General features: G+C 42.0%; 2 protein-coding genes across 3 annotated transcripts; both read left to right on the top strand.

Annotated features, from left to right (window-relative positions):
* Positions 1-26,710: 26,710 nt before the first annotated feature.
* DSE (dermatan sulfate epimerase) lies at positions 26,711-52,285 on the top strand. 2 transcript variants are annotated; one of them, XM_075268087.1, is made up of 6 exons: positions 26,711-27,010; positions 42,180-42,648; positions 45,327-45,580; positions 47,594-47,833; positions 49,873-50,080; positions 50,411-52,285. In XM_075268087.1, exons 2-6 carry the CDS (start codon positions 42,233-42,235, stop codon positions 52,158-52,160), a joined length of 2,868 nt encoding a protein of 955 aa, XP_075124188.1. In that variant the 5' UTR covers positions 26,711-27,010; positions 42,180-42,232; the 3' UTR covers positions 52,161-52,285. The 2 variants fall into 2 exon arrangements, with proteins under 2 accessions (XP_075124188.1, XP_075124189.1); XM_075268088.1 differs by lacking the exon at positions 26,711-27,010 and having other exon boundaries at positions 42,542-42,644.
* Positions 52,286-62,201: 9,916 nt separating this feature from the next.
* Positions 62,202-71,731, top strand: LOC142196892 (calcium homeostasis modulator protein 6-like). The gene is made up of 2 exons (XM_075266876.1): positions 62,202-62,756; positions 71,330-71,731. Exons 1-2 carry the CDS (start codon positions 62,202-62,204, stop codon positions 71,729-71,731), a joined length of 957 nt encoding a protein of 318 aa, XP_075122977.1.
* The last annotated feature ends 358 nt before the right edge of the window (positions 71,732-72,089 follow it).

The following is a 72,089-nucleotide window of genomic DNA, read 5'->3' as shown; positions in this document are numbered from 1 at the left end:
AAAAATTGTGGGTGCACGTAACCCCAATATATTCTTTGAATTCCCAGTCAGACAATGGCACTGTATACCAGTAGTAAAAATTGTGGGTGCACGTAACCCCAATATATTCTTTGAATTACCAGTCAGAAACTGGCACTATATGGCAGTAGCAAGAAATGAGGGTATTTATAACCCCAATATATTCTTTGAATTCCCAGTCAGACAATGGCACTGTATACCAGTAGTAAAAATTGTGGGTGCACGTAACCCCAATATATTCTTTGAATTCCCAGTCAGAAACTGGCACTATATGGCAGTAGCAAGAAATGAGGGTATTTGTATTCCCAATATACTCTTTGAATTCCCAGTCAGACAATGGCACTGTATACCAGTAGTAAAAATTGTGGGTGCACGTAACCCCAATATATTCTTTGAATTACCAGTCAGAAACTGGCACTATATGGCAGTAGCAAGAAATGAGGGTATTTATAACCCCAATATATTCTTTGAATTCCCAGTCAGACAATGGCACTGTATACCAGTAGTAAAAATTGTGGGTGCACGTAACCCCAATATATTCCTTGAATTACCAGTCAGAAACTGGCACTATATGGCAGTAGCAAGAAATGAGGGTATTTGTATTCCCAATATACTCTTTGAATTCCCAGTCAGACAATGGCACTGTATACCAGTAGTAAAAATTGTGGGTGCACGTAACCCCAATATATTCTTTGAATTACCAGTCAGAAACTGGCACTATATGGCAGTAGCAAGAAATGAGGGTATTTATAACCCCAATATATTCTTTGAATTCCCAGTCAGACAATGGCACTGTATACCAGTAGTAAAAATTGTGGGTGCACGTAACCCCAATATATTCTTTGAATTCCCAGTCAGAAACTGGCACTATATGGCAGTAGCAAGAAATGAGGGTATTTGTATTCCCAATATACTCTTTGAATTCCCAGTCAGACAATGGCACTGTATACCAGTAGTAAAAATTGTGGGTGCACGTAACCCCAATATATTCTTTGAATTACCAGTCAGAAACTGGCACTATATGGCAGTAGCAAGAAATGAGGGTATTTATAACCCCAATATATTCTTTGAATTCCCAGTCAGACAATGGCACTGTATACCAGTAGTAAAAATTGTGGGTGCACGTAACCCCAATATATTCTTTGAATTCCCAGTCAGAAACTGGCACTATATGGCAGTAGCAAGAAATGAGGGTATTTGTATTCCCAATATACTCTTTGAATTCCCAGTCAAACAATGGCACTGTATACCAGTAGTAAAAATTGTGGGTGCACGTAACCCCAATATATTCTTTGAATTACCAGTCAGAAACTGGGACTATATGGCAGTAGCAAGAAATGAGGGTATTTATAACCCCAATATATTCTTTGAATTCCCAGTCAGACAATGGCACTGTATACCAGTAGTAAAAATTGTGGGTGCACGTAACCCCAATATATTCTTTGAATTACCAGTCAGAAACTGGCACTATATGGCAGTAGCAAGAAATGAGGGTATTTGTATTCCCAATATACTCTTTGAATTCCCAGTCAGACAATGGCACTGTATACCAGTAGTAAAAATTGTGGGTGCACGTAACCCCAATATATTCTTTGAATTACCAGTCAGAAACTGGCACTATATGGCAGTAGCAAGAAATGAGGGTATTTATAACCCCAATATATTCTTTGAATTCCCAGTCAGACAATGGCACTGTATACCAGTAGTAAAAATTGTGGGTGCACGTAACCCCAATATATTCTTTGAATTACCAGTCAGAAACTGGCACTATATGGCAGTAGCAAGAAATGAGGGTATTTATAACCCCAATATATTCTTTGAATTCCCAGTCAGACAATGGCACTGTATACCAGTAGTAAAAATTGTGGGTGCACGTAACCCCAATATATTCTTTGAATTCCCAGTCAGAAACTGGCACTATATGGCAGTAGCAAGAAATGAGGGTATTTGTATTCCCAATATACTCTTTGAATTCCCAGTCAAACAATGGCACTGTATACCAGTAGTAAAAATTGTGGGTGCACGTAACCCCAATATATTCTTTGAATTACCAGTCAGAAACTGGCACTATATGGCAGTAGCAAGAAATGAGGGTATTTATAACCCCAATATATTCTTTGAATTCCCAGTCAGACAATGGCACTGTATACCAGTAGTAAAAATTGTGGGTGCACGTAACCCCAATATATTCTTTGAATTACCAGTCAGAAACTGGCACTATATGGCAGTAGCAAGAAATGAGGGTATTTGTATTCCCAATATACTCTTTGAATTCCCAGTCAGACAATGGCACTGTATACCAGTAGTAAAAATTGTGGGTGCACGTAACCCCAATATATTCTTTGAATTACCAGTCAGAAACTGGCACTATATGGCAGTAGCAAGAAATGAGGGTATTTATAACCCCAATATATTCTTTGAATTCCCAGTCAGACAATGGCACTGTATACCAGTAGTAAAAATTGTGGGTGCACGTAACCCCAATATATTCTTTGAATTCCCAGTCAGACACTGGCACTATATGGCAGTAGCAAGAAATGAGGGTATTTGTATTCCCAATATATTCTTTGAATTCCCAGTCAGACAATGGCACTGTATACCAGTAGTAAAAATTGTGGGTGCACGTAACCCCAATATATTCTTTGAATTACCAGTCAGACACTGGCACTATATGGCAGTAGCAAGAAATGAGGGTATTTGTATTCCCAATATATTCTTTGAATTCCCAGTCAGACAATGGCACTGTATACCAGTAGTAAAAATTGTGGGTGCACGTAACCCCAATATATTCTTTGAATTCCCAGTCAGACACTGGCACTATATGGCAGTAGCAAGAAATGAGGGTATTTGTATTCCCAATATATTCTTTGAATTCCCAGTCAGACAATGGCACTGTATACCAGTAGTAAAAATTGTGGGTGCACGTAACCCCAATATATTCTTTGAATTCCCAGTCAGACACTGGCACTATATGGCAGTAGCAAGAAATGAGGGTATTTGTATTCCCAATATATTCTTTGAATTCCCAGTCAGACAATGGCACTGTATACCAGTAGTAAAAATTGTGGGTGCACGTAACCCCAATATATTCTTTGAATTACCAGTCAGAAACTGGCACTATATGGCAGTAGCAAGAAATGAGGGTATTTGTATTCCCAATATATTCTTTGAATTCCCAGTCAGACAATGGCACTGTATACCAGTAGTAAAAATTGTGGGTGTATATAGCCCCAATTCTATTGCTAGGGGACTTGCAGGGTATTTCTGGGGTGAAGGTGGGGGGGCACACCGTTGGAACGGGTATCGGGGTATATATCGGGTATACGGGAATACACTGACAGTGTATTCCATTCAGGATCCTGGGAAAGCTGGGTTGCGGCGATTGAGCCCGTCAGTGCCACGTTACACTGACAAGCTTCTCCCTGGAATTTAGCTCTTACAAGAGCTGTTGGTTGTCTTCTCCTTCCTATCCTAGCCTGTCCCTGCCTACCCAGAATCTAAGCCCTAGCTAGCTGGACGGAAACCTCCGTCCTCGGTGAATTGCAAGCTCAGAATGACGCGAACCTGGGCGGCGCTGTTCTTTTAAATTAGAGGTCACATGTTTTCGGCAGCCAATGGGTTTTGCCTACTTTTTTCAACGTCACCGGTGTCGTAGTTCCTGTCCCACCTACCCTGCGCTGTTATTGGAGCAAAAAAGGCGCCAGGGAAGGTGGGAGGGGAATCGAGTAATGGCGCACTTTACCACGCGGTGTTCGATTCGATTCGAACATGCCGAACAGCCTAATATCCGATCGAACATGAGTTCGATAGAACACTGTTCGCTCATCTCTAGTGCTTATGTCTATTTACCTTGCAATTATATACTATTTATCTGAGACTTGTATATTTATATCAGGGTTGTATACTATACTGTACGTTATATCACCTTCACTTCCCTCCTGTTACTGGTAAGTTGCTGCAGTTGGATTCTTAGGCTGGGTTCACCAGACAGTTGTTTTATGTATGAATTTGACACAACTAATAAAACAAAATGTTTTTTCTGTCTGTCTAGGAAGGCATCTGGCATCAAAACTGATGGCACAAATTATCCCATAGAAATCAAAGAGCTCAGTTCTGGTATCCATAGTTTCTGGTTTCCTTCTGGTGTTTCACTACCATTCCATAGGAAACTTGCAGGACATTTTGGTTTACCTTACCCATTCAATTTCTGATTTTAGATCTGAAGTGGGAAAACCCTATCAGTATTTCTGCAATGTCAACTAAATAGCCTAGGGACACTTAACCCATGAAATCACACTTCCGAATGCCCATTTTTGTACCATTTTTTCTACTTAACTTAACATTTTCCTCGGGCCTACTTATTTGTAAGTTAAAGGGGTTTTACATCACTGCAAAAAGTTGAAAAAGAGCAGAAAATGTTTGTTATATGAATAAATGACCATAACTAAGTACCGTATATACTCGAGTATAAGCCGACCCAAATATGCGCTGAGGCCCCTAATTTTACCACTAAAAACTGGGAAAACTTATTGACTCGCGTATAAGCCGAGAGGGAAATAGAGCAGCTACTGGAAAATTTCAAAAATTAAAATGGTCGGAGTTTTTGGGTGCAGTAGATGCTGGGTACCGGGGAAGAGGAGGGGGTGTTTTGGTTGTCTGTCTGCCCCTTCCTGAGCTTGAGGACGGAGTTTTTTTTCCCCCACTTGGAATTCAGCCTGGCTGACTATAGGGTAGCTGCAGTGCTCCTATTAACCCCTTCCCGATTGATTTTTTTTTTTTTTGCTTGACTCGAGTATAAGCCGAGGGGGGCTTTTTCAGCACAAAAACTGTGCTGAAAAATTTGGCTTATACTCGAGTATATACGGTACCTTTATGTATATTTGGGCCATTTTCACCATTTGCCATAATACTATGCTCATGCAATACTTCCTGGTTGTGGGAGTGCAAGTACTTTCCAGGCAGTCATTCTCAGCATCTGCCCTCTACACCTCCTAGCTGTTTTCATCCACATCCAGTACACCCTTCTTGCATCCTCTTCCCCCACCCAGTACACCCTCTGATGATATGTAATAATGTCCCTGTAACTGTCTTGCTATGTAAGCATATATATCTAAATATCTCTACATAAATATGTATACAGAATGATAGAATGATGCCATATATACAAAAATAGATAGATATGAAAGAAAGTCCATAGCAGCACCTGCAAGAGAATATGTACTTAGCCCAGAGCTCCAGGTTCCAACTCCACAACATATGAAAAAGGCAGCACTCCCAAATAAATTCCAAAACAGCAGTGATGTGGTTTATTCCAAGTTGTAACGTTTCAGCTCAAATAAGCCTTTGTCAAAGTGCTAGTGCAGACATCTCCATTATTTAAAGCATGTGCAATATACAATTCAATGTACACAAATCATAAGCATATGATATATAATAAAGTGCAATCATGTGCAATAAATAAATATATCTATCTATAATAATATAGTACAGGACATAAGGTTCATATAAATAGATTGTGCAAAAATCATACATATACAGCAATATTAATTACAATTATCTTAATCGCTATTTATGACAAAACAAGTCCGATTGATAAGACACATATTCAAAGGTACACAATCACCTAATACAGACCTGTGGCTTTGCACTGTCAAACACATGCCATACCCAGCGTATCATTATAGCAACAACCATATCCCGAACAAGCACACATTCGCGCATTCGCAGTGAATACTCTAGGCACAATGTGCCATTAGTATGAATGACAGTGATCAAAGTGCATGGCCAGGCTGTATAAGTTTAACACGCATGCGTAATACTAAGCAGCACTCATGCAGCAGCCATCTTAATTCAGGGAAGGCAGTCATTAAGTTATATAGCACTATTAATCGGTGAACACACCATATCTAAAAGAGTTAATGCCCACAATATACTGATAAGAGGCTAGAAACAGTTAATATATGACTCCACATATAGATGTTTGATAATACAAAGTGGATCTATATGCAAAATTTAGTACAAGATTAACGATAGCATACGACCGAGTATCTGCTATGTACATATAAGGTGATATTCCAAATCACTATAGAAATACAATCCTATTAATCAGTGGCGTAACTAGGAATGGCGGGGCCCCGTGGCGAACTTTTGACATGGGGCCCCCCCGACACCGAAGATCTCGACCGAGTCCCTCCTACGCATTCCTGCGCGCTCTATTATGTTCCATAGTGGCCCCTGCACACAGTATTATACCCAATAGTGGCCCCTGCACACAGTATTATGTCCCATAGTGGCCCCTGCACACAGTATTATACCCAATAGTGGCCCCTGCACACAGTATTATACCCAATAGTGGCCACTGCACACAGTATTATGTCCCTTAGTGGCCCCTACAGGACTAAATACTGTCACGTCACCCGCTGACCGCTATACCAGGACAATTGTGGATAAAAAAATCTGGCCCTGTGCATTACAATTTAGTAACTCCATGTGCCTCATATTAATAGCAGTTAACCCCATCATGTCCCTCACATTAACCCCTGTAAGCCTCACCATAAGAGTTACTGATATGTGAGAGACATGGAGGTAATAATAAAGTATCTTCATTATTATTACCCCCATATGTCTCACATATCAGTAACTCTTATGGTGAGGCAAACAGGGGTTAATGTGAGGGAGATGATGGGGTTAACTGCTATTAATATGAGGCACATGGAGTTACTAAAACACAAGTAATCACCCCATATGCCTGACATTAATAAGTAACCCCAGTATGTACCTGTGTAGCTTTAGTTTCACTTTCCTTCTTCCTTTCTTCCTCCAGTGCAGACGGCAGGAGCTCGGCAGGGATAAGCCCCGCCTCCTCCTCTCATTGGTGGGCAGAGGACAGGCAGAGAAAGGGAGGGGGAGAGAGGGAGCGTCCTGAAGCGCTGACAGGAGTCAGACCTGCAGCTCCTGTGTCTCAGCCGTTGCTGTAGCTTCGGGGCCCCCTGTTGGTGGAAAGTATTCCACCAACAGGGGGCCCCGATCATTATACTCGGGGGTCCGAAAAGACCTCCGAGCATAATGACAGCAGCTGTAGCAGCTGTCACCGGACCCCTAATGTCCCGGGCCCTGTGGCAGCTGCTACCGCTGCTATGGTGGTAGTTACGCCACTGCTATTAATATTATAAATGTGAAATGTTTGTGAGTTTGTGGGTTTGTGACTTTGCATGTTCGGATGTTTGGCGGTCAATCACGCAAAAACCGCTCCACCGATTTGGCTGAAATTTTCCACAAACATAGTCACTACACTCGATTGCGCAATAGGCTACTTTTTGTCACAATAGCGCACATACGTTTTTCCCAGGACCCCCACAAAATCCAAACTCACATCACTATCTCTGCAATCTCACACACTTTGGACCCCGATTTGGCTGAAATTTTCCACAAACATAGTCCCTATACTCAATTGCGCAATAGGCTACTTTTCGTCACAATAGCGCACATACGTTTTTCCCAGGACCCTTTGGATGTTCGGATGTTTGGCGGTCAATCACGCAAAAACCGCTCCACCAATTTGGCTGAAATTTTCCACAAACATAGTCCCTACACTCGATTGCGCAATAGGCTACTTTTCGTCACAATAGCGCACATACGTTTTTCCCAGGACCCTTTGGATGTTCTGATGTTTGGCGGTCAATCACGCAAAAACCGCTCCACCGATTTGGCTGAAATTTTTCACAAACATATTCCCTACACTCGATTGCGCAATAGGCTACTTTTCGTCACAATAGCGCACAGACGTTTTTCCCAGGACCCCCACAAAACCCAAACTCACACCACCATCTCTGCAATCTCACACACTTTGGACCATAGCAAGCCACAAAATTCATATTACCCTCTACAGCAGAGGTCAGCAACCCCTGGCACACATGCCAAGAGTGGCACTCCTGCCATATTTCACTGGCACACCAGCAGCACAGGACCTGCAAGAGTTAAATGAAGTCTCTGCTAGAGCTGAAGCATAAGGACACTCCCCTTTGAGAGGGGTGCAGGAAACCCAGGGGTGGAGCTTAATCGCTCAGGGCTCTGCCTGCTATAGTGATAGCTCCTGCCGAAGCTGCTAGCAAACTGAAAGTAAGAAACACACAGCTCCCTTCCTTTACTTCCTATTCTCATTAATGTCAGGCATGGGGTTATTAGTTTAGTGTTAGTAACTCCATGTGCCTCACATTAATAGGAATAACCCCCATCATGTCCCTCATATTAACCCCTGTGGGCCCCATATAAAGGTTACTAATATGTGAGACATATGGAGGTACTAATAAAAGACCTCAGTAATGAAGATACTTAATTATTACCTCCAAGTCTGTCACATATCAGTAACTAGAGATGAGCGAGTACTGTTGGGATCAGCCGATCCGAACAGCACGCTCCATAGAAATGAATGGATGCACCTGGTACTTCCGCTTGGACGTAGCCAGCACGCTTAACCCCCCGCGTGCCGGCTACGTCCATTCATTTCTATGCGAGCGTGCTGTTCGGATCGGCTGATCCCAACAGTACTCGCTCATCTCTATCAGTAACTCTTACACTGGGGTTAATGTGAAGGACATGATGGGGTTAATTGCTATTAATAAGAGGCGCATGGAGTTACTAAACTGTCATACACAGGGCCAGACTTTATGTTGCTTGCTCAAGAGTATCCTGTGCCCAAAACTTACATGTACTGGCGCAAAATAACAACTCATACAATGTCGTATATCAAAGTATATTAACCTGAAATACTTCTGTCCCAAAGACACTATGTACAGTTTATACCAACACCGTATAGCAGCTGAAATACAAATTACATTCAACACAAAAGTCTCATGTGCTCTCAGAATTACAACAAAAACAAGATACACAGTTACATTTTATATCCCATACCTTATACACAGTACGAAAACCTTACCCGCGCCTGTATATACCCACTTCTACAATCACCGCAGACGAAGTCGCGGGTACCAGCTAGTAGTAATATAAAACATACACTGCTTGTCACATCGTATGCCAGGCTGGCTGGGGACCACTATGCCAATCATAACCATGACAGGCAACCGCAACCCAAGTGAAGAACACAGACTGTGATGCCATATAACAGCACAAGTCCGTAACCCTAACCCAAAGATGCCCATAGCAAATAAATGTGCAGTACTAATGCCAAAAACAGGCCACTAACATACCAAACTGCCCAAAGATATGTCATTGCACCAGGATATGCACCATAGAAAAATAAAATTATTTAATAACAAATATTTTTATTACTATAGCATAAACAAAAAAACATAAGAAAACAAAACAAAGACAAGCGATCCGCAAGTCTTGTTCGGTGTTGAACAACTCTGGCCGTGATCTGTAAATGAACATAGAAAAAATAAGTAATTACACAAGAAATTGTACCCTGATCCAAGAACATATCCCATAGTTATTAATAATATAGTCTAAATTAGTCTAAAAGTCTAAATTGATCTTTTCCAATAATTTTAACTCACCAAATTACACTGAAGCACAAGAGAGGAAACACTAAGGCCAACCAATCTCTAAATCCCTTCCGCCATCTTGAACTCTACATTTAAGCCATGAGGTCTTAAGGTATTTAGTTGGAACTTCATTCTAATTCCCTCTTTTTTAAATTACAGACCCCCTTGTTTTCCCCTCTGGGGGACAGAATGTAGTCAATAATTCTAAATTTAAGATCTGACTCTTAATGTTTCTGCTCAAAATAGTGTCTAGATATCGGTAAATCCAATTTCGCTTTCCGCACTGTATGTTGTACCTGTGCTGATTCAGTCATTGGTCTTCAAATCAAGGCTAGTTTCGCTCACGTGCACAGGTTACGGGGACACTGTATCAAATCAAATATATCATAAAATCACTACTACAGGTCAAGTATTATACATAAGTGTTTTAAGTGATACTGTACCAATGACTTCAGGTATACACATGTGTCACCCTTCAGTAAATGTCAACAGTTTTGACATGTAAGGTAAGGAAAGCAGTTTTGTTTTGTTTTTTTGTTTGTTTTTTTTTAAAAAAAACCTGTAATGGTAAGTTGAATAAATCTTTTTTTTCCGGGATCCAACATAAGAGTGCACCAGATTTTCAGTAGGTTCTCATACACCTATGATATAAATGTAGTTGTTCATGACCTGACCTGGTCTCATTTAGGGATAAGTTGGCTCTGCCACCCTTCATAATGTGGTTCTACTCAAGATCACCCCACTTGCTTACTGCTCCTACAAAATAAATAAAACCTTCTTGTGACCTAATTTGGCCACATGTATATGCCACTCCAGTGCTGCCCTATGTCGATGTATGGTGTATGTAGACACTACTACCCTGTTTCTCCAAAAATAAGTCCTAGTTATAGTCAGCGGCTTCAGCACTAGGTTATGTCACATGACATTACAGAGATGGAGATGGAGAATAGGCATACCGTAGCTTCCAACCGTTCTGGACCATTGCCTCTGTATCTCCCACCACAGCAGGGCAAAATCCGCTCACCCTTTCCAGAGTCCCGCCTTCCATCCGCTACTATGCTGTGGGCTTGGCTACCTACATGACTAGACATCAGGTGCCACCCCTGCTCGCTCCCACAAACGCAGCCACTCCACTACAGCATCACCCTCTTAGTGTAAAGGAGAGGAAATAGGGCATGGTGCCACACAAAGGATAGAGTCAGTGGTGAACCGAGCCTCTCTGACGCCTAAGGTGGATGATCAAAAGACACCCCCCCCCACCTGGACTGAATACCACCAGGGAGGGGAGTGGCAGTTGGTTTGACGTCTTTTGATCGCCCACCTCAGGCAGCGGGGGAGAAGGAGGTGCTAGTGGTAACATTACAGTGAATACAGAGCAGTAATATTTTGTTACTTACAGGAGACATCCCACATTTCCCGTCTCTTCCCTTTGGACCACCATGACTACTTCTTCCAGCTGTGACTTGACTCTGTAAAGTTTGCCTCCTAATGAACGCTTTTATAAATGTCCCTTGCATACAGAATTATGCCCCCCAGTGGCTCCTGCAGCTTCTATTATGCCCCACAGCCATCCAGCCTCTATCATGCCCCACAGCAGCCCTTGCAGCCTCTATTATGCCCCACATGGGCACAATATGGGGCCGCAGCCTTAGGGATCATTTACACATCCATTTTTAGTGGTCATGTGATATCTTTGTTAATTGTCTATAGCACACACTCCTTGTTTGTGTGCTGTTCATGGTTGACACCATGATCTGTGAAAAATTGATCAATTTATTACTTTTTTTTAATGTATTTTACATTGTCTCTGAGTCAGAGAAAATGGTATCTGTGTGTTGTCTCTGACTTCCATAAACCCGCAGACTAGAATGGTGTTCGAAGGTCCATAATATGGACAGACAGAAACGTCAACTTCGGAGAACTCTTCACAAATTGATTTGTAAATTGTGAGTCGCAACATAAGTAGGATTGGCCTTTTCAAGGATTGTTGCCTCTCTAAAAGGGCAACTGTTGCTAGAGAGACAGTAATATTAATTCTCCATGAAATTTTCATTCCATCCAGCCCGATTGAAGCCAGGCCCAAATACTGAAGCCAATCACAGTGCAGATTCTCCCACCCCCAAAACACAACGTTGCTCTGCCTGGCAGGATATCAACTGCCCATGAATGTAAGTAGCAATGAGGTATTCATTGTGGACACAACTAACACGGAAAAAGACATGCTGAATGGATAACACGTGGTCTAGAGTCAATAAAGAAGTATCTTCAACCGATCACTGTTGGCCACCTGAATAAAAAAAAAAAAGTTGGCAGTTTTAATAAGGTGTCAAAGAATAAATTGAATTTCTTGCCATTTTGAGACTTTTAGAATAACGATAGTCTCAGAAAACCCTTTTGTGAACCTATTGAATCAGTGAAACCCCCAAGTTAAAGGGGTTGTCCAGGATAACCACTTTGTGACAGAGTTCCCCGCCACACTGTTACATCCCATGTCCCTTTCCTTAGGCCACTGACTGGGCTCAGGTCAATCAGCAATCACTTATAGCAGGGACTTCTGCTGGAAGAAAACACCGGAGCAGCAGGACCATACTGTGCTGGGAGACACCCTGAGCACTGGGGAAAAGTGAGTATTTTTTATTTAAATTTTTTTACATTTTTTTCTTACTTCCCTGGCCTCATATTAAAAAAGTGGTTATCCAGACAACCATTTTAATGCCAGGTTCACATTAGTGATCAGATTTCCGTCCTTCTGGTCTGCTTGGGGGCCTAAAAATCTGCTTAAAAAGCAGTTACACGTGGAAACCCGAGGACCCCATAGACTATAATGGGGTCTGCACAGTTTCCACCAAAAATGCTGAAGAGAAAAGCTTTTTGTAGGCCTTTTCTCTCCTCTGATTTTAAGTGTAATGAGTGAGAGTTAGAGATGAGCGAACACTGTTCGGATCAGCCGTTCCGAACAGCACACTCCCATAGAAATGAATGGAAGCACCTGGCACGTACACTTTGCCGGTGGCCGGTCACCGTGCCAGGTGTTTCCATTCATTTCTATGGGAGCGTGCTGTTCGGAACGGCTGATCCGAACAGTGTTCGCTCATCTCTAGTGAGAGTCTTAGACTTAGTTCACACATGCACGTAATAGTGTATTTTGGTCCTGATTTTGATGCGGGAAGCCGCGTCAAAATTGGCACCAAAATACGCTTGCCGTGACTGTCAGTCGCGGCCTCCAGCTCCGGAGTAGGTCCAAAATGAATGGACCTAGTACGGAGGGTGCTGCTGCAAGGCGGACACTGCAGCTCAATGAGCCACGGAATCCACCTAAAGAAAGGGCAGCTCGCTTCTTTTTTCTGTGAGCAGCAGCATGTTGCCACTCATGGAAAAAAGATCACGAGCGGTCTCCATAGACCACCATTGTGAGGGGGCGGATTATGACGTGGATTCCATGCCATAATCCGCCCCCTCTGTGCCCGTGTGAACAGGCTTTTACTGAGATGCAACCTCTAGTGTGAACCTAGCGTAAGCAACATGTAGGAGAGAGACCAGGCTCCCCCAACGTCAACTTATTAAATAAGAAACTAGGCTACCCCAATTTTAGCATCATCACAGGAAACTAGGCTATTGCAGAAAGCTAGGATATCGTGTAGGGGACCAGGCTCCCACAACTTTAGCATCATGTATACAGCATATCATATAGGAGACCAGGCTCCCACAACTTTAGCATCATGTATACAGCATATCATATAGGAGACCAGGCTCCCACAACTTTAGCATCATGTATACAGCATATCATATAGGAGACCAGGCTCCCACAACTCCAGTATGATGTATACAGCATGTCATATAGGAGACCAGGCTCCCACAACTCCAGCATGATGTACACAGCATATCATATAGGAGACCAGGCTCCCACAACTCCAGTATGATGTATACAGCATGTCATATAGGAGACCAGGCTCCCACAACTTTAGCATCATGTATACAGCATATCATATAGGAGACCAGGCTCCCACAACTCCAGCATGATGTATACAGCATATCATATAGGAGACCAGGCTCCCACAACTCCAGCATGATGTATACAGCATATCATATAGGAGACCAGGCTCCCGCAACTCCAGTATCATGTATACAGCATATCATATAGGAGACCAGGCTCCCACAACTTTAGCATCATGTATACAGCATATCATATAGGAGACCAGGCTCCCACAACTCCAGTATGATGAATACAGCATATCATATAGGAGACCAGGCTCCCACAACTCCAGCATGATGTATACAGCATATCATATAGGAGACCAGGCTCCCACAACTCCAGTATCATGTATACAGCATATCATATAGGAGACCAGGCTCCCACAACACCAGTATCATGTATACACATATCATATAGGAGACCAGGCTCCCACAACTCCAGTATGATGTATACAGCATATCATATAGGAGACCAGGCTCCCACAACTCCAGCATGATGTATACAGCATATCATATAGGAGACCAGGCACCCATAACTCCAGCATGATGTATACAGCATATCATATAGGAGACCAGGCTCCCCAAACTCCAGCATGATGTATACAGCATATCATAAAGGAGACCACGCTCCCACAACTCCAGTATGATGTATACAGCATATCAAATAGGAGACCAGGCTCCCACAACTCCAGTATCATGTATACAGCATATCATATAGGAGACCAGGCTCCCGCAACTCCAGCATGATGTATACAGCATATCATATAGGAGACCAGGCTCCCCAAACTCCAGCATGATGTATACAGCATATCATATAGGAGACCACGCTCCCACAACTCCAGTATGATGTATACAGCATATCAAATAGGAGACCAGGCTCCCACAACTCCAGTATCATGTATACAGCATATCATATAGGAGACCAGGCTCCCACAACTCCAGCATGATGTATACAGCATATCATATAGGAGACCAGGCTCCCGCAACTCCAGTATCATGTATACAGCATATCATATAGGAGACCAGGCTCCCACAACTTTAGCATCATGTATACAGCATATCATATAGGAGACCAGGCTCCCACAACTCCAGTATGATGAATACAGCATATCATATAGGAGACCAGGCTCCCACAACTCCAGCATGATGTATACAGCATATCATATAGGAGACCAGGCTCCCACAACTCCAGTATCATGTATACAGCATATCATATAGGAGACCAGGCTCCCACAACACCAGTATCATGTATACACATATCATATAGGAGACCAGGCTCCCACAACTCCAGTATAATGTATACAGCATATCATATAGGAGACCAGGCTCCCACAACTCCAGCATGATGTATACAGCATATCATATAGGAGACCAGGCACCCATAACTCCAGCATGATGTATACAGCATATCATATAGGAGACCAGGCTCCCCAAACTCCAGCATGATGTATACAGCATATCATATAGGAGACCACACTCCCACAACTCCAGTATGATGTATACAGCATATCAAATAGGAGACCAGGCTCCCACAACTCCAGTATCATGTATACAGCATATCATATAGGAGACCAGGCTCCCGCAACTCCAGCATGATGTATACAGCATATCATATAGGAGACCAGGCTCCCCAAACTCCAGCATGATGTATACAGCATATCATATAGGAGACCACGCTCCCACAACTCCAGTATGATGTATACAGCATATCAAATAGGAGACCAGGCTCCCACAACTCCAGTATCATGTATACAGCATATCATATAGGAGACCAGGCTCCCACAACTCCAGCATGATGTATACAGCATATCATATAGGAGACCAGGCTCTCGCAACTCCAGTATGATGTATACAGCATATCATATAGGAGACCAGGCTCCCACAACTCCAGTATGATGTATACAGCATATCATATAAGAGACCAGGCTCCCACAACTCCAGCATGATGTATACAGCATATCATATAGGAGACCAGGCTCCCACAACTCCAGCATGATGTATACAGCATATCATATAGGCGACCAGGCTCCCACAACTCCAGTATCATGTATACAGCATATCATATAGGAGACCAGGCTCCCACAACTCCAGTATCATGTATACAGCATATCATATAGGAGACCAGGCTCCCACAACTCCAGTATGATGTATACAGCATATCATATAGGGGACCAGGCTCCCACAACTCCAGTATTATGTATACAGCATATCATATAGGAGACCAGGCTCCCACAACTCCAGTATCATATATACAGCATATCATATAGGAGACCAGGCTCCCACAACTCCAGTATCATGTATACAGCATGTCATATAGGAGACCAGGCTCCCACAACTCCAGTATGATGTATACAGCATGTCATATAGGAGACCAGGCTCCCACAACTCCAGTATGATGTATACAGCATATCATATAGGAGACCAGGCTCCCACAACTCCAGTATCATGTATACAGAATATCATATAGGAGACCAGGCTCCCACAACTCCAGTATCATGTATACAGCATATCGTATAGGAGACCAGGCTCCCACAACTCCAGTATCATGTATACAGCATATCGTATAGGAGACCAGGCTCCCACAACTCCAGTATGATGTATACAGCATATCATATAGGAGACCAGGCTCCCACAACTCCAGTATGATGTATACAGCATATCATATAGGAGACCAGGCTCCCACAATTCCAGTATGATGTATACATCATATCATATAGGAGACCAGGCTCCCGCAACTCCAGCATGATGTATACAACATATCATATAGGAGACCAGGCTCCCGCAACTCCAGCATGGTGTATACAGCATATCATATAGGAGACCAGGCTCTCGCAACTCCAGTATGATGTATACAGCATATCATATAGGAGACCAGGCTCCCACAACTCCAGTATGAAGTATACAGCATATCATATAAGAGACCAGGCTCCCACAACTCCAGCATGATGTATACAGCATATCATATAGGAGACCAGGCTCCCACAACTCCAGCATGATGTATACAGCATATCATATAGGGGACCAGGCTCCCACAACTCCAGTATTATGTATACAGCATATCATATAGGAGACCAGGCTCCCGCAACTCCAGTATCATGTATACAGCATATCATATAGGAGACCAGGCTCCCGCAACTCCAGTATCATGTATATAGCATATCATATAGGAGACCAGGCTCCCACAACTCCAGCATGATGTATACAGCATATCATATAGGAGACCAGGCTCCCGCAACTCCAGTATCATGTATACAGCATATCATATAGGAGACCAGGCTCCCGCAACTCCAGTATCATGTATATAGCATATCATATAGGAGACCAGGCTCCCACAACTCCAGCATGATGTATACAGCATATCATATAGGAGACCAGGCTCCCACAACTCCAGTATGATGTATACAGCATATCATATAGGAGACCAGGCTCCCACAACTCCAGTATGATGTATACAGCATATCATATAGGAGACCAGGCTCCCACAACTCCAGTATGATGTATACAGTATATCATATAGGAGACCAGGCTCCCACAACTCCAGTATGATGTATACAGCATATCATATAGGAGACCAGGCTCCCACAACTCCAGTATGATGTATACAGTATATCATATAGGAGACCAGGCTCCCACAACTCCAGTATGATGTATACAACATATCATATAGGAGACCAGGCTCCCGCAACTCCAGCATGATGTATACAGCATATCATATAGGAGACCAGGCTCCCACAACTCCAGTATGATGTATACAGCATATCATATAGGAGACCAGGCTCCCACAACTCCAGCATGATGTATACAGCATATCATATAGGAGACCAGGCTCCCACAACTCCAGTATGATGTATACAGCATATCATATAGGAGACCACGCTCCCACAACTCCAGTATGATGTATACAGCATATCAAATAGGAGACCAGGCTCCCACAACTCCAGTATCATGTATACAGCATATCATATAGGAGACCAGGCTCCCACAACTCCAGCATGATGTATACAGCATATCATATAGGAGACCAGGCTCTCGCAACTCCAGTATGATGTATACAGCATATCATATAGGAGACCAGGCTCCCACAACTCCAGTATGATGTATACAGCATATCATATAAGAGACCAGGCTCCCACAACTCCAGCATGATGTATACAGCATATCATATAGGAGACCAGGCTCCCACAACTCCAGCATGATGTATACAGCATATCATATAGGCGACCAGGCTCCCACAACTCCAGTATCATGTATACAGCATATCATATAGGAGACCAGGCTCCCACAACTCCAGTATCATGTATACAGCATATCATATAGGAGACCAGGCTCCCACAACTCCAGTATCATGTATACAGAATATCATATAGGAGACCAGGCTCCCACAACTCCAGTATCATGTATACAGCATATCGTATAGGAGACCAGGCTCCCACAACTCCAGTATCATGTATACAGCATATCGTATAGGAGACCAGGCTCCCACAACTCCAGTATGATGTATACAGCATATCATATAGGAGACCAGGCTCCCACAACTCCAGTATGATGTATACAGCATATCATATAGGAGACCAGGCTCCCACAATTCCAGTATGATGTATACATCATATCATATAGGAGACCAGGCTCCCACAACTCCAGCATGATGTATACAACATATCATATAGGAGACCAGGCTCCCGCAACTCCAGCATGGTGTATACAGCATATCATATAGGAGACCAGGCTCTCGCAACTCCAGTATGATGTATACAGCATATCATATAGGAGACCAGGCTCCCACAACTCCAGTATGATGTATACAGCATATCATATAAGAGACCAGGCTCCCACAACTCCAGCATGATGTATACAGCATATCATATAGGAGACCAGGCTCCCACAACTCCAGCATGATGTATACAGCATATCATATAGGGGACCAGGCTCCCACAACTCCAGTATTATGTATACAGCATATCATATAGGAGACCAGGCTCCCACAACTCCAGTATCATGTATACAGCATATCATATAGGAGACCAGGCTCCCGCAACTCCAGTATCATGTATATAGCATATCATATAGGAGACCAGGCTTCCACAACTCCAGCATGATGTATACAGCATATCATATAGGAGACCAGGCTCCCGCAACTCCAGTATCATGTATACAGCATATCATATAGGAGACCAGGCTCCCGCAACTCCAGTATCATGTATATAGCATATCATATAGGAGACCAGGCTCCCACAACTCCAGCATGATGTATACAGCATATCATATAGGAGACCAGGCTCCCACAACTCCAGTATGATGTATACAGCATATCATATAGGAGACCAGGCTCCCACAACTCCAGTATCATGTATACAGCATATCATATAGGAGACCAGGCTCCCACAACTCCAGTATGATGTATACAGTATATCATATAGGAGACCAGGCTCCCACAACTCCAGTATGATGTATACAGCATATCATATAGGAGACCAGGCTCCCACAACTCCAGTATGATGTATACAGTATATCATATAGGAGACCAGGCTCCCACAACTCCAGTATGATGTATACAACATATCATATAGGAGACCAGGCTCCCGCAACTCCAGCATGATGTATACAGCATATCATATAGGAGACCAGGCTCCCACAACTCCAGTATGATGTATACAGCATATCATATAGGAGACCAGGCTCCCACAACTCCAGCATGATGTATACAGCATATCATATAGGAGACCAGGCTCCCACAACTCCAGTATGATGTATACAGCATATCATATAGGAGACCACGCTCCCACAACTCCAGTATGATGTATACAGCATATCAAATAGGAGACCAGGCTCCCACAACTCCAGTATCATGTATACAGCATATCATATAGGAGACCAGGCTCCCACAACTCCAGCATGATGTATACAGCATATCATATAGGAGACCAGGCTCTCGCAACTCCAGTATGATGTATACAGCATATCATATAGGAGACCAGGCTCCCACAACTCCAGTATGATGTATACAGCATATCATATAGGAGACCAGGCTCCCACAACTCCAGTATGATGTATACAACATATCATATAGGAGACCAGGCTCCCGCAACTCCAGCATGATGTATACAGCATATCATATAGGAGACCAGGCTCCCACAACTCCAGTATGATGTATACAGCATATCATATAGGAGACCAGGCTCCCACAACTCCAGCATGATGTATACAGCATATCATATAGGAGACCAGGCTCTCACAACTCCAGTATGATGTATACAGCATATCATATAGGAGACCACGCTCCCACAACTCCAGTATGATGTATACAGCATATCAAATAGGAGACCAGGCTCCCACAACTCCAGTATCATGTATACAGCATATCATATAGGAGACCAGGCTCCCACAACTCCAGCATGATGTATACAGCATATCATATAGGAGACCAGGCTCTCGCAACTCCAGTATGATGTATACAGCATATCATATAGGAGACCAGGCTCCCACAACTCCAGTATGATGTATACAGCATATCATATAAGAGACCAGGCTCCCACAACTCCAGCATGATGTATACAGCATATCATATAGGAGACCAGGCTCCCACAACTCCAGCATGATGTATACAGCATATCATATAGGCGACCAGGCTCCCACAACTCCAGTATCATGTATACAGCATATCATATAGGAGACCAGGCTCCCACAACTCCAGTATCATGTATACAGCATATCATATAGGAGACCAGGCTCCCACAACTCCAGTATGATGTATACAGCATATCATATAGGGGACCAGGCTCCCACAACTCCAGTATTATGTATACAGCATATCATATAGGAGACCAGGCTCCCACAACTCCAGTATCATATATACAGCATATCATATAGGAGACCAGGCTCCCACAACTCCAGTATCATGTATACAGCATGTCATATAGGAGACCAGGCTCCCACAACTCCAGTATGATGTATACAGCATGTCATATAGGAGACCAGGCTCCCACAACTCCAGTATGATGTATACAGCATATCATATAGGAGACCAGGCTCCCACAACTCCAGTATCATGTATACAGAATATCATATAGGAGACCAGGCTCCCACAACTCCAGTATCATGTATACAGCATATCGTATAGGAGACCAGGCTCCCACAACTCCAGTATCATGTATACAGCATATCATATAGGAGACCAGGCTCCCACAACTCCAGTATCATGTATACAGCATATCGTATAGGAGACCAGGCTCCCACAACTCCAGTATGATGTATACAGCATATCATATAGGAGACCAGGCTCCCACAACTCCAGTATGATGTATACAGCATATCATATAGGAGACCAGGCTCCCACAATTCCAGTATGATGTATACATCATATCATATAGGAGACCAGGCTCCCACAACTCCAGCATGATGTATACAACATATCATATAGGAGACCAGGCTCCCGCAACTCCAGCATGATGTATACAGCATATCATATAGGAGACCAGGCTCTCGCAACTCCAGTATGATGTATACAGCATATCATATAGGAGACCAGGCTCCCACAACTCCAGTATGATGTATACAGCATATCATATAAGAGACCAGGCTCCCACAACTCCAGCATGATGTATACAGCATATCATATAGGAGACCAGGCTCCCACAACTCCAGCATGATGTATACAGCATATCATATAGGGGACCAGGCTCCCACAACTCCAGTATTATGTATACAGCATATCATATAGGAGACCAGGCTCCCACAACTCCAGTATCATGTATACAGCATATCATATAGGAGACCAGGCTCCCGCAACTCCAGTATCATGTATATAGCATATCATATAGGAGACCAGGCTCCCACAACTCCAGCATGATGTATACAGCATATCATATAGGAGACCAGGCTCCCGCAACTCCAGTATCATGTATACAGCATATCATATAGGAGACCAGGCTCCCGCAACTCCAGTATCATGTATATAGCATATCATATAGGAGACCAGGCTCCCACAACTCCAGCATGATGTATACAGCATATCATATAGGAGACCAGGCTCCCACAACTCCAGTATGATTTATACAGCATATCATATAGGAGACCAGGCTCCCACAACTCCAGTATCATGTATACAGCATATCATATAGGAGACCAGGCTCCCACAACTCCAGTATGATGTATACAGTATATCATATAGGAGACCAGGCTCCCACAACTCCAGTATGATGTATACAGCATATCATATAGGAGACCAGGCTCCCACAACTCCAGTATGATGTATACAACATATCATATAGGAGACCAGGCTCCCGCAACTCCAGCATGATGTATACAGCATATCATATAGGAGACCAGGCTCCCACAACTTCAGTATGATGTATACAGCATATCATATAGGAGACCAGGCTCCCACAACTCCAGCATGATGTATACAGCATATCATATAGGAGACCAGGCTCCCACAACTCCAGTATGATGTATACAGCATATCATATAGGAGACCAGGCTCCCACAACTCCAGTATGATGTATACAGCATATCATATAGGAGACCAGGCTCCCACAACTCCAGTATGATGTATACAGTATATCATATAGGAGACCAGGCTCCCACAACTCCAGTATGATGTATACAGCATATCATATAGGAGACCAGGCTCCCACAACTCCAGTATGATGTATACAGTATATCATATAGGAGACCAGGCTCCCACAACTCCAGTATGATGTATACAACATATCATATAGGAGACCAGGCTCCTGCAACTCCAGCATGATGTATACAGCATATCATATAGGAGACCAGGCTCCCACAACTCCAGTATGATGTATACAGCATATCATATAGGGGACCAGGCTCCCACAACTCCAGTATTATGTATACAGTATATCATATAGGAGACCAGGCTCCCACAACTCCAGTATGATGTATACAGCATATCATATAGGAGACCAGGCTCCCACAACTCCAGCATGATGTATACAGCATATCATATAGGAGACCAGGCTCCCACAACTCCAGTATCATGTATACAGCATATCATATAGGAGACCAGACTCCCACAACTCCAGTATGATGTATACAGTATATCATATAGGAGACCAGGCTCCCACAACTCCAGTATGATGTATACAGCATATCATATAGGAGACCAGGCTCCCACAACTCCAGTATGATGTATACAGTATGCCTTGTGCCTTGTTTTAATGATGTACCCCTTTATGGTTACTTGGTAACCTTTTTAAGATGAAGACAAAATAAAAGTTATATTTTATTACTATTGTGGAATTTTTTGGATTACCTCTCGGATGTAGCTGGCAAATTTTACATATTGGATACATATCATATAGGAGACCAGGCTCTCGCAACTCCAGTATCATGTATACAGCATATCATATAGGAGACCAGGCTCCCACAACTCCAGTATGATGTATACAGTATATCATATAGGAGACCAGGCTCCCACAACTCCAGTATGATGTATACAGCATATCATATAGGATACCAGGCTCCCACAACTCCAGTATGATGTATACATCATATCATATAGGTGACCAGGCTCCCACAACTCCAGCATGATGTATACAGCATATCATATAGGAGACCAGGCTCCCACAACTCCAGCATGATGTATACAGCATATCATATAGGAGACCAGGCTCCCCAAACTCCAGTATGATGCATACAGCATATCATATAGGAGACCAGACTCCCACAACTCCAGCATGATGTATACAGCATATCATATAGGAGACCAGGCTCCCACAACTCCAGCATGATGTATACAGCATATCATATAGGAGACCAGACTCCCACAACTCCAGTATCATGTATACAGCATATCGTATAGGAGACCAGGCTCCCACAACTCCAGTATCATGTATACAGCATATCATATAGGAGACCAGGCACCCGCAACTCCAGTATGATGTATACAGTATATCATATAGGAGACCAGGCTCCCACAACTCCAGTATGATGTATACAGCATATCATATAGGATACCAGGCTCCCACAACTCCAGTATGATGTATACATCATATCATATAGGTGACCAGGCTCCCACAACTCCAGCATGATGTATACAGCATATCATATAGGAGACCAGGCTCCCACAACTTTAGCATCATGTATACAGCATATCATATAGGAGACCAGACTCCCACAACTCCAGCATGATGTATACAGCATATCATATAGGAGACCAGGCTCCCCAAACTCCAGTATGATGCATACAGCATATCATATAGGAGACCAGACTCCCACAACTCCAGCATGATGTATACAACATATCATATAGGAGACCAGGCTCCCACAACTCCAGCATGATGTATACAGCATATCATATAGGAGACCAGACTCCCACAACTCCAGTATCATGTATACAGCATATCATATAGGAGACCAGGCTCCCACAACTCCAGTATGATGTATACAGCATATCATATAGGAGACCAGGCTCCCACAACTCCAGTATCATGTATACAGCATATCGTATAGGAGACCAGGCTCCCACAACTCCAGTATGATGTATACAGCATATCATATAGGAGACCAGGCTCCCCAAACTCCAGTATGATGCATACAGCATATCATATAGGAGACCAGACTCCCACAACTCCAGCATGATGTATACAGCATATCATATAGGAGACCAGGCTCCCACAACTCCAGCATGATGTATACAGCATATCATATAGGAGACCAGACTCCCACAACTCCAGTATCATGTATACAGCATATCGTATAGGAGACCAGGCTCCCACAACTCCAGTATCATGTATACAGCATATCATATAGGAGACCAGGCACCCGCAACTCCAGTATGATGTATACAGTATATCATATAGGAGACCAGGCTCCCACAACTCCAGTATGATGTATACAGCATATCATATAGGAGACCAGACTCCCACAACTCCAGCATGATGTATACAGCATATCATATAGGAGACCAGGCTCCCACAACTCCAGTATGATGTATACAGCATATCATATAGGAGACCAGGCTCCCACAACTCCAGTATGATGTATACAGTATATCATATAGGAGACCAGGCTCCCACAACTCCAGTATGATGTATACATCATATCATATAGGTGACCAGGCTCCCACAACTCCAGCATGATGTATACAGCATATCATATAGGAGACCAGGCTCCCACAACTTTAGCATCATGTATACAGCATATCATATAGGAGACCAGACTCCCACAACTCCAGCATGATGTATACAGCATATCATATAGGAGACCAGGCTCCCCAAACTCCAGTATGATGCATACAGCATATCATATAGGAGACCAGACTCCCACAACTCCAGCATGATGTATACAACATATCATATAGGAGACCAGGCTCCCACAACTCCAGCATGATGTATACAGCATATCATATAGGAGACCAGACTCCCACAACTCCAGTATCATGTATACAGCATATCGTATAGGAGACCAGGCTCCCACAACTCCAGTATGATGCATACAGCATATCATATAGGAGACCAGACTCCCACAACTCCAGCATGATGTATACAACATATCATATAGGAGACCAGGCTCCCACAACTCCAGCATGATGTATACAGCATATCATATAGGAGACCAGACTCCCACAACTCCAGTATCAAGTATACAGCATATCATATAGGAGACCAGGCTCCCACAACTCCAGTATGATGTATACAGCATATCATATAGGAGACCAGGCTCCCACAACTCCAGTATCATGTATACAGCATATCGTATAGGAGACCAGGCTCCCACAACTCCAGTATGATGCATACAGCATATCATATAGGAGACCAGGCTCCCCAAACTCCAGTATGATGCATACAGCATATCATATAGGAGACCAGACTCCCACAACTCCAGCATAATGTATACAGCATATCATATAGGAGACCAGGCTCCCACAACTCCAGCATGATGTATACAGCATATCATATAGGAGACCAGACTCCCACAACTCCAGTATCATGTGTACAGCATATCGTATAGGAGACCAGGCTCCCACAACTCCAGTATCATGTATACAGCATATCATATAGGAGACCAGGCACCCGCAACTCCAGTATGATGTATACAGTATATCATATAGGAGACCAGGCTCCCACAACTCCAGTATGATGTATACAGCATATCATATAGGATACCAGGCTCCCACAACTCCAGTATGATGTATACATCATATCATATAGGTGACCAGGCTCCCACAACTCCAGCATGATGTATACAGCATATCATATAGGAGACCAGGCTCCCACAACTTTAGCATCATGTATACAGCATATCATATAGGAGACCAGACTCCCACAACTCCAGCATGATGTATACAGCATATCATATAGGAGACCAGGCTCCCCAAACTCCAGTATGATGCATACAGCATATCATATAGGAGACCAGACTCCCACAACTCCAGCATGATGTATACAACATATCATATAGGAGACCAGGCTCCCACAACTCCAGCATGATGTATACAGCATATCATATAGGAGACCAGACTCCCACAACTCCAGTATCATGTATACAGCATATCGTATAGGAGACCAGGCTCCCACAACTCCAGTATGATGTATACAGCATATCATATAGGAGACCAGGCTCCCACAACTCCAGTATCATGTATACAGAATATCATATAGGAGACCAGGCTCCCACAACTCCAGTATGATGTATACAGCATATCATATAGGAGACCAGACTCCCACAACTCCAGCATGATGTATACAGCATATCATATAGGAGACCAGGCTCCCACAACTCCAGTATGATGTATACAGCATATCATATAGGAGACCAGACTCCCACAACTCCAGCATGATGTATACAGCATATCATATAGGAGACCAGACTCCCACAACTCCAGCATGATGTATACAGCATATCATATAGGAGACCAGACTCCCACAACTCCAGCATGATGTATACAGAATATCATATAGGAGACCAGGCTCCCACAACTCCAGTATCATGTATACAGAATATCATATAGGAGACCAGGCTCCCACAACTCCAGCATGATGTATACAGCATATCATATAGGAGACCAGGCTCCCACAACTCCAGTATGATGTATACAGCATATCAAATAGGAGACCATGGTGCTTCCTACACTAGTGCTGACGTTGCAGAGCACATAACAGAACATAGAGACTCCTTTTCTTCCTTCCTAGACCCCCACCCTCTCATATTAGGGTTAAATTCTTGCAAGGGGAGGGGCTTCGTTGCCAACACGACTCAAGGCAGACAGCTGAAACATGCCTTATTGTCTGCACAATCCTCCATAGGGACGCCGGGAGTTGTAGTTTTGCACTCTCTTCATCGCCACTATAACTTGTTGACTCCTCCTGTTGGCACGTTGGGACCTTACGGAGTATCTTCATCCTCTTCTTTCTGCGCTGGCTCAGGCATGACCCTCAGCCTCTGGAGGCGCAGGCGAACTGCTTGAGGATGCTGCTGAGAGAGCGGCTCTCACTATCAGGTCATAGGGCATAACTGACGGACGAGCGGGCTCCTTTGTGACCTGGGTCAGGACCTGGGTAAGTGCGGCCACACATTGTTTTATTGCATTGGATGTACAGTTTGTGCTGAGCAGTGAGGTGGGGGGAGCCGGAGCCCTGCACTGCCCACCAGGCGTCAAACTTTTCCTTCTTTCTTGTATAATGGTGGAGTATCAGAGCTGAGTTACCATTTAACTGTTTCATTGTTGTATTGACCACTGACACTTCGGGAGGTTTTACCTGCAATATTGTGAGACCCCATTCAATACAGTGCAGTATAGGGGTCTGGTTTGTGGCTAAACCAACTCCACTACATCTGAGTATATGACCAGAACCGACTCTGCTACATCTGAGTGTATGACCAGAACCAACTCCACTACATCTGAGTATATGACCAGAACCGACTCTGCTACATCTGAGTGTATGACCAGAACCAACTCCAGTACATCTGAGTCTATAAGCAAAACTACATCTGAGTGTGTAAACTCTTGTGAGACACAAATCACAGCAGCCCTGTAATCTGTGGAGATCTCTGCTGAGGAAGCTGTGCAGGCGGTGATAGTGGAGACTGACAGCTCCTCCAGCCCTCACAGGAAGCTCAGGGCTCTGACATTTACTATCTGATACTAAGCTTAGCTTTTGGAGAACTTACTATCTGATACCAGCTATAGATTTATGATGGCATTTACATTATACTGTGTAGGGGACCAGGAAATGGGGATTTTACCCTGTGACCTTAAGAAAGGCTGTTCTTCTTCTACCTTTCGATGTCTTCTCCGCGCCGCCGTTTGCTTGAAATCCCGTTTTTGTCGGTATGCAAATGAGTTCTCTCGCAGCAATGGGGACGGGCAGTACTCTTTTACTGCCGCTTGCGGGGCCTTAGCCTTAGGGTCCATTCACATGAAGGAAAATGGTGAGGAATTTTCCACGCAAAAAAAAAAAAAATAGCCTCCCATTGATTTCAATTTTGCTAGTGGAAAAAAAAAGTAGCAGAACCCATTGAAATCAATGGGAGGCTTTTTTTTTCAGCATGGAAAATTCCATACCAAATTACTCACCATTTTTCTCCATGTGAATGGACCCTAAGAGGACCTTTCATCAGATTGGGCACAGGGATTCCATATACTGCTGAAAAGCCGACAGTGCGCTGAATTCAGCGCACTGTCAGCTTTCCCGATCTGTGCCCCGGGTAAAGCGCTATCGGTCCTGGTACCGTTGCGCTTTACAATCAGAAGGGCGTTTCTGACAGTCAGTCAGGTACGTCCTTCTCCACAGCAGCGCCTATGGCTGTACTGTGTGAGTGGGGAGGAACGGGGAGTTCTTCCTCGCTCACACTGTACAGTGCGATAGGCGCTGCTGTGGAGAAGGACGTACCTGACTGACTGTCAGAAACGCCCTTCTGACTGTAAAGCGCAACGGTACCGGGACCGATAGCGCTTTACCCGAGGCACAGATCGGGAAAGCCGATAGCGCACTGACGGCTTTCCAGCAGAATATAGAACTGCCTGTGCCCAATCTGATGAAAGGTCCTCTTTGAGTGGCTTTTCCTCAAGGTGCTTGGTTTACTGGCTAGAAGTGACTGCATGACTAGATGAAGCTTCTCCCTACTCTTGTGTGACTAGTTAAGATAAATTTATATATGCTGGTCTAAGGTTTTAATCATTTATAACTCTATTTTTCAGCAATACAAAGCTTAGTGAGGGGCTCCATAGGAAAGACCATTACTGAATTACATGGGAAAAGCCACCTTAAAGGTCCCCTTTACTGCTCGTAGGCACACATGTGAAAAACCTGGTAACATGTGCTACTCTTTACTCTGACTAATCCCTACAAGCACCAAGACGTACACCGGTGCACATGACTAACTATGGTGTTCACTCTGAACTAGCATGGACACACTAACTGCTGGGTCCAGTGGCGTAACTAAAGTCTTGTGGGCCCCAGTGCAAACTTTTGACTGTAGCCTCCTACCCCCTCCCTAGAGTGAATTTTTGATAGTGGCAGCTACAGTTGCTGCAGCAATCTCAGGTACTTGAAAGGGATACAGCTATAGTACCCACAACTGCCGTTATCAAGAACACAGTGAGTGAGCAGCGCCCAGCATGTAAGCAACGCTAGGATAGTGTTACGTGCTCCACAGTGGACTGCACACAATATATGTTCACATGATGCTCAGCCCAGAACAGGTTAACATACGGTTTGTTTGTTTGTTTTTATTCATCTCCCTTGGGCTGGCAGCTCTTGGATAGGGGGCTGAGCCCCTTTCCAATAACAATATGTATAGCAGTCGGGGAACAAGGCTTTCACCAACCACTTTTAGGGGGCATTCACACAATGTAACACGGCGTTGATTCTGATACGTAAACTCATGTCAGAATCGGCACTGCAAAATAGAATCCCATTGACTTCAATGGGTTCCGTTTAGCGTGCGTAAGGGAGCCTTCACACGGAGTAAACGCGTGTATTTTTGCAAAATACACGTGTAAAAATAAGACTCCCATTGACTTCAATTATATTTTTTACACGTGTAGAAATATGCCTGTAAAATGTCATTGAAATCAAGGGGAAGTCTTATTTTTACACGTGTATTTTGCAAAAATACACACGCGTTTACTCCGTATGAAGGCTCCCTAACACATTGACATTAACTTGAGGCTTTTTAACCCATTGATTCCAATATGTTACGCGCACTAAACGGAACCCATTGAAGTCAATGGGATTCTATTTTGCAGCGCTGATTCTGACATGAGTTTACGTGTCTGAATCTACGCCGCGTTCCATCGTGTGAATGCCCCCTTATGGTGGTCCAGGGCCTTGGCCATTTCCAGCTGGTCGATGACCCTGTACCCCTCCAATTCCGTTCGCACCCTTTACGACCGCAATCGTGATGCCACTAGCTGAATCTGTGCTGTTTCACACATCAGGGATCCAGCAGAGTTAAGTAAAATGACTCTGATCATGGGCATTTAACCACTAAGCTGTTGTTTAAAACTGCAACTACGGCATCTGAGTTATTTCACCTTTCATCCCAACACGTCCCCTGGATGCGATTGTAAGGGGTGTTCTACGTTTTTTGTTTTGTTTTTTTAAAAGCGCTCCTCTTTCCCTAGATCCCTATGCTTTAAAAGTGAACATAAACATGTTTATTGCTTCTCTAAGTCCAAAAATGCCCAAACTATTAAAATATAAAAACATTTGTCCCATACAGTAAACCCCAAATCAGAATAATTTAAAAATGGCTGAATTGATAGCTAGGGAAAGGGGGAGGTAGTGTGAGTCAGCTCATTCAATAAATCATGGTAGTTGTAGGATAAAATCACAGGAAGCTATAGCCTATAAACAAATGCAGAGGATGCCTGGAGCTCCCAGAAGACACTCAAAACACTGAGGTATTTGAGTGAACTTAGTAACCCATTAATAGCACTAATGAACCTGACTTTTTTTTTTTTTTTTTCCTTTAATGAAACTTTTTATATGTAAAGGTTTTTTTTTTTTGTTTGTTTTTTTTTCCTTCTCTGCTCACATAATACACAGTGTATTAGTCTGAAAAAAAATTATAAACTTTTTAAGCGTTTTTGTTCTTTATATAGAAAGTCTAGTAGTCTGTGATAATATATAAAAAAAAATAATTCTGCTCCTCCATTACGCATTGATAAGTGACAATTCTGAAACAAACAAACAAAAAAAAGTTGTTCTTAGGCTAAGAACCCATGTGGCTGACCACAGCAAAAAAAAGTGCTGCAAGAAAAAAAACTTTAGTGGGTTTTTTTTTTTTTTTTTTTCCTGCAGTGACTTTCTGCTTCCAATATACCTATTGGGAAAGCACTGTTGTTTCCAAGGTATAATTAATGTGCAGCAATTTCCAAAACCACAACGCACAAAATATATTATATATCCCGCCTCAGGTTCTGGACCAAATACCGGGTAGACGTGACTGAAAGCTAGTGCACTGCTCCGGCATCCAGCCGCACACTCCGCTCCGGATTAGACCCAAAGAATGGGCCTAGTCCGGCGGAGGGTGTGTCTTCAGGCTGAATCGCGGGACAAAACGGCCTGAAAAATGAGCATCTCGCTTCTTTGGGTTTGTCCCGGCTCCCGGATAAAAATCACCTGAGCGGCTCCCATTGACTTCAATGGGAGCCGTCTTTTTGGTCAGACCAAAAAATTCTCTGAACTTACCCTTAAAGGGATTTTCTGTGTTTCAGCAGCCTGGCTGCAGTCTTTTCATCTCACTTTCTGTATTTCTCCTCCCTCCCCCTCCCTCTTGCTAAATGGACAGGAGAAGTCTCAACACTTATACAGATCAGATAATATGCAGATGCTTGTACAAAATGGACTCAGTGTGTAGTGTGTTTATATAGAGATAACCGACTGGGCCTTATCAGCAAACTGCAATTAGCTGAACGATTGTCCTGCAGGCAAGAGCAGTGAGTAAGTGATGTTACTTGTCCTATAGGTAAGTGATTATATCAACGTTGTGTAAACAATGGGAAGAATAAAGTCATATAGCAGGCAAACAAAGCAGCATTTCTAAAGCAATAGATTTAGGAAAAGTATTCAATTTACATAAGCTACCAGTATAGACTGGTTTTTGACTTTCTTCAAATGAAGCACACGTGTAAATAAGACTGATGGGACTAATGGCCCCGGCTCAGCATGTCATTGTCATGTTCCCTTTTTGGAAAGTGGCTGGCATAGAAAAATGGCAGTGCTATTGTTAATGGCTCATCAATATTTTTAGCCTGAAAATCCCCTTTAATTTTCATATAGGAATGTGCTGTGTTTTTCCCTATTGACTTTTATGGAATAGGCAAAAAAAGTCCCAAATCATTCTGTAGAAAGGTTTTTCCCGTAGCTGTTTTCACAGAAAGTCTGTAGCGGTTTCCTGTGTGAACCTCCTGCTTCAATTATACCTATAGGGAAACCACCGGCATTTCCATACGTAAATGACATGCTGCAATTTCCAAAACTGCAACGGTTTTAGAAACCAAAGCTTTTCTGCTGCACGTATTTTATTACACTATGTGGATGGAATTTGCTAGAATCCCATTCACGTTATAGTGACTATAAAACACTGCTTTTTTTTTTTTTTTTTTTTTTTTCTGTGGCATTTCCACTGTGGCCAAACAAAGGAGTTTACGCCACGTGGGGCCCTGACCTCAGACAGTTTGTGTGGTTTCTTTGTTTTTGAAATTCAGCATAGGGTCTATGTCTAACAATAAGACCTGCTCAACACATGCACAAAGGTCCAGACCACAGCAGCATACAGGCGGCAGCCCCCCATGGACCGGTCTTCTTTCAGCACACAGGCAGCAGCCCAGAGACTGGAGGCTCTCTTCCACCCCCAAAGTATACCTGGGGCAGCCCTCCTCCTCCTAACCCACAAGTGGCAAGACACCAGTGGCCAGATGCCTCCAATACACTGGCAGCACCCCAGGGACCACCACCATCAACACACACACACCTGAAGGAACCCCCCCCACACACAATTATATGAAGGTACACCATATGGCAGCACCCTTCATACACAGGTAGAAGTACCCAAGGGACTAGCACCTCCTCACACACAGGTGGCAGTACCCTGGTACCACCTCCAGAACTCCTCTTAAACAAGTAATACTCCAGGAACGCCCCACACAAAATCAATACCACGGTGATCCAACACACTCATGCAGGAGCCCCCCAGGGACCTGAACCCCACAAGACCCTGCTCCCCATTACATGCTAGCAGCACTACAATGACTCCTGCAGACCCCCAAATGCCAAACACACATCAAGGAGACATGCCCCCATATTTAGATGCCAATTGCACTCCAGGGACCTGTGTCTCCACCCCCTTTAGTTGCCAGAAGGCACCAGGGACCCCTCCCCCCCCCATCCATGCCAGCAACATCCCCCCCCCCTTAGATGCCAACAGCACCCAGAAGGCCCATGCCCCCTTAAAATGCCATAAGCACCCTTCCCCCACCTGATGCACCTCAAGGACCCCTTTAGATATGAAAGCACCCTCAAATCACAGGCCTCCATATTAAGATGCCAATGGCACCCCTGCCCCCCTGCAGCACATCAAAGTCATCCCCCTCCTCAGAGAGGCCCTGTCCCTTCCTGTGACGAATTACCTACCTGGAACTACTCTGTTCTGGACACGAGCGAGCACAGAGACACAGTGGTGAGGTAGGTCTGCCCGCTCCTCCTTCACCCATGTATTCAACTCCTCCTCTTTGGATGCAGATGAGTTGTATCCAGGACATACCTTCCCCTCAACGGGATCATGGAACACGACCCCCGAGTCCGTGACTGTCCTGCAGAATCTGGGACAGTTGGGGAGATATGAATAAGGGTCATCAATTTTGAATCAGTTTTTGTCGGTGGGGTGGGGGTGAAACATTTAATTGTTCTTTATTTTATTTTATTTTTGACACAACCCACTGATCCGTTTATTACAAACATCAATTCATTTTATATCCTTTAAAAATGGAGACCTTCACTTTTATTGTCTGTGAAAATGGACAAAGCTAGTGTGTATATAATTTTTTTTATTTTTTGCAGTGAAAAATGGCATGTCAATCAGTCTACCACCACACACCAAAAAACAAAGCAAAACCGGACATTTGAGTAGAATGATCGGGTTTGATGCGTTCTCAAAATGGCTCACATGTTGTTCACTGTCATGTGAATAAGCCTAGAGTGGCTTTATTGCCAGCAGTGAATATTGACTTTGTTTCCTGGCCCAAATTTAGTCTGGAGAGAAGGACTTGACCCTAGAATGCATAATCCGTGCCTTTTAGGCCCACTAGCTTACTTGTTTGCTATTTTCTGCAAGATTACTTTAGATCGAATTTTGAAACTCCAGGTATTCTTCAAGTCTGTTGCTGTTGGTAATTTTCAGTTGTTTATATAGTTTTATGCGATAGGCATTTTGGGTATAACAATGCTTTTTTGGAACACCGCATATTTACATAACCTGAGCCTTTTAGGCCCATATTATGTTTCTCATATATTCATCAGTTTGCATCACAATCAGGGTTGCTGGGGAGGGAGGTGGATCATTCCTGAGTGTAGAAAGACATTTGATAATGTCATGGCTGTGTGATCTTGGGAGGGAGACTGACTCCTCCTTCTCAACGTGAGATGGCCATGACATCATCACAGGTCTTTCTGAATACAGTAATGACCATCAGGAGGATGGCATACACCAGTGATGGCGAACCTTGTATAGACTGAGTGCAATAATTTAAAAAAAACTAAAACCTTGATAGTTTTCAGTAGTTGATACCTTTTTGATGGCTAACTAATAATAACAGATTACAACGTTACGTTTCGGAACTCTGGGCTCCTTTCTCAAGTAAAAAGGAGCCTAGAGTTCCGAAACGTTGTAATCTGTCATCATTATTAGTTAGCCATCAAAATGGTATCAACTACTGAAGACTATCAAGTGTTTTTTTTTTTTTTTGTTTTTTATATTTCCTACCCACTGGCTAACATGGTACGAGAACAAACATTTTCCTTATGCAATAATTTAGTGAGTTTTGGGCTGCAGTTTGGGCAAAGTGTTAACACGGCAATTTAACTTTAAATTAACCAGGATCTGTTTTATAGTGACCGTGCAATGTTATTACAGCCTGTAATAATATCACATGTCTGCTATACAGTAATACAGATACTGTGTGATATAAATAAAGGCCCCCACACAGTAAAATGTGCTCCACAGTGGCCCCAGACAGTACAATTTGCTCCAAAGTGGCCTCCAGCCAGTATTATTCTCCACAGTAAGCCCCCCACACAGTAGTGTATGCTCCACAGTGGCCCCCACACAGTGGTATATGCTCCACAGTAGGCCCCCCGCACGGTAGTTTATGCTACTTACCCAGTATGGCTGCAGTCCCACTAAGGGTGTCCTCCTTGTTCTTCTGATAGCAGATGGTGATGGCTTACATCATGGCCCCTGCATCGGTTACACTGCAGTCAGTATAAGATGCGGTCCTGCAGACTACAGCTTACACTGACAGCTTTTAGCTGTATGTACATTTGCACATACAGCTGAAAGAAGCGATCATTCGCTGATAGGGAGTCCGGATTCCCCGTTAGTGAGCGATCATGGTGATGTTGCACACGCCAGTATAGAGGACTACTCTTTGTGTCCTATCTGGCACACATGCCATAGTTTCGCGAACACGGGCATACACTGTGTGCTGATTGCTGAAGGACCTGTGATGATGCCATGTGATCTGGGAGGAAGGAGTCAGCATCTCTCAGCATCTTTCTTTCTAGAAGAACCTGGCAAAGTGTATACCTTATGAGCCACAAAAATCCAGAGTATTGTACATCACCTAGAAGAAAGTCTAAAAGGTGAGAGAAGGAGGGGGTAGGGGTACACACACAGTCAACAATATCGGGAGGGGGGAGCCGCAGACACACACTAGGAAAGAGTGGACCACCCTGATTGTAATAGATGTCAGTAAACTAAAAGTAAAAAAAACAACTAAGGGCTCGTTCGCATCTGCGCCCGATATCCGTTCTGCAGGTTTCCGTTTTCTGCACAAAACAGAGGCAGGAGACTGAAACCTGCAGGACTCTTTCCTACCCATTCATTTGAATGGGTTTGAAAGATGTCTGGCCGTAAGCGTTTTATGCTCTCCGCCGCGAAACCGGTTTTTTTTTAAACCGAACACAGAGTCGGACATGCAGTACTCTGTGTCTGATTTAAAAAAAAAAAAAAACTGTTTCGCGGCGGAGAGTATAAAATGCTCTCCACCGCTCTCGGCCGGACCCAATCTGACAGGTTCTGCATGCAGAAGACGGAAACCACAGAACGGACTGCTGAACGCTGGTGTGAACCTAGCGTCAGTCAACAATGGCACACTCTTCAACCAAGGGTTTGACTGACCCATTACGTAATACTCTGAGAAAAGCTTAAGGAGCTGTAGGAAGTCCCCAATGCTTGGCCACTAAATGGGTACTCTTTTTTTTTTTTTTTTTTTTTTTTTTTTTTTTTTTTTTTTTTGTCTAACTACTTTTTGGGTGTTTTTTCTGCAAACAATTCTAAATACAATTTTGTGTATTTTTCTTACCATATATACTTGAGTATAAGCCAAATTTTTCAGCATAGTTTTTGTGCTGGAAAAGCCCCCCTCGGCTTATACTCGAGTCAAGCAAAAAATAAAAAATAAAAAAAATTATATATAATACATTTTATTTATATAGCGCCAACATATTCCGCAGCGCTGTACAATTTATAGGGTTCAGATACAGACATACATAACAAAGAACGTCATTTCACACAATGGGACTGAGGGCCCTGCTCAAAAGAGCTTACAATCTATGAGGTAGAGGGGGTGACACAAGAGGTAGCAGGGGCGGCATTGCTTATACAGTGTTCAGACAATTTTGTGCATTAGGAATTGTGATAGGCTTGTCTGAAAAGATGCGTCTTTAGTTTGCGTTTGAAACTGTAGAAGTTGGGAGTTAATCTTATTGTCCGGGGTAGAGCATTCCAGAGAAGTGGTGCAGCTCGGGAGAAGTCTTGTATACGAGCATGGGAGGTTCTGATAATAGAGGATGTAAGTGTTAGGTCATTGAGTGAGCGGAGAGCACGGGTTGGGCGGTAGACAGAGATGAGGGAAGAAATGTAGTGAGGTGCGGCATTATGGAGAGCCTTGTGGATGAGAGTAATAACTTTATATTTTATTCTATAATGAATAGGCAGCCAATGTAGTGACTGGCACAGACCGGAGGCATCGCTGTAGTGTCTAGCCTGATAGATGAGCCTGGCTGCTGCATTCAGAATAGATTGTAGAGGAGAGAGTTTAGTGAGGGGAAGACCGATTAGTAAGGAATTACAGTAGTCAAGGCGAGAATGAATCAGAGAGACAATAAGTGTCTTTAGTGTATCTCTGGTAAGGAAAGGGCGTATTCTGGAGATGTTTTTGAGGTGGAGGTGACATGAACGTGCGAGTGATTCAATATGAGGGGTGAAGGAAAGGTCTGCGTCAAATATGACCCCAAGGCAGCGGGCATGCTGCCTAGGAGTTATAGTAAGGCATGAGACTGCAATGGATATATCAGGGACAGATCTGTTAGATAGTGGAAACAGAGTATATATAATATATAATTTATTTTTTTTGGGGGGGAGGGGGTGTCTATCACCAGCCGCGATGGTAATGTATAGAATCTCCCATAAAATAGTGAGAAAAAAAAACTACTTCCCAATTTTGTAATAAACTTGTAAAAGTTATGTATTTGAGTCCCTCAATGTGATTTGCACACGGGCCTAAAAGGCTTGGGTTATGTAAAAGTGTAGCTTTCTAACGTCATGCATTCTAGGGTTAAAGAAACAGTGGTGTGTGATGCTGTGAGTCCTTGGCTTCAATGACTTTGCTGTCCAATACTGTATATATGGGGGGGGGGGGGGGTGTTTGTTTTTTGACTGTATATACTCTGTACTGTATATTTGGCTTTTAAAATATCATTGTATATTATTTTGTATGGCAGAGGTGAAAGTGACAGTCAGTCAGACTGGACAGGGGTTAATGCTTGTACCCGTGGGACAATAGACATCACTAGCTGCCATTTCATGTGCCTTTACATTGGTCAGTTATCACTGCTATTGCGAGAACATGTATGAATCATATACTTGGGCCTTTGTATGTCAATTCCAGACCCATTCTAAATCTATCCATGTTACTTTATCTGGTGGCAGCTGTTCAGAAGGTTTTGTCCATGAGATGCATAAGGCACCCAGTCTTTCCCCATCTGCTGACAGATATGAGGTAGCCTGTTATTATGTCTGTACTGGATGCGGCTTCCGGCCTCTTTCACCATCGTTTTGTCAATGGATCTAGCAGTAGTAGATACTCCAAGACCTATTTTATATTTTAGACACTTCAGGGGTCATGTCTCTGTAAATAAATGCAAATCCGACCAACAGGCATCTTTCTTGTGTGTTATAACCATTAAGTGTTACTTTAAGCTTTTTTGTCTGAGTTAAAACAGGCCTAAAATCCCTGGAGGAAAGACAGGGAATTCTTTACATTCTTTAGAGGGGAAAGGTTATAGTGAAGGGAATAGTAGCCGGCTATGTATGAAATAAACCCAAATCGGATGAAAGAAAAAGCTTTGGATATTGTCACACTCTTAAAAGTAAAAAGTCATATCGTGTATACTATAAGAACGCATATGACTTTACATTGGATTATCATTACTAACTTGTAAATAGAAAACGTAGCAACAAACAAAACTATAGCAACTCATTACATGCAATTCAACAGTAAAACCTCATTTTAACGCTGTCCGTAGATCGTTTTAGGCCCTTGAATGTAAAGCTTGGTATATACAAAGGCAACTAATCGGCTCCAAGCTGCTGTGGGAAAACGAAAGCTGGAATCTGACTGGATGATGTGTTCTTCTAACGTAATATCTGGGGTCTTGCTGGTTATTGGTTTTAGGTTATCTACAGTATGGTGACATATATAATATATAACTCCCAGTGGGGGCGAGGGCACAGCCGCAAACTGTTTGACATGTAGGATGTGAAAACTCAGCTCACCAGTTAAGAGACTTATGCTTTCTGGATCACATAAGGATGAAACAAAATCGCTATGAAATATTTGCGTTTTTGCTAAAATAAACCAAAAAAATTCATAGAACAATTTTGAGAAAGCTTTGTATGGCTGAGGCCCATTTAGTGGCTGCGGGAAAGACTGCAATGGCAACACAATGCATTTGTTCCTGCAACGCTTTTCACAGGAAGTCTGCCGAGGATTCTTCTGCGTACTTTCTGCTTCCATTATACCTATAAGGAAACCGCCGGCGTTTATGTAGGTATAATTGACATGCTGCAATTTCCAAAACTGCAACGGTCCTCTGTGTGTATTTTTCCGTATTGCAGATGACGTTTTGTTTTTTTTCCTCATTAGACCTGATTAGAATCCACTGAGTTGTTGTTGCATGTGGCTTTCACATGTTGAAATGTCACTTGTAGTAATTAAAAATTCACAAGGATTTTTTTTTTTTTTCTTTTCATGTCTTTTTACGGTTGCTTTATATGGAATGTAGTAACATGGCCATAATCATTACATGCAGTATCGCAATGTTATTTAGGTGTCATGCATCCAAACAGGGGTGAACCTGCTCCTTTCGCCGTCCGAGCGAAATGCAGAAAGCCGCGTGGTATCTCGAAAGGGGGCGGTGCTTAACGCCGTTCGCCGGCAGAGAGCAGGCCTGGAGACTGCCTGAGCGTGAGGGGAGGCTGCTGGAGCAGCGCTGCTCCAGTGGCCTCCCCAAACCACCGCTCCGTGCTAAGCCAGTCCAGGACAGCTTGTCCTGGACTGGCTTAGGTTAGCAAAAATGCCGTCCTCCCTGAGGCCCTGGCATAGTGCCGCCTGAAGCGCTCGCTTCAGGTCGCCTCATGGGAGGTGCGGCACTCCAAAAGACAGTATTTAGCATGAAGCCTTATTCAGAATTCTGTGATTTGATCAGTTACACACCAGTAATTAAAGGGATTCAATCACTTAGGCTGAGGCCCCATGTTGCGGAAACGCAGTTTGTTTGGTTTTTTTTCTTTTTTTTTTTTCAGCCAAAGCCAAGAATGGCTATACAAGGAATGGGAATTATATAGTAAGTTGTTATACTTTACCTTCTCCTCCATCCATTCCTTGCTTTGGCTCAAAAAAACCGCAACAAAATCTACAACAAAAAAAGTTGCGTTTCCAGAATGTGGGGCCTTAGCCTATAACTGCATTTTTTTTTCTCTCTAACACGTAGGAATAGCCTTTAACGGGATTCTACCATTAAAAAACTATTTTTTCTAGGTAACACGTCGGAATAGCCTTTAGAAAGGCTATTTGTCTCCTACCTTTGTAAGTGATCTCCGCTGCGCCGTTTGTTCGAAATACCGATTTGTACCGGTATGCTAATTAGTTCTCTCGCAGCGATGGGGGCGTCCCCCAGCGCAGGAGATGCGTTGGGGGCGTCCCCATTGCTGCTCGAAAACCGACTCCAGCGCCGCCTCTTTCTTCTGCATCCTCCCCTTCCTTCTTCGGCTTGACGTCGGACGCCTGCGCAGTACGCTCTGTTCAGCGAACTTGTGGTGTCAGCACTATGGCCGCGGGCATGCACAGTACGATCGGCGAAGTTCGCCGAACGGAGCGTACTGCGCAGGCATCCGACATCAAGCCGAAGAAGGAAGGGGAGGATGCAGAAGAAGACAGAGGCGGCGCTGGAATCGGTTTTCAAGCAGCAATGGGGACGCCCCCATCGCATCTCCTGTGCTGGGGGACGCCCCCATCGCTGCGAGAGAACTAATTAGAATACCGGTACAAACCGGTATTTCGATCGAACGGCGCGGCGGAGATCACTTCCAAAGGTAGGAGACGAATAGCCTTTCTAAAGGCTATTCCGACATGTTACCTAGAAAAAAAAAAAGTTTTTTAATGGTAGAATCCCTTTAAGAAAGGCTATTCTTCTCCTACCTTATACTGCATTCGCATAGAGTTTTCTTTGGTCAGGAACTTGGTCAGGAAACTGACTCAAATTCCTCCTCCTCAAAACGCCTCACCATAGGACTGTATGGAGTTCCTGTGAAGCTGCAATGACAAATACTCCATATTGTATGTAGCAAAGCTAGATGTCCCTTTCATTCAAGGTCCTGGGAAGGCTTGGTAACTGGGACTGCTGTGTATTTAATCTAAATATACCCTTATACTGTATATCCCTTTTTAGGGTTCTGATAAAGCTGGATAAAGTATCATATAGAACTGTGATAGACTACTGAATGGTTAGCACTATATTACTATAACCCCCATTGTTTCTCACTAATTGTGGCCTACTATGTTAGATTTTCCTTTGGTATATTTAGTAGCCCCTATGTCAGCATTACTTGGTATGTAACCCAAATTCCTAACATATCACACAGAGCTTCAATGGAAATACCGAGTACTATAATTCCAAAAAATAAGCAGCCCCCCCTCCTTGTGCTGTAATCCTACTGTAACTTGCTGGGATTTTTCAGGGTATTGGAAAAGCTGGGTAATATAGTTTGTCAAATGTAATCAGTAAATTTGGATACTATGATTTTTTTTTTTATTTATTTATTTTTTTTCCATACTATACCCAAATTTCCTGCAAATCAGAAAGGCCAAACTGGCAAAATTTTAGATAATGTTGTAATAGAGACTATTGAATACGAAATAATAAAGTGCCCCTTTATAGCTCCTGAATTATTCCATATCTTGCTAGATAATATGGGTAATATACAGTCATGTTAAAGGGAGCCTGTCACCAGAAGGATATAGTCACCTGGATAAAGCTTGCAAAATCCCCACTCTCCCCTCCGTCCAGTGGCGTAACTACTGAGGTAGCGGCTGCCACAGGGACTCTTAATAGGCCATTACCGGCTGGAGTTACTCCAGCCAGTAAAGGGCCCTATTTACTTGCCAATCCTGGCAGGGCCTGGGATCGGTAAGTGACGCCACCGGCCCCACAAACATTATTATTATACTCGAGTATAATGATCGGAGGCCCGGGAGATATAAGGGAACATAAAAAAAACGCTGTTACTTACCTCTCCGCACTCCATACAGGCTTCGGGCCTAGTTGTGGGATGTCCCTAGCGTCCTGGGTCATGTGATGTCCTGACGTCATTGAAGATGGCTGATTCCACCGAGGGCTGCAGCAGAGCCGGGGATAGGTAAGTGACAGTGTTCCTACAATATGAAAATGAGCTCTCTGTACCATCGTTGGCCCTGATCCATCATTGCAGGAAAGCTGGGCAACTCCGTAGTTGGTGCTATAAGAAGGACTGCTTATTCTCTCCCTGCATAAACCCCTTCTTATCGAACTTTTTTTCTTATGTCTTTTATATATGTGAAAGTTGAGTGAATTGGACAAAGTAAATAGAGTACTTGTCTCTCCCTAGTGTAAGTAATGTCCTGGAGCTATACCGTGTCATTGTAGTCACTAGGACTCCTTTTTAGTCAACTGATCTGCACTACAATGCACTACAAACAACGCAGGGTTTTTTTTTTTCTCCTGACGCTGGCTTTAAAAACTGCATTGAGTTTTTCTGGAAGCACCCTCTCATAATTCTTATGCACCTAAATTATTGGGTGAAGTTATGAGTAATTTTATGCTTATTTACAACTGAATTTGTTTTTCACCCTTTCTCTGTATGTATATGTATTTTTTTATTAATTTTTTTTTTCCCCATCAGGCTGTATCAAAGATGGTCTGGCATAGTGTCTGGTTTGGAGATTTAAGGCTACAATGAAGACATACACACGGGGAGCGCCTACTGTGTTTTTCATATATGTGCTATGTTGTGCAGTTGCACATGGCTCTGAGGACAGCACAAATGCCCAAATCCCATTCCTCAATGCAAAATATGATGGATACCCCATGCTGTACTTCTCAAAGGGTGAGGTGGAGAAGCTGCGTACCCAAGCAGAAGGCAGCCATCAACATATTGCATCACGTATTGATAAAGCGGTTCATACGATGCTCACCAACCCCACTGAATACCTCCCACCTTGGGATCCAAAGGATTTTTCCGCCAGATGGAATGAAATTTATGGCAACAACTTGGGGGCACTGGCAATGTTCTGTGTCTTGAATCCTGACAACACTGAAGCAATTGGCCTGGCAAGAGAATACATGGAAAGAATGGCAGCACAGCCTAGTTGGTAGATTTTTGTTTTTTATTATTTAAACTCTTATTTTGTTGCATGTTGTATTGTTAAATATGTATTGGCCAAAATAGAGTAAAGTTCATAACCCTTGACTTCAGTTTTTAAACAACCTTACTTCTGCTTGGCTAAGTCTGAATGCCTTCTCTGTGCCATAAGGGAAGTAAGCTGCTGCCAGAAACCAGTGGTAGCTTACTTCCAAGAACACAAGGGTCTGGCTTGCAGTCAGGGGTGAGTAACACATTAGATGGTCTTCCTTCTTAAAAATGAAGCGTTTGACCAACATTAATCTGATGTGAAGAAGTTTCTATCCAATATCTGTGTATCTAACTAATCAGTTGGTATTGGGAGTTGAGACTGCCAGAACTAGCAAAGTGTACAGAGCAGTAAGTATACAGCTCTCTACGTTGTGTATCAGCAATGTCGAGTCACTGCAGCTCATCTCCCGTTCGCTTTAAAGGGGCTCTATCATTGGGAAAAGGCATTTTTAGTTAAGCACATACTTGCATAGCCTTTAGAAAGACCATTCCACATGTACCTTTTGTATGTAAATTGCCTCGGTAGTTTTTGAATAAGTCCATTTTTATTCATATGCTAGTTAGCCTTCTCTGTGCACTCTGGAAGTCTCATCATGCAAACTCTAGTCTCTGTGTGTATGAGAGCAGAGAGGCTGCTTTGCTGATGACTCTCACACACATAGAGAATAGCAGAGAGGGTGCACACAGACACTTCCAGAGTGCACGGAGAAGGCTAACTAGCATATGAATAAAAAGCGGCCTCACTCAAAAACTACTGAGGCAATTTACATACAATAGCCTTTCTAAAGGCTACGCAAGACTGTTCTTAGCTAAAAATGCCAATTTCCAATGATAGAGCCCCTTTAAAGGGGCTCTATCACTGGGAAAAGTCATTTTTATCTAATCACATGCTTGCATAGGCTTTAGAAATGCTACTTCACACCTACCTTTTGTATGTAAATTGCCTCAGTGGTTTCTGAATAAGTCCTTTTTTATTAATATGCTAATGAGCTTTCAGCCAGCTCAGGAAGTTCCCAGCAGCCTCCTCTCTCCTATTATTTCCTATGTGTGTGAGGCAAACAGGAAGCTGAGTCATCATCAGCAGCAGCAGCCTTCCATAGGAAACAGGAGAGGTGTGCACAATATATCATGCAACAGTCTAATTAGCATATGAATAAAAACGGACTTATTCAGAAACCACTGAGGCAATCTACATACTAAAGGTAGGTGTGGAATAGACTTTCTAAAGGCTATGCAAGGATGTGATTAGTTAAAAATGACTTTTCCCAATGATAGAGCCCCTTTAAGCACTGAAATGTCTCTTTAAAGCTACAAAATGTACCTCCTGATATATAACCACATTGGAGATGTTTTGCTTTTTGGCACATTACCATGGTGTGTTTGCTCCACTTGTTTTACCAGAGGGTTTTTGATTTTAGCTTTTGCACTACTGCAGATGCTTTCTTTGATCTGTTCGACTCTAAGCACAGGCTAGCATAAAACGTGCGCTTCTGTCATCATGCCTGGCACAGATGTTCTGTACGGAGCCCACGTGCTTGAAAACATTTGTCTCTGGGCTAATGAGTTCCTGGAGATGTTTCGGGGCATTTGATATGGAGATGTGGTTCTTGTCAGATCTTGCCTAGTCAAAACACAAATCCTTTTTGGTCAAGATAAATGGACTTTCTTCGAAACAATGTATTTATTTAGATGTGCTTTGTAAAATTCCTTATTTTGTTCAAGATTATAATTATTTTATTTTTTTCTTCTACAAATCTCCTGTATTGATAGTATTGAAGCAACATTAGCAGGATTATTAGTAAATAAATAAATAAAAAAAATAAATAAAATATATATATATATATATATATATATATATATATATATATATATATATATATATATATATATATAAATTTATTTAGCAGCTTTTAAGTCACTGGTGCTGTACGCTTGTGAAGGAGTTCATATAGACAAGTTCCATAAACATGCAACTAACTAGATGACCAACATTATACAAGTAGGAAAGGGGACCTTCCTGCAGGCTTGTAATCTACATGGGAAAGCAGGTGGACAAAATAGGTGTGGGGAACTGTTACTCATATGGTGGCATAGTGACCACAGGGTTACTGGTGTTCAGGTAGGGATTGTGGGAGACAGTCTTACAAATCATGCAAGTCAGCTCCAGGTTATGGGACGTGTATATAAAAAAATCTTTCAGGCGGTTCTATGAAGATCTTAACTCCTGAAATGTAGTCTCCGATCCTCACAGGACCTTCAAATCTGCAGAGCCAAGTCCCTTTTTTCCTGTTTGCTTATCACAACATATTTGCCTGTAACGAAGGACCTTGGTAACAGAGGACATATTCCAAGATTGCATGGTGATTTCACTGTATTGTAGTTAGAACAACTGTAAAACACCAACTAACTAATACATAAGCTCTAAATTATCTCACTTATTAGGAAGCGTTGTGGGTGTGTTTTTTTTTTTTTTTTTTTTTTTTTTTTTTTTTTTTTTTTTTTTTTTTTGCATGATATGTAGCTAGAAAACTATGGTTGGTGTACGCCACATAAATGTAAACGTTGGATTAGGCATATTTTTATTTTCAGAAGTAATAACAGGAAAGGCTGATCCATCTGTATCTGTTTGTTTTGCAGGTTAGTGAAGGATGCTCCGTGGGATGAGGTTCCTCTGGCACACTCCCTTGTAGGCTTTGCCACTGCTTATGACTTTTTGTACAATTCGCTTTCTAAACACCAGAAGGAAAGGTTTCTTGAAGTAATAGCAAATGCTTCAGGCTTAATGTATGAGACCTCGTACAGGAGGGGCTGGGGATTTCAGTATCTGCACAATCATCAGCCTACGAACTGTGTAGCCCTGCTTACAGGCAGCTTGGTCATGATGAATCAAGGTAAGAATCATACAGTCTTTGTGTTTCTGGGGGCTGCCTTTTTTATGAACCCGTATTTGATATGTCATTATGTGACATTCTAGTAGTTTTACAGCAAACTATTGGCATACACTATATACTAATACAAAAAAGGTCAAAACTCAGAAGTTAAAATGGAGTCCATTTGGTTCAGACAAGGTCTCCATTATTTTGACAGAATTAAAGTTGCATGCCATGCCAATCTTCCCATTGTAAACTGCAATGTAGATATTATTAGAATTCAGAGGCTTTATTGTACGGTCATGGCCAAAAGTTATTTGAGACTCACAAGTTCTTTTTTTTTTCTTTTTTTTTTTTTTTTGGGGGGGGAGGTAGTGATCAGGTGTTTGTATGGTGATACTGAACTACAATCATAATTATTTCATACATTCTAGACTTATATTAACTGACTTGAGGTTTGTACAAAGGCTCAATATTTACAGTATTAACCCTTTATTTTTCAAGACCTCTGCAGTTCATCCTGGCATGCTCAAAATCCGCATCTGGGCCAAATCCTGACTGACACCCTGTTCTTAGAATGGCCTGAAATCACTTGATTTGTAGCTGTTACTAGCTGAACATATCTAAATAACCTAGTTTTATTACTCAGCACAAAGTTTGTTTTTTGCTAATATATCTAGGAAGTTCATGTAAGCACCTCGCTAAGTCTATCTTAAACTAAATGTATATGTTACTGATACTTTGATAAATGTTATTATGCATAATTTGGTATTATACATAACCAATAAAGGTGGTTAATGTGGTGATATATAGACAATTTATTATTTTAACTGGTTATTTTACATACAACCAAAACCCTCTTGGCTAAAGTGATAAATGACGACAATATTTAAGAAGTATGGAATTGTCATCAGTGCTTGTGACGCTAGGTTCACATCTGCGTTCTGGTCTCCGTTCTATGGTTTCCGTCTTCTGCATGCCAGAAGACGGAAACCATAGACCGGGTCCGGCCGTGCACGGCGGTGAGCGTTTTAGGCTCTCCGCCGCGAAACCGGATTTTTTTTATCCGGACACAGAGTACTGCATGTCCGACTCTGTGTCTGGATTATAAAACCCGGTTTCGCGGCGGAGAGCACAAAACACTCACTGCCGCGCACGGCCGGACAGCTTTCTCACCCATTCAAATGAATAGGTGAGAAAGTCTCCTGCAGGTTTCCGTCTCCTGCCTCTGTTTTAGGCAGGAAACGGAAACCTAAAGTACGGAGACCGGGCGCAGATGTGAACGAGCCCTGAAAGAAAAATTACAATGTTTTATTCGATGAGAAAACCTTTTTCTCTCACCATTTGTAAACGAACAACCTTCTACTTGTTACAACATGGCAAACTATCATGGCATGTGGAATTACACGGTAACCCTGGCTTCTTGCAGTCACATTTTCCTGAAATACATTTTCCCCTGCAGTTATATCTTTTGAAAGCTTGACCCCCGGTGATTGAAGATTTCCTGGTACGCTCATGTAGAGTCACAAATACATCCTCTTGTGAAATGAAATTCTCCTTACAAATGGCAAACTGGTCCCTAGAATACTTTTAAGACAATTGTTCTTTTTTAGTCAATCTCCTACATCTTGCCATCAGCATCCACCTGCAGAATGACCCTCAAGAATGTTCCTGGAGTCACTTCTACCCCTGTCCACATCAAGAATCCGTAAAATTGCTCAGACAGGTTTAAACCTGCATAAGTGTGACATTTATCATACTAACCGGAGGGTGCTGAATATTATTAACAAAAACAGTTAATGTGATTCTGTAAAATATTTATTACACTAACCACCTTCACTGGTTATGTATAACACCCAGTTATTATGCATACTACCCACATTATCATTTGTATTTGCTGTAGACTTAAAATTGATCATATTCATCCCTTTTGTCTCATTGTTTGGTTTATGCTAGCTTCCCCCCTTCCCCCCCATTGTTTCTGAGATGGATAGAGATTAATTAGAATTTTTTTTTTTTTTTTTTTTCTTCAAGGCTATTTGCAAGAAGCTTACTTCTGGACAAAGCAAGCTCTCACAATCATGGAAAAGTCCATAGTCCTTCTGAATGATGTGACAGATGGATCACTGTACGAAGGTGTGGCTTATGGCAGCTATACAACAAGATCACTATTCCAGTACATGTTTCTTGTCCAAAGGCATTTTGATATCAATCACTTCAACCATCCTTGGCTGAAAAAACATTTTGCTTTTATGTACAGAACGATCTTGCCAGGTAAGGCTGTGAGAAAACCCAATCAATATCTAGACGTAGCTCCTCCCCCCTTCCTTCCTTGAAAGTAAGATTGCACTCCTATCCTAAAATGTAGGTTTGTTTATTATGTCACTAGCTGGCTACCAATAGCAATTTGTTGTTGTAGACTTATTTATGAATAATATCTTAATTAGCCCTAATATAATTAGGGCTTTTTAAAGGTGCTACATGTAAACCTAATTGAACAGGCCAATTTCTAATGACTATAGTGACCAATATGGAGTAAAATGTGTATCTGCAAAACAATTTTTCACTAGGCAGGAATCTGAAAGCAGAAATCAACTGATCTTTATGTCACTATACTCTGTCATCTATTACTTATACAAAAGAATTACATCCTAAGGAAAGATATAACTTTTGAAAGCTGTTTAAGGCCGGGGCCCCACGGGATGTAAATGCCTCAATTTGCCTATGACTGAAACACTGCGGGGAAAAATCGGTGTTTTACAGTCAGGACGGGAAGAACCGCGATGCATTTCTGCTGTGGTTTTTCCCGCAGCGCTTTTTTAGCCTAAAAGTTCGGAGGAAAGTTCTTAGTCTTGTCTTCACAAATTCCATCTGTGTCCAGTAGAACGTTCTGTAATGGTAGCCGTTCATTTTCATGTTTACAAAGCTACACATGCAACTACAACCACAAGAAACCGCACAATATTATAATTGCAAGCCTTTGACAGTCTGAGGTTACTTCATAGAAACCATATTTTGAATGGAGATGATGTAATACTAATTCCATCCTCATTCTGCACATATAATGACCGTTCGTTTCTTACAGAATATGTAAAAATATTTTGAGGTATCCTGTATTAAACAGGAATTTTTTAAAAATGTAACTTTGTTGCATCTATTGTTTGCTTCTATCATGCACACACTGGGTATATCTGGGTTATTTTCTTCAACACAAGAGATAAAGAATCATATCTTGTTTGTGTTCTGTTGCTTGGAGAGTGTGACTAAAACGAGGTGAAGTAAATTTTATCAGGATGCAAAGAGTATGTGAAATCAAATGCTGCAGGTAAACATTAGAAGGATTCTCGGACACAGAGCAGCAACACAAATCAGTTGTTTAGAGACAGTTGCTTGAGCAAGTGTCAAATCATTGGGACTGATGGCACCAGTTCTCTGCAATGTGCTGGGGACAATCAAATGAGCACCCAACATCCACACTTAAAGGGCACCCTAAAAACATTTCTTCAGGTAGACCTGCAGCATTTTCTAATCTAACACTTCTGCAGATTTGTTCTCCAGACTGATTCCCCCCCCCCCCCATTGTTGCACGGAGTTTGATGCCTAACCCAAGGCCACTCTGGCTGTCCAAGATCTCTAGATCTGTATATATAGGGACAATGGCTGGTGATGGACACATACAGCTTTGTTATATTAGATGATGATGATAATAATAATTAAAAAAAAATGGCTATACTGCTTTAGGGCTCGTTCACATCAGCGTTCATCTGTCCTTATTGCAGGTTTCCGTTTCCTGCATAAAACAGAGCAGGAGACGGAAGCCTGCAGGAGACTTTCTCACCCATTCATTTGAATGGGTGAGAAAGGTGTCCGGCCGTGAGCGGCAGTGAGCATTTTGCGCTACTCTGTGTCCGGATTAAAAAATCCGGTTTTGCGGCGGAGAGCCTAAAACGCTCACGGCCGGACCCGGTCTATGGTTTCCGTCTTCTGCTATGCAGAAGATGGAAACCATAGAACGGAGACATGAACGCAGGTGTGAACCTAGCGTCAGAAGTATCTTTTATCCTATGTTCATACCTCTACCTTGTAGATTACCTGAGTAAAGCCTCACTGTAATGTCTCATTTTGTCTGCACATGAACCCTATGATTTGCTGTTGAATATGTTGGAGATGGATAGATATCTCTATCTATTACAATTTATTCAATATTTTTTTTTATTTATTTTTATGCATTTAAACCCTCACACCCCAGGGTGAGATAATGAGGACCTGGCACCACGATTATGCTGATGTCTATATTATATGCTTTGTCCTAGGTTTTCAGAGATCTGTTGCCATAGCAGATTCAAACTACAATTGGTTCTATGGCCCTGAGAGCCAGTTGGTGTTTCTGGATAAGTTTGTGATGCGGAATGGGAGTGGGAATTGGCTGGCAGAACAGATTCAACTAAACAGAGTACAGGAAGGGCCTGGGACCCCAGCCAAAGGTCAGCGTTGGTGTACTCTGCACACAGAGTTTCTTTGGTAAGCAAATATTTTGTCTCCTCTATAATATTACTAAATGGTTTCACTACCCATTGGAGTGGTAGTGAGGTAACAACTAATGTGTTTGGGTTTATTTTATTTTTTAAATAGATCTTTGGGCATCCCACCTATGTCATTGGTGGGGGAAATAGATTTTAGAACTAGATCTTCACTTCCTTTTATGTGCCATGTACGCTAAGCTTCTTCAAAACAAATGTCCTTCTATGGCTTAACTGATCATCTTTAAAAAAGGCTTCAAAGTATGTCAAGATTTATGCTAAATATATGTGTACATATATTTTAATCTATTTTATTTTTTTTTTTTAACAGGTATGATGCTTCTTTGCCATCTACACCTCCACCGGACTATGGCATTCCAAGGCTGCATTTTTTTGAAGACTGGGGTGTGGTGACCTATGGTAGTGCCCTACCTGCTGAAATCAACAGGCCTTTCATCTCCTTCAAATCTGGAAAGCTTGGTGGCCGTGCAATATTTGATATTGTTCACAAAAACAAATACACAGAGTGGATCAAAGGATGGAGAAACTTTAATGCTGGGCATGAACATCCAGACCAGAATTCCTTCACATTTGCACCAAATGGTTTTCCGTTTATCACAGAAGCTTTATACGGACCAAAATATTCTTATTTAAATAATGTCTTAATGTTTTCACCAGCCTTGTCAGATTGCTGCTTTTTTCCATGGGAAGGTCAGGTGACTGAAGATTGTACTTCAAAATGGCTTAAATATAAGCAAGGTGAAGCTGCAGACTCTCACGGGTCGGTGACTGCAGCAATGGAGAAAGGTGGAGTTGTTTTCATTAGGGGTGAAGGGGTTTCAGCCTACAGCCCAAAACTGAAGTTGAAAAGTGTCCAAAGAAATCTTATTCTACTCCATCCACAACTGCTGCTACTTGTTGACCATATTCACCTAGACCATAGTAGTACTTTGGAGGCAACAACAACTTTTTTCCACAATGTAGACTTTCCTTTTGAGGAAACCATTATTGAAGGTGTTCATGGAGCAATAATTAGGCACAGAGATGACATATACAAAATGTATTGGATGGATGACACGGGCTTGAGTGAGAAAGCCAGCATTACATCCATGAACTACCCCCACGGTTACCCTTATAATGGAACTAATTATGTGAATGTTACTACTCATCTCAGGAAACCAATCACTCGATCAATATACCTTTTCATTGGACCATCTGTTGATGTTGAGAGTTTCAGTGTCCATGGAGACTATCAGCAAGTTGACGTGTTTTTGGCAACTAGTGATCATGCTTATGCTGTCTACCTCTTCACTGGTGAAACACCTAGTCAGTCAGTCTATGCTAAAGTAGTTGCAGACAGACAAAGAATTGTCTTTGACAAAAGTTCATCTATCAAAAGCTCTTCACCAGCTGAGGTAAAGGATTATGTGGGAATTGTAGAGCAGAACCTCCAGCACTTCAAACCAGTCTTTCAGCAACTGGAGAAAGAAATCTTGTCCCATGTAAAGAACACTGCTAGTTTTAGGGAGACTGCAGAGCGCATTCTAAGATTTTCAGATAAAAGAAACACCGAGGAGGCAATCGAAAAACTATTTGCCATTTCTCAACAACAAAAGCATACAGATAAGGTTAAAAGAACCAAGAAGGGACCAAGAAAGTACAAGTTTATCAATGCTGTTCCTGATATTTTTGCACAAATAGAAGTAAACGAAAAGCAGACAAGACAGAAGGCGATGGCATTGGCTCAAAGTGAAACGCCAATAAATGAGGATGAAGAAATGAAGGACCTTTTGGATTTTGTAGATGAGCCATCAGTAAGGGAGAAATCTAGTCCTCTTACCAAACATGGCTCCCAACACTTTACAACGCATTACAACAAGTCTGCGTCAATATCTGCTTCCTATGCGAGACTTTTCTTAATCCTAAATATTGCCATTTTCATAGTTCTCTTAGGATTACAGTTGTCACGATTTTTGAGGACTAAGAATGTCCATAGAAAGAGATGTCTTTATGCCATATTGTCTGTCGACTGCTGCATTTTATTGTGGCTGTATTCTTCATGTTATCGGGGACAGTGTTAGAACAGGAAGACTCCTAATATTTACAGATTAGGAACATCAACAGCAATTGTCTGCAGTTCTTTGTAACATTGTAATATTCTGAAATGGTCAACACAGCAAATTTTGTTTGGACATATTTAATAAAGGGAAGCACAGTATAAAATATAAAAGGACTACCATGAATGTTTACTTGCTGACTGGAAATTATTCCTACAGAAAGGAAAATAAAGTTTTTGTTCTCAGTCCCTATATGTGTAGAATGTTCTATTACCATATTTTAGGAACGCTGTACAGTCATGACTCTTCTACTTACCTGCCTACTGGAGGTCAGTCTGAATCTATTATACATATGTGTGTCAAATACAGATCTTACTGGGTTTTGGGGTTTTTTTTTTCCCCGCTGAAATAGAATAGCAAAATGACTGGTGCTTGTCTATTTTCATAAGGAGTTTGTATGCACAACCATTAATGTCGTTTCTTCCCCATTCCTCCTAAACTCTTTACACTGTATGCAGAACATCCCATACAGTGTGCTAACTACCAAAATAATTATAAATAAGAATCTATAAATTATCGTCTGTTTGATGGGCATTCTTAGAAAATGGACCTTTTGGTTATTGTATAAGAGTCAGCTCAGAATATTTACATTTACAGTCCTACCGTCCCCCACCCACCACAATCACCACCACCACCTTGCCTTCTTATGAGGTCTGGTCCCCATGGATATTATGTCCCAAATTAGTCATCACTGGTCCAAGAACTTGATTGCTGCAGTCAGTCTTGGTTGGACCAGGTAGGAGAGACTGGAAACTGGGATGTGTGGTTTTTTTTTTTTTGGTTTTTTTTAAAAGCCACCTCCTTAAAGGGGCTCCATCAGCAAAATCATGCTGATAGAGCCCCACATATGCGTGAATAGCCTTTAAAAAGGCTATTCAGGCACCGTAAATGTTATATTAAACTACACTTCCCCCCCCCCCAAATAGCCTTTTTAAAGGCTATTCACGCATATGTGGGGCTCGATCAGCATGATTTTGCTGATAGAGCCCCTTTAAATGTAATATCTTTACATCTATAGTGCCATATACAGCATTCTAATCACTTTACATGTTTAGATCCCTTCTGAACTTGTTTCCTCCCTGCTCAGACATGTGGCACTCGCATAATCGTGCACCTTTGCTTCTACTTTTGTAAGATGCCAGTTAACAAACTTCCTTCTAACAAATCCTGTCTGCTTGTGTTTTAGTTCTGTTTTTAACAGAATGAGAGTCCAGTACTCTACACATTTACAGGTTGCAAATCTATTCATGCCTAACCCTGTAGAGGGTGTTTGAAGTTCTGCTTTCAGCTGAAAAGCAGGTATAATATCTCACTTTTTATGTAGTCCAGGTTGTGTAGCACACAGAGCATTGTCATTTCTAGCAAACTAGCAGAGATTCCTGCAGCAGTTGCCAATAGTTTAAGCCCAGCATTGCCTAGACTGGATAATTTATTCATTTTCTCTGGGAGGAGCAGGATTAGATATGTGCAGGTTGGATTTAACAATGTAACCACATACATATATCTTGAAACTGGGGAGAAATAACCTGAAGGGGATAAGGGACCTAAAACATTATAGCCAGCAAGGAAAACCACAGAACTAACCTAATTTAAAAAATAATAAAAAATTAGACCGTATAATTCATTCCAATACTTTACCTTGTGATTTATACAGTTTTATAAAGTTTCCTACTCCACTGTGGAGTTTATTGTACAGGAGCCACTATGGAGAGTATACTACTAAGCGGGGGCCACTGTGGAGCATATTCTACTGTTTGTGTGCATAGTTATATATAATATATTATAATATATAAATGCCACAAAGCATGAAGAATTCATTCTTGTCCTGAAGCTTTCCCTGTGTGAATAAAGTGGTGATAAATGGAGGGGATTACAATACTACAGCCAAAGGAAAAGGTTGGGTGAGATCTAGCAGACGAAAGATGGCGGCTGAGTGTTTTAGTGGGTGATCTAAATAGGGAAATCGGGAGGGGGAGGTGGTGTGAGTCAGCACTAAGTGAAGCTCAGTGCATTATGCTAGGAAAATGCAGGAAGTTGAGAATGTAAGCAAATGCAGAGCATGCCGGGAGCTCACAAAGAACCCCAGAAATCACTCAAAACAATGACCTAAAAGTATTTGGGTGCACTATTAATAGCAGAACTACCTTTAATAACAGACTACTAGGTCCTAGTTCTGTCTGGTATTCTGGCTCCTATTAAATGAATAGGGCTCTGGAAGCAGGGGCAACACACAGATGACTTCTGTGCACAGCCGTGCTACTCAATCATGACTGGCATCCAGCACACGTCAGTGTGCTATTATCCTAAGAACTGGGTTCACTGGCCTTGAAATGCTTCTGCTTCAGATATCAATACCTACTCAAGTAACCCTTCCTATATTGTATTCTCATTGCCCAGAAATTTGCATCTGATCCTCCCTACATTAAAGATCTTGGAATTTCACTGACTGACCAAGGCTGGGATAAAATTCTTATCTTAAAAGGGTTATCCAGTTTCTGAGATTGATGGCTTATCCTTAGGATATGCTATCAATATTAGATCTGCAAAACCCAGGACACCACCGATCACCAGAACAGAGGCCTGGCAGTCCCATTGAAGCCTATGGATCAGCACTGCAGTACCTACACTCACCACTTCAGTTTGTATGGAAAGTGAATGGAGTGACTCTCCCATGCTGGCTTGGCACCGGTAATCTGCTGGGGTCCCAAGTGTTGGACCCCATAGATTTAATATTGATGGCCAATCCATCAAATGAATAGTACAGGAGAGTATATGAAACATTGTTATATATTTTATTTAAAAAAAAATGCTTTGTTCTTCAATTAGCAGGCTGTTAGTTTCAACATAGAAGTCTATGGAGATGGATGGGGAGCAGCTAGGCTACTGGAAAATACATGCATATATTGCAGCTGTTAAGCTCAGCTACCTCAATAACTAAGATTGACTACTAAATCTAGTAAGATAATCCTCTACTACTGTAGAGACTGAGGCAATAAATCATGTACTAGCAGAAAGCAGCCTCCTTCTCCCCCTTCCCTTTCCAAATAGGTAACAATGTTTTGAACTTTTGACTCACAAACCACTAAAGCTTTGTATGTGCGACTATCATAATTTTATAGACAATCATCTTGGCTATCTCTTAAATAAATTTGATTTGCAGCTATTTACTGTATCATAAGCCGTGTAGATTCTTGTCATGTAACTACATTGTTACCGTTTTGCTCTTAAAAATATGTTTGTTTTTTTGTTTAGTATTTTGTATATCCAGCTTTGGATTTCAACACTGCCTGAATCCTTCTGGGCATATTCAAGCATGTCTCAACCAAAATCGTATTCCAGGTCACTCCTACAGGTTCTCAATGTTGGTGCATACTGGTTGACTCACTTGGGTATGAATATAGCTTTTTCTTCAATTCTCACAAGTGTGCAATTGGTTTAAGATCTGGGGACCAATCCAGCAACTCTACTTCACTGTCAATGAACCATTTCTTCTCTAAACCTGTTGTCAGCTTTGGGTCATTGTCCTGCTGGAACACTATGTTGTCCCTCTCATACCCATAGTATTTGAACGTACGAAGTATCTTCTCTTGTAGGATACTCACATACAGCTCAGCAGTGAGACCACAATCGATTCTGGTCAAGTATTCAACGCCTTTGGCTGTGAAAAACCCCATATCAGGCTTTCTCCATCAAACTTGACAGTTCCTTTAATTCGTCAATCAGTTTGCCCCATTTTCCCTTGTTTCTTCCAGAGATTTGCATCCATAAAAACCCGGTCTATTGACTTTTATCTCATTGTTTCAAATCACACATTGCCAATCTACTAGTTTCCAAGCCAGCGCTTGTTCTGACGATATTGAGGTTCTACACCTTTCTTGTCACTATTACGAAGCATACGAGCCACCTCCACTGCCATGTTTGTTTTGCCAGGACCCAACTTGTTGACTTTGATATTTTGCTTGTACATCTACCTTTTGGCTTTTGAATGAATGACTGGACTTCTGCTGTACAGTAATTTGCTAACAAAAGAAAATTCTGTATTTGTGATGGGTTTTCATGATTTCTGGCACCAGAAACGGATTTGATTTTATTGACTTCTGGACCAATCCCTTTGTCTGACACTAAATTAGAAAATTATAACTTTCATGGGCCATGTACACTCATTCCTATCTCCTTTAAGACAGCGGTACATATCCACATACTACACAATGATATTATTAAAAATTTGAGAAAACTTCATAGACTTGTAGGACTTGCTGAATCACATGTTGATAGGCCTTAGGTGCTGAGGATACCCCATACATCAGTCAATTGTATCTAAAAAAGACCTGTATGGTATATATATTTCTCAGACTGACTACAGTCATGTGAACGGTACTCACTGCATTATAGTAAGTCAAGATGTAGCGAGCTCCCGAACAACCAATGTTCTACTGTACTGCACTGACATAGAGCTAGAATGTTCCCACAAGCCAAATCCATGACCTTGTACTTTCAAAGTAACAACTTAGTCATACAACAGAGTTTTTTTGTGTGTGTGTGTGGGGGGGGGGGGGGGTTATGGATATAATCATAAAGTCTCATTGAAATTAATGTATCCATTCACCCAACCTTTTTTTTTTTTTAATTGGGACGTTTATTTGTTCCGTTAAAAAATATATAAATATAAATATATATATATATAACTTATAGCATGCAAAATGTTTCTTACTCACTCAGCCAGTTCATGGTTGCATTATGGACTGAATCTTCCCTTTTTTCTCACAGGATTTCAAAAGTGTGCCAGACTTTTGGTCCTGCTATATATATGTTAAATATTATATATTTACAATATTCTCTAGCAGACATGGGGTTAACACTCTACTGACATCATAGTCTTATATTCTTGGAACATGGGTGCGGTTAGAGTACACTATTTTAGAAATCTCCTTACATAGCTACAAGATGGAAGGTAACACCCACTCTCATGAATATAAATGAGTAAGAAATACACATGTCTGGGTCTGTCTTTGGGAAGACCAGGGGAAGACCAGGAGGTCTGTCTTTGGGAACACCAGGGTGGGTGGTCCAGGCAGATGGACATCCATGAACGTCGTAACCAGCCCAAGTCCACCAACCAGATGACAAGCATGAACAAGCTGTAACTACAAGATATCCAGATGATTTAACTTCTCTGAAGATGTAAGCTATTGACAATTGACTGATATTTGTGTTATTTGGACATTTTCCCTGTTCCTGTGTTTTCCTTCAAGATATTAATAAACCTCTACACTGATTTATAACAAGCTGACTTCTTCCTATCGTGGACAAGGCCAGGTCCGGATATTTAACAGTGGACACAAGTCTCACCGGCAAATACAAGATATTTAACAGTGGCGAGCCCAGCACGGTTGGTTTTTTCTGTTTTTCTTGTTCCGTTCACTTGCAATTAAGGGGGAAGAGAGGAGTATTTTGCAAGTTGTATGAATTGCAAGATTCAGGAAGACTTCGAAAAAGAACTTATATTGGTGAGATACAGATGACTGTTGTACGTGTTATATGATACGGAAGCCTGTGTGAGGAAAGCCTGTGAGGAAATACAGAAGGACCACAAGTGCCAGACGTACTGAGACGTTCTGATGACAGGGACCAACTGTTCCAAGGACAAGCTAAAGGTGAAGCTTTCTACAGTGGTGAGTAAAGATTTTACTTTTAAAGTATGGAAAAATTAGAGTCATTGTCTAAAAAGTGTAACGTTGAGTTTAAAATTGTGTCTAGTGACAATTTAGCGAGTATATGGCAAGATTTGTATACACAATGTGAGCAGGCAAATTCTAAGATTGAAAATAGAATTTGTTCTACAAAGGAGAAGCAGGTATTTAGGAATATAGCTTCTTTGGTAAAGATTTTTAATGACATGGTAACAGAAAAGAAATTAAGTAATAGTATGCATAAATCTGTTCAGACAGATGAGAAATCTCAATATGTTGATAAAGAGCACCATGTGGCAGTAATGGCCATAGATGGTGAGGAACAAATGATACAAGAAACTAAATTGAAATTAAAATCTCAGGAATATTTGATGAATCTGAGTAAAGCCATTCCCACATATGATGTAAAGATCCATGTGTGTAGAAACTCAGAAATTTTTGAAAGCCATGCAGAGAAATTTGATCTATCTAATGAACAAAAAAACAAAATGTTTAAATTATGGCTTCCTATTGATTTTACAGAACGTTTGTCTGCAAAAATGTCTTATGATAATGAGTCAGATGAATGGTTAAAAGACAGTGATGTGGAGAGATTAAAGAAACTAATCTGGTGCACTAGAGGTGACAGCATGCCAACATCTGACATACTGAATGAGATAAAGATTGGCAGAAAAGAATGTACATTTGCATTCATGTCTAAATTTGAGAGAACATACAAAACTGTCATTCCAAAGGTGAACTCTTCATCTATGGTGAAAAGTTTTGTTAAAAAGTTCAAATTCTTGGATGCAGTCACCCTTGCCAGTGCGTCAGATAAGAAGACTTTATTTGAAGCTGCTAGTTTATTGGACGTGGCCAGAACACATGAGAGACAAATGGCAAATGCAAACCGAGTATGTCCAAAGCAAAAAGCAAAGCCTATTAAAAGGCATCTGTTAAATCCGGTTATAGTGTCCCCTATTTGTAGGAGGAAAGGTATTGGCCAAAGTGACAAAATCTATGAGAAACGTAGGAAATTACATGTTGCATATAAACCATATGCCATGCAGGAAAGTCCACAAATTGAAATTCCAGTATTAACTGAAATTAAAGAATTGCAGCCAACCAAATCTATTGATAGTCAAAAGATTGTATCTGGGAATGTACCAGTTGTCTCCAAAATGTCAGATCTTTTCAGTAACCCAATGGCATCTGACCTGTCTTATATTCTTAGGAAAAGGGCAAGCTTGGCATTCTCTCATGACCTGGCGAGGCTATTATGGATGGACGTGTTGACAGGAAGTTCATGGGTTTAACTTAAAAATATATATCTGAAAGGAGGTCAGGGGTCGAATTTAAAAGTATCTCTGAAGGAATGACTGTCTACTGAGTTTTACTTACGTACTATTTGGCTATATAAAGAGAAATCCCTTTTATATGAGGAGAAGTCCAATGATCAGGTATAATCCACATGATTATGTGATGATGTTTATAAATAATCCTAATTATGCTATTGTGAATAATACTATGGATCATATTATTATATACAGTATATATATATACACACAGGAGGAGAGTCTCATGTGTGGTGACAGATTTTCGTCATAGTCCACTCTCTAGATGCAGAGAGAGAAGGAGCATGTTATATACAATATATGAATATATGACATGTATATGAATATATGTACAATATATGAATATGATCAAATAGTATTAGGAATCCATAAAGTTATTAAACTTTTCCATTGGTTAAAATCATTATTGTATTAATTAGTTTTTTTGCTAAAGTTTATCTATTTTTTTCTCTTCAGATATAGATATATGGAAAAATGGATCAGTTCAATCAGTGATGTCCATTCATTCATCATTCTTTCTTCTAGCCAAAAGAATGCATGGAGTGTCTAACTATTAATGAGTAAACAAATTAACATGGTGTGACTAATAACAATGCATGATAAAGTGGTATAAGTTATAACTTACCTTAAGCATGTTTTTCAATAGTTTCATGTAAAGTCCATGTTTTTAGGATTTTCAAGTTATAATCCATTTTGTTTAAAGGCATGCAACTAGGCATGGAGCTCTTACTTACTGTGAATTAAGTGTTCGTTCATGTGGTCAGTTGATTGACAGCAACACACTGTGACCTGTGACCCTGATGGGCTGGTCAGTATAAGTGTTAAGTGTTATGTGTCGAGTCGACTCGTGTATACAACAGATCTGTGACATCACAAATAGGCCTAAGAAAATCAGGATGCATCCAAGAAGGAAAAAGAAACATCTATCCAACAAAAAGACGTCTATTTCTATTTTCTTTTTTTATTGTTTATTTTTTCTATTTTTTATCTTATATGATCCTCTATATTAAATTGGGAAATTAGCAAATATATGTGAAATCCATTGAAAGGAACCTCATATGTTTATACCTACAGGAAAACCAAGTGTTTAAGTCACATGAGCTGAGAGAAAAGGTGACAGCTGCACTACAAAGCAAGGTTATTTTAGGTGAACATTCTGTAGGAAAAAGTAGCTTTTGAGAAGATACAGATAATCTTCAATATATTTGTTCAAACCTGACAAATAATAAAGGTTTATTGTGGTAATTGGATCATGGGATAATAAATATATTAGTTATGGTGGGAAAATCTAGTTAGCTATAGCCAGTATTGCAGTATTGATTTATTGTATTATTATTCATTATGTATTCTTACATGTACACACACACTTGCATACACTTACACACATCAACATCTACAAACATTGGGAAAACAAACATTGGGAAAACAAACATTGGGAAAAATATGTCTTATATGCAAATGAGATAAGCTAATCATCTTCATGAAAGGAGAAGCATAATATCATCAAAGGATATGGGATATCAAGAGAGATAGTCTCTGGTTTATTCTTCAAACTTCTGATTATAGGAAAATTAAGTTCCAGCAAAGAAGAAAGAAGATATAATCTAATTGTATGAATATTGTTGTATGGTATATCTTGAGAGTTCAAACAGATATTTCACTCTCAAAAGGGGGAAATGTTAAATATTATATATTTACAATATTCTCTAGCAGACATGGGGTTAACACTCTACTGACATCATAGTCTTATATTCTTGGAACATGGGTGCGGTTAGAGTACACTATTTTAGAAATCTCCTTACATAGCTACAAGATGGAAGGTAACACCCACTCTCATGAATATAAATGAGTAAGAAATACACATGTCTGGGTCTGTCTTTGGGAAGACCAGGGGAAGACCAGGAGGTCTGTCTTTGGGAACACCAGGGTGGGTGGTCCAGGCAGATGGACATCCATGAACGTCGTAACCAGCCCAAGTCCACCAACCAGATGACAAGCATGAACAAGCTGTAACTACAAGATATCCAGATGATTTAACTTCTCTGAAGATGTAAGCTATTGACAATTGACTGATATTTGTGTTATTTGGACATTTTCCCTGTTCCTGTGTTTTCCTTCAAGATATTAATAAACCTCTACACTGATTTATAACAAGCTGACTTCTTCCTATCGTGGACAAGGCCAGGTCCGGATATTTAACAGTGGACACAAGTCTCACCGGCAAATACAAGATATTTAACAATATAACAGTAGTGCGCTTTTCTGAGTGGAGTCTGAAGCTGTAACATAGAAGTTCAATCCTTTTAGCTCTTGTCCCATTGCTATGATCCCTAGTGTGGTCCCTAGAAACATCAAAAGATCCCATAACTAAACAGCACTTTCATTGGTAATAGTAACCTAAATAGTTTACTAATCCCTATGATATACGTCGTTGTGATTATTAGGCTATCCTGTGTTAGCTGTGATAAGTAGGCGTTAGGCCCGCTTCACATCTGCATCCGGGAAGTTCGCTTGGGGACCTTCCCAATGGAAACCTATCCATATAAAAAAGGTTACCTAAGCAAACCCCCGGACCCTGTAGACTATCATGGGGTCCGTGTGGTTTCCACACGAAACATGAGAAGAGAAAAGTGCTGCTTGCAGGATTTTTCTCTCTGCATATTTCATGTGGATAGGGGAAAGAAATGGCCTGAACGCAGATGTGAACCAGGCCTTACTAGGTTTTTACAATAATCTTGTTCCTTGTGAAAGTTTGCTTTATGTATGTGGTTTTTTGGTTGTTTTTTTTTTTTTTTTTATCATGAAACTGTTCTGTTTTGAAGATATTTGTTGACAGGAAACCATTCATCTGCCATTTAGATTCAGTTCCTTTTATTGTACTACATTCTACTTCCTCTTTTACAAGTACATTAGTAGGTAAAGTCAATCTGAACCCAGATGATAACTAGGTCATATTAGAAACGGCTGAAAGTCAGTAAGCAATGGAGAACTTCAAAGCTTTATATGGCCTAGTTGTGAAAAACCAGGTTTTTCTTAGCTACAGTGCCCTATCCTTACTGGCAGCTGTAGGTGAAAACCTCTTCTCAACCATTGTGTACAAATGTCCATGCAGCACTTGGAATCATACGTATGGTTTGGTCTTCCTTCTCGTACCAGCATTGCTATTTTTCCTCCTCGGAATTATGTTCAATACGTCACTGTGGAAACAAGTCACTGGTTGCTGCACACAGGCATATGGCAGAGGATCCTATTACTGGTGTGGAAAAAGGCTACAATGCTTGTATACATTGTTACAAGTGATATTTTTGTCAGCATTACCTCCGTTGACTTGGATTGCTTTGGCTCTTCTAAAAGTCAGTTTCTATGAGTGCATTGTATCTGGGCTTCCTTTGGACTTCATAAAAAAGAGGTTTTGTGGGAGCAATGATATGTGTATGGAGGAATTGCTGTTCATACCCTGCGCACCAGCTGTTAAACTGAATCTTTCAAAGGCTATGTTGGAAGAAATACAGGGTAACATGAGGTCTGAGTCACAGGTAAGTCCCTTTCGTATGTATATTTTCATAGATTCCTAAAAGTGCTTTATTCTTAAAATAGTAGAAGGCGGATGGAGCAGTGATGGCAGCGCTCTCAGGTCAAAGTAATGTGAAGAAATGTTATTGAAACAACAAAAGGCACAACACTAGTGGATACACCTGCGTTTCGGGCTATACACAGCCCTTGCTCAAGTGCATGAAATAGTAACCAGAAACAAATAATGAAAAATGAGAAAAAAATAGTAATAGTAATATTTTACACCCAAAAGGACACACAAATCACTATCATGTATGTCACTCTAGGAAAATATGCATTCACTTCAAAAGAAAATACATAGGGGCCACATGGTGGCTTGCAGCGCTGGAGTCCTGGTGTTCAAATCCTGCCAAGGGCAAAAAACCATCTGCAAGGAGTTTGTATGTTCTCCCCATGTTTGCATGGATTTCCATCCCATATTCCAAAAACATATTGATAGGGGGGAAAAAAAGTACACTGTGAGCTCTATGTGGGGCTCACAATCTACAAAAAGAAAACATTCATTTGTCAGAAATAATGGCAAGACATATTGCTGTGTCTGAGGATTAGAATAACAAGGCAGTGGTTCTCAACCTTTCTAATGCCGTGACCCCGCAATACAGTTCCTCATGTTGCGGTGACCCAATTCAGTTTGGAATGTGCGTCCATAACGGCGTGCGTTCCAGCTGAATAGTGTTGCTGCAGACAGTAGCGCGGCTTCTGAGTGGCTAAAGCCATCGGAAATATGTATTTTCTGATGGCTTTGGGCATACCTCCCAACTTTTTAAGATTAGAAAGAGGGACAAAACATGCGGCGAGCGCAGCGCGCCGTGACAAATTTAGCCCCACCCACTTTTATGTAGACTCCACCCATTCTCATTCATTTTTCATGTGCTCCCACACAGTCTAATCCTCCTACATTCACCCGTACATTATATGTCCCCTCGCCATCTCTCCCCCAGTTTCATATACACCCTTCATCTGCCCCCAGTTTCATGTCCCCCCTCCATCTCTGCCCCCAGTTTCATGTCCCCATCTCTGCCTCCAGTTTCATGTCCCCCCATCTCTGCCCCCCAGTGTCATGCCGTACCCCCACTTCATCTGCCCACAGTTTCATGTCCCCATCTGTTCCCCAGTTTCATGTTCCCCCATCTCTGCCCAGAGCTTCATGTCCCTCCTTCTCTGCCCCCAGTGTCATGCCGTCCCCCCTTCATCTGCCCACAGTTTCATGTCCCTCCATCTCTGTCCCCAGTTTCATGCCGTTCCCCCTCCTTAATCTGCCCCAGTGTCATGCCGTCCCCCCCCCCTTCATCTGCCCCTTCATTATGGTCCACCTTAATGTTTAAAACAAATAAAAACTCTTTATACTCCCCTTCCAACGCTCCCCCGTTGCTCTCTCCACAGTCTTGCTCACTCATATAGTTGTGGGCGTGATGTGACAGTTGGGAGGTATGCTTTAGGCGACCCCTGCCGGGGTCGCGACCCACAGATTGAGAACCGCTGAATTAAGGGCTTTGTAAGACCCCCTAAGTCTATACATGCTATTACATGCCCGATCCAGGATGGAAATACCCAAGACACCAAAGCAATAACAGAAAAAAGACCATAAGTAGCCCCAGAAATCTCAAGTCTTAGAAGTCTCAGGTGCTATGTAAGACCTGAGATTTCTGGGGCTACTTATGGTATTTTTTCTCCCTTCTGCTAAATCCACTCCTGGCTTTGGGCTAAAAAAAAATGCAGCAAAATCTGCAATAAAAATTAGGCTTTTCTGCAGCGTGTCCTCATTTGACAATGAAAGCCATGATCTTTTTGGTTGCTATGGTCAACACTACATTACAAACAACATAACATCTCTTGTAACGTATGTTTTACTAAATACATTACTTAGGAGCATCTTTCTCATAATTCTGTGTTGTGCCATTCCTCTGTCAAACTATGTAACATCTTAATATGTGCCCCCCTCCCCCCCAAAAAAAACAAAACGATATTAAAACAACTTTTATTATGACCTGTTAAAAATAGGGCAGTGTACGGCAAGGGGCGCCCCTTCGTTCTGGCCTTGCCCTCCTATGTCAGGGATACTATGGATGTACTCCGTAAACATACAGGTTCAATTGGGGGCGGCCTTGGCGAACTTGGATGTTGAGGCACTCTACAGCTTCATACCCCATGACCAGGTGTATGGGGCTGGGGAGCACTACCTGGGGACCCGGGGTGGGCAATTTAGTAACCTCAATAGACTTGTCATGGACCTCCACAGGTTTGTGTTGACGCATAACGTGTTGCTCTTCAACAGGAAGATTTACCATCAGCGGCGGGGCTCTGCACCAACTTATGCGAACATTTACCTGGGACGATAGGAGGAGTCAGTGGTTTTTGGCCAATACTCTGAAAGCTGGGCCCAATATATAGTATTGTGGCTCCACTTTATAGACGACATTGTGATCGTATGATCCAGAACATCTAATAACGTTGATGAATTTGCAAGAGATCTTAACCAAAATGAATTGAATCTACATTTTATGTCCTTTTTTCATTTTAACACTGTGTACTTTTTCTCGATATAGATATCACCCTCAATAAGGATGGTAGTTTTTCCTCAACCCTGTATACGAAATCGACTGCAACCAATGCACTCCTGGAATCGGAGAGTCACCACCCCATGCCCCTAAAGCGTGGAATACCCAAAGGTCGATTCCTTCGTATCCAGAGGAATTGTACCACTTTGGATGACTATGACACGGAAAGTGAGGCCCTGTTGAATTGGCAAGGGAATATACCAGGCAGACCACTAGGGAATCTCTTTTAATTCAGAGTTAAAAATCAGGGTCCTCAGCTGGTAAGAATGTTTTGGGACATACGATCAGTACTCCAAGGAGGTGACTGCAATTGTCAAAACCCACTGCAGTATCCTTAAACAGGATCCTGATATTTGCAAAGTTATCCCAGATTATCCATCAGTAATATTCTGCAGAGGACACAATTTGGCAGACCGATGTGGTTCTTGCCGAGCCTGTGGATATATACAACGAGGAGCAGAGGTACGGGCTTGCAGCACAGGACATGTTTACTCGAGAAAAGACTTCATTAACTGTAAGACCAAAGGAGTCATACTGTATATGTAATTACATGCCCTTGCTCTAAGAACTATGTGGTCAAGAGCAGAAGACAGCTTAAAAGAAGGGTATTGGACCATGTGGGTGATGTGACGCGCCGGGTGGACACCCCAGTCTCAAAACATATGTGGGAAGCTCACATAGGGGATCCATTTTCCCTCAAATTTCAGGGCATTGAACATGTCAATATTTTGAAATAGAAAATGTACCTGGGTTTGTCCCTGTATACTTGGAGACGCTGGAGCTGTGTTACTGGACGGTAGCAGCCCAGGCTGCCCAAACTAATGTAGAATGCCTTTACATATCCCCTGATGAGACCAAGTATAGGGAGAGTTTCTAGATGAATTTATTGTCACACCGTAGAAAGTTTAACTTGTATGTGAGCAGTACCGTAGCAGGTTTAGTAGTTAGGTCAGTGTAGAGGATTCGTCCGCTACCTGCTCATTCTTGTGAGAGTGGAGGTAGTGCTTTTGCGGAGCAGTTACAATAATGCTTCATGATACTGATAATAGCTGTAGGCACATTTTAGATTAGTGAGCACTCTATTAGTTGACACCTCACATGTGTATTATTTTATATCAGTCATTTTAGTGGGTGCAGTTTGGATCATTTGGCGATATAGATCCAACTGCACATAGCCTTTTAGTGCCTAGATGACTAATACATGTCTCAAAGAGGTGGGGACTAGACACACACTACATAGCAAACTACAGCCATAGATGATCACAGTATGGCACACTGCAGTGTTGCAGATGTGCATTTGGGCTAAGGCTATACCTTGTAGTGTTGCCTCCAATATCTGCAAAAATATTGTGGTGGATGTCTTGCTATACCCCATAATACAGTATGTGCCTGATAATACATATCTATGGTGTGATACAGTAGGAATCATCTATATTATAATAGGCAAATTTTGGGCATGATGTGAACTCACATACCGGCCAATTTAATTTAATGTGGGAGTAGTAGCAATGCACTGATATAAGATAAAGGGAATGAATAGGAACGCCTTCCAACCCTTTACAGTGTCTTATACAGTTGGATACTGCACATATTATTACTGATGGTTGGAATTGAGTGAAAGAAAGGTAGTCCCGAAGTATCATGTGTTAACATATCACACTACCTACATATTTTAAAGTTTATTGCACTTTTAACAAATTACAATAAAAAGTTATGTTTTAGTCCCTAATTATTCCTTTTCAATCATTGAACGAGTCCCCAAATCCATTAGAGGGGGCAACTGGGATGACCAAATTCTAGACGAGAAGCCTAGTGGATATTTCGCTTCTCCTCAGTAAACCACATGGTCTAAATGACAGTATATCCTATACACCCTTCATCTAAGGGCTCGTTCACATCTGCGCCCAGGGTTTCTGCTTTCAGGTTTCCGTTTCCTGCCCCAAACTGGGCAGGAAACGGAGACCTGCAGGCATTTTTCAAACCCATTCATTTGGAAGGGTTTGAAAAGTGTCCGGCCATTAGCGTCGGTGAGCGTTTTGTGCTCTCCGCAGCAAAACAGTTTTTTTTTTTTTTTAACCGGACACAGAATCGGACATGCAGGACTCTGTGTTTGGTTTAAAAAAAAAACGGTTTCGCCGCGGAGAGCATAAAACGCTCACCAGCGCTCATGGCCGGATTTTGCATGACAGGTTTCCGTCTTCTGCATGCAGAAGACGGAAACTGAAAGCGGAGACCTGAACACTGGTGTAAACCCAGTGTAAGTAGTATCCAAACTCCTCTCTCTGCTAGATCTGTGTTTTTAAAAATGGTCATATATTGGAGGTATGGGTTTGAATACCACACTTGATGTCTCATGTCTATTTGCCAGGTATGTCTAGCCAGGCTATTACAAGATTAACATCTGTGTCTTGGGGCACTAGAACAATGGTGTACATATAAAGAATGTAACTGCCTTAAGGTATACGGGACCACTGTTGAAATAAGATCTAGGTAGAGATCTTGAGCCACTGTATGAGGTATATATTTAGAGGAGCACACTCCCACTTTATCCTTGTGGGATTATGGTGAATTGTATCTTAGGTCCCTTATGACTATATATGCCAGACACTGTGCCATGAGTAACAGTTCCATTTGGCTGTTGCTGGTATTAATATGTATATCAAAAGTAACTATTTCAGGTCATATGGAATGCCCTTTTTAAGTAGTGCTTATGTGTAAATGTTCATTAACTCTTTCTATCAACATTGGCTGTGATATTAGAAGAGGATGACTCTGGATCGTATTCATACTATGCAGCTGGGTGTGCATTTCTCATCCGTCCACTATGCAATGTGCTGTGCTATACAGCAGCTCCCATTTATGAATGTTTATGCTCATTTAAATTTCCATCTTCGGGTGTTGTTGAATATGTACTGCAGAGTGGCATTCACACCATGCAATTTGAGAGACTTAACGAGGACCTTTCATCACTTGGGGCACATGCGGTTTCATATACCGCTAGAAAGCCAACAGTGCGCTGACTTCAGCGCACTGTCGGCTTTCCCGATCTGCGCCCCAGGTGAAGAGCTATCGGTGCCGGTACCATAGCTCTTCACTGTCAGAAGGGCGTTCCTGACAGTCAGTCAGGAACGCCTCCCTCCCCTCGTCTATAGATGAGTACCTCCCCGCTCACACTGTACAGCGCGATAGGCGCTGCTGTGAGGAAGGGCATTCCTGACTGACTGTCAGGAACGCCCTTCTGACAGTGAAGAGCTACAATATCGGCACGGATAGCTCTTTACCTGGGGCACAGATCGTGAAAGCCGACAGTGCTAAATTCAGCGCACTGTCGGCTTTCTAGCGGTATATAAAACTGCATGTGCCCCAAGTGATGAAAGGTCCTCTTTAAGGCACAGCGGTTTTGGATACACAGGAGTTCCATGTAAACCTGATTTATGATTCAACTATATTGCCAACTCCAGAGTCTAGTTCGTTGGTGTTGCAGCCTGTTATAATTGAACTTACTTACCATCTATCTGGATAAGCCACGGAAGGCACTTGGCAGCGCTATAGATCGTCCTGCCCCGGAACACACCTCTTCCTTGAGGCCACGGACACGTCACTATTGAGATCGGCATCCGATTGGATGGGCGCGTTCAGGGAGCCGGGACTTAGCCCCGCCCAGCGTCTATATAAGACTGGGTCCAAACAAACACAGTGTCGGCCTCTATGAAGTACGGGGACCCACCATCATTGACCCGGGAACTGCTGTTTTGACCACACATCTATAATTTCTGTGGGGTGTATCTTCTAATGAGTCTCCTGATGAATTATGTATAATAAGGAAACACATAGAGATGCTTGTACACTTAGCTGAGACGCTTATACGTCTAGCATGCAATGCCTTTAGAAGAAACGTGAGATTATTACCGCACTCACACCCCTGAGACGCCCACACACCGAGAGTGTGAATTCATTATCACACCTACATCTTGGTGCCATGCTTTGCTACCTATTATAACAGAGGGGAGCTCTGTAGTTGCGCTTGATCTTATGGTATCTTTGATCTAATAGACTTCAGTGCATATAATAGAACGTATCTAGGTATTTATGACAAATTGCTACAATGTATGCACCTTTTCCATAAACTATGTATTTCAATCATTCACAGTTTAAGTATAGCATTCAAATTTAGCTACGAACTCCCTCTTATTTAGGTACTATGCGGCTATCTTTTAGTACACACCTGGTATCTAGTATCACCCTTATCGTTATTGATACATTAGGGGCCGTACACTGCCCTATTTTTAACAGGCGGCTATAATAAAATTTATGTTTTAACATCTTTGTTTTTGGGGGGCACTCCTTTTTGTATATTACAATTTTTTGGTAGCCCCAGATCCATTGAGTATATATATGTAACACCTTAACAGGTAAATGGGATGCCGCCAGTACCCAGCAAACCTGGGCTGGTGCCCTGAGTACGTGGCACTGTACATGGCACTGTACTGTATAAAGGATTAGGGGATGTTATATGTAAGGCATAAGGAGACATACTATATGTGTACTATGTGGGAATAAGAGACCATTATATGGAAGAAAAGGGGCACTGTACTGTAAGGGGGCATAAAGAACCATTATATAGAGGAATAAGGGGGTACTTTGTGGGGGCAATAAGGGGCCATTATAAAGAGGAATAAAGGGGTATTATATGGGGGCTAAAAGGGACCATTATATGACAGTATTGTACTGTATAGTGACCGTAGCATTTCAGATATTCAACTATCTGGTTTACTGGAATGGAAAGAGGAGAAGAGCAGGTTCCGCTCCATATAGCAGGGTTTGGGCTGTTTAAGGAACCTCATTAGACATGAGCTGGGAGGACTCCTGAAGAAAAGGACATGAGACATGACTGAGACATGGCTGACTCTGGGGAAGACATACTGAGCCAAGGGCCTGGAGAGCTCACCTACAAGTTCTGGTATGAATGTCATTTGTAGTAAAGGTACAGACAGTATTTTGTGTAGTTAGTTGTCAGGATTTGTTTTATTCTTAAGCTGTTTTGTGAACCCTTGTTGTATCTCTGCATGCTGTGGCTGCAGAAGTGAAGCTGCTGAGCTCAGTGCCTGTGTGAAACTATAGTTCTTGGATATGCTAACAATATCAGGATGGAGGTGACGATCCTGTGAGCTAAACTAACCCTTGAGTTGTCCCAGGACATATTGTAAGGGGGAATTATGTGGCATTGTATTTTATGTGGACATAAGAGGGTATGAGGGGATCATTATACTGTATGGGACATAAGGTACAATTTTATGGGGGCATTTTACTGTATAGGGGCATAATGGGACATTATATGGTGGCATAAGGGGTTCATTGTACTGTATGGATGTTTATGGAGGAAATTGTATTCTGTGGGGGCATTAGGGACCATTAAACTGTATGGACACATAAGGAGGCTATTATACTGTGGTTTTGTAAGGGACATTATACTTTAAGGGGCATAAGGTTATAGCCAATTCTAACTGAAAATTTCACGCATTGTTTTTGGACTTTGCAATGCAAAGGTTGAATGTTGCAGAAGATCTACACCATTGCAGCAGGTTGCCGTGGCACAAACTACGGTACCCAATTTTGTGTATTTTTTCCTTCAATGCATTTTAGAGAAAAACACTGTTGCTGCATGACTTGTTCTGTAAAGGGGCCCACTGAGGCTCTCAATCCCAAGGGCCCAGACAAACCTTTGAGCCAGCCCTGACTCGTAATACCCAATTGTCAATCTAGTCATAAACTTCTAGGAGGGACCGCACAGTGCAGAACACGCTCCAGAATTCTTGTGTTACATTCTTATGTTGTCAGAAGGACAACTGACGGTTCCACTTTCGTTGTATAGCCTCCAAATCCACTAAACACTGACAATGTGAACTTTTAGAAAACTATAGAAAGATGTATCAAATGATGTATGATGGGTTTAACTCTTTATATTGTGATTTACGCAGGTTCTTGGTTGGTGTCTTATAGCCGCTGTCTTGGTTATTGCTGTGGTTGCCACTTGCATCAGCAGATGTTGCTCACCAGTCAGTCATCTTCAACTGATGTTTTGGAAAAAATATCTAGAAAATGAGAAGGAATGTTTTGATAATGACTCTAAAGATCATGCTAAAAAACTCGCTGACAGGAATGTGAAAGGCTTCTTCAACCAGGAACCTCAAGAAACGTTTTCAACACCAACAAATGGCGACTGGAGAAGTATCTCAACAGCAAACACATGGAACAACAACAAAATATATTATTCACCATTACATAAATTTATAGAGAAAAAAGATAATAGCGTGAGAGAATCCTTCAGGAGTGTCCTCCCTCCAGCTGAAGTCAATTTTACAGTTATGAGTCTTTCATAAAAAGTGTTCAGTAAGGGTAAAAATGCTTGCCTCTCCATCTTTACATGTGCATCTATAGTGTCATCATGGTGCAATCATAAATTACCGTATATACTGGAGTATAAGCCGACCCGAATATAAGCCGAGGCCCCTAATTTTACCACAAAAAACTGGGAAAACTTATTGACTCGAGTATAAGCCTAGGGGGGAAATGCAGCAGCTACTGGAAAATTACAAAAATTAAAATGGTCGGAGTTTTTGGGTGCAGTCAGGGCCGCCGATAGGCCAGTACTACTGCTACTGGCGTCAGGGGCCCGGCCAAATTGAAAAATGGGGGGGCCCGGTTTTGGCCCGCCACCGTGTGCCGGCCCCCTGGCGC

Source organism: Leptodactylus fuscus, chromosome 3 (genome assembly GCF_031893055.1).
Source record: "Leptodactylus fuscus isolate aLepFus1 chromosome 3, aLepFus1.hap2, whole genome shotgun sequence".
Taxonomy (NCBI): domain Eukaryota; kingdom Metazoa; phylum Chordata; class Amphibia; order Anura; family Leptodactylidae; genus Leptodactylus; species Leptodactylus fuscus.
Note: the sequence above shows the minus strand (reverse complement) of the source record. Positions and strands in the feature narration are given on the sequence as shown.

Bases quoted from the DNA above. Each gene is read 5' to 3' on its own strand.
- DSE (XM_075268087.1), top strand. From the start codon at position 42,233: ATGAAGACATACACACGGGGAGCGCCTACTGTGTTTTTCATATATGTG. The intron at 42,649-45,326 runs GTAGATTTTTGT...TTTGTTTTGCAG, and splicing joins ATGGCAGCACAGCCTAGTTG to GTTAGTGAAGGATGCTCCGT. The intron at 50,081-50,410 runs GTAAGCAAATAT...TTTTTTTAACAG, and splicing joins CTGCACACAGAGTTTCTTTG to GTATGATGCTTCTTTGCCAT.
- LOC142196892 (XM_075266876.1), top strand. From the start codon at position 62,202: ATGGAGAACTTCAAAGCTTTATATGGCCTAGTTGTGAAAAACCAGGTT. The intron at 62,757-71,329 runs GTAAGTCCCTTT...TGATTTACGCAG, and splicing joins ACATGAGGTCTGAGTCACAG to GTTCTTGGTTGGTGTCTTAT.